Source organism: Lynx rufus, unplaced genomic scaffold (assembly GCF_022079265.1).
Source record: "Lynx rufus isolate CCGP_SWC_20201006 ecotype Redwood Valley unplaced genomic scaffold, mLynRuf1.p SCAF_49, whole genome shotgun sequence".
NCBI lineage: Eukaryota > Metazoa > Chordata > Mammalia > Carnivora > Felidae > Lynx > Lynx rufus.
The window spans coordinates 132,351-193,298 of NW_025814866.1; the positions used below are offsets into that span (position 1 = coordinate 132,351).

The 60,948-nt window shown below is 55.8% G+C and overlaps 5 protein-coding genes and 2 pseudogenes across 5 annotated transcripts in view; 3 read left to right on the plus strand and 4 right to left on the minus strand.

The window, feature by feature from the left end:
- The window catches only part of LOC124525829 (sodium- and chloride-dependent creatine transporter 1-like), a 4,485-nt gene extending 3,377 nt beyond the window's left edge, over window positions 1-1,108 (minus strand). The window contains exons 1-3 of the mRNA XM_047098417.1: window positions 1,044-1,108; window positions 826-958; window positions 1-36 (exon numbers count right to left, since the gene is read on the minus strand). The exon at window positions 1-36 is cut by the window's left edge and continues 99 nt beyond it. Coding sequence (XP_046954373.1) covers window positions 1-36; window positions 826-958; window positions 1,044-1,108 — 234 coding nt within the window. The remainder of the gene's footprint in view (window positions 37-825; window positions 959-1,043) is intronic.
- Window positions 1,109-12,214: 11,106 nt separating this feature from the next.
- LOC124525830 (cytochrome c oxidase subunit 4 isoform 1, mitochondrial-like) lies at window positions 12,215-12,826 on the plus strand (annotated as a pseudogene).
- Window positions 12,827-14,530: 1,704 nt separating this feature from the next.
- Window positions 14,531-15,673, minus strand: LOC124525831 (cancer/testis antigen 1-like). Its single transcript, XM_047098419.1, has 3 exons — window positions 15,369-15,673; window positions 14,923-15,051; window positions 14,531-14,672 (listed from the first exon to the last, which is right to left on the minus strand). Exons 1-3 carry the CDS (start codon window positions 15,671-15,673, stop codon window positions 14,534-14,536), a joined length of 573 nt encoding a protein of 190 aa, XP_046954375.1. The 3' UTR covers window positions 14,531-14,533.
- A 3,734-nt stretch (window positions 15,674-19,407) lies between these two features.
- On the minus strand, window positions 19,408-20,499 carry LOC124525832 (EKC/KEOPS complex subunit LAGE3-like). Its single transcript, XM_047098420.1, has 3 exons — window positions 20,255-20,499; window positions 19,815-19,943; window positions 19,408-19,546 (listed from the first exon to the last, which is right to left on the minus strand). The coding sequence occupies exons 1-3, from the start codon at window positions 20,497-20,499 to the stop codon at window positions 19,408-19,410; spliced, it is 513 nt and encodes a 170-aa protein (XP_046954376.1).
- Window positions 20,500-32,314: 11,815 nt separating this feature from the next.
- Window positions 32,315-33,457, plus strand: LOC124525833 (cancer/testis antigen 1-like). Its single transcript, XM_047098421.1, has 3 exons — window positions 32,315-32,619; window positions 32,937-33,065; window positions 33,316-33,457. The coding sequence occupies exons 1-3, from the start codon at window positions 32,315-32,317 to the stop codon at window positions 33,452-33,454; spliced, it is 573 nt and encodes a 190-aa protein (XP_046954377.1). The 3' UTR covers window positions 33,455-33,457.
- A 1,704-nt stretch (window positions 33,458-35,161) lies between these two features.
- Window positions 35,162-43,579, minus strand: LOC124525834 (cytochrome c oxidase subunit 4 isoform 1, mitochondrial-like; annotated as a pseudogene).
- Window positions 43,580-48,663: 5,084 nt separating this feature from the next.
- LOC124525835 (sodium- and chloride-dependent creatine transporter 1-like) lies at window positions 48,664-53,152 on the plus strand. Its single transcript, XM_047098422.1, has 11 exons — window positions 48,664-48,728; window positions 48,814-48,946; window positions 49,738-49,872; window positions 49,959-50,062; window positions 50,152-50,276; window positions 50,859-50,971; window positions 51,093-51,230; window positions 51,307-51,409; window positions 51,502-51,602; window positions 51,710-51,880; window positions 53,081-53,152. Exons 1-11 carry the CDS (start codon window positions 48,664-48,666, stop codon window positions 53,150-53,152), a joined length of 1,260 nt encoding a protein of 419 aa, XP_046954378.1.
- The last annotated feature ends 7,796 nt before the right edge of the window (window positions 53,153-60,948 follow it).

Consider the following 60,948-nt stretch of genomic DNA (forward strand, 5'->3'; position numbering starts at 1 on the left):
GACCACGCAGGGGAAGGTAGCTGTAAAGTACACGATCTGGGGTGGGGGGGGCCCCCAGCCTCAGCAGGGGGGCAGGCGGGCCACACTCCCCCCACCGTGGTACGGTCCGTTCCGAGGTCAAGCGGGAGGCCAGCCTGCAGCCCCCCCCTTCTACTCCTCAGAGCCTGGGCTCCTCCCGAAGGACGAAGGACGCGGGGTGCTCAGCTGGCCATCGGCCGCCCCCGCAAGGACAGGTCAGCTGTAGAGAGGGAGGGCGGAGGCAGGACCTTGAGCAGGACATCGGCCTGGAGGCAGGTCCCATGCCTCCTGTGGTTCTCTGCACAGAGGCAGGGTCCTGGGCAGGACGGAGTGGACTGGGCCGGCCGGAGACAGAGGCGACAGCGAGGTGACCGCGAAGACCTCTGCCTCCGTCCCACCCTCAGCAGAGCAGGACAGGTAGGCAAGGGAGGGCCACGGGCCGGGTCCCCCCAGGCTGGCCGCAAAGCAGAGAGTGAGCAAGTAGTGAGTGAGGAAGAGAGGGAAACTGGGGCGGGGATGCCCGACACAGGCAAGTTCAGCTGGCGGTCGCCTGGGCCTGTCCCCTCAGGACGGAAGGCGGCTGGGCTGGAGTTTGGAGGTTGCGGAGGGCTACCCAGGCACGCGTGGGAAATCCACCGGGCTGGGTTCAAGGACCTGCCCCCGCCTCAGGCCCTGGCCCGGTCACCTCGCGTGGCGGGGTGCCCCTGCCCCCTCCCCCCCGGCGGAGACACCCCTTCTCCCCACCGGCCATGCTGCCCCCACCCCTGCCATCATCACCCACCCCGACCCGCCCGCCTCCAGCTGTACCTTTCCTGTTGACTTGACCCCCTTGCAGACACGGAAGTAGGCCAGCACCCAGCAGGCCGGCAGACACGGGGTCACCTCCCAGTTGAGGGCCCCTGGCACGTCCAGCCCCCCCGAGAGCCGCAAGACTTTGTTCCTGGGGGAGGGACAGCCCGTCAGGGCTGCCGCAGCAGACGGCAAAGCGACCGGGGAGCTGTCGCCGGGGCGGTGCTCCCCCGTGCCGCTGCCCTCGGGTCCAGCTGGGCCCCCCTGGGCCCCCGGGCCCCCGGCCCAAGCCCGCAGCCATTGCGGTGTGGGAGGCGGGAGCCCGGGAGCCCCCGGCGGTGTCCCCTCCCCCAGGCTGGCAGGCACTAGGGGACTGACGGCGCCCGCGACCGAGAAATGGTGAGGGAGCCAGGCCCGTCCCTTCCAGCTCCCCTAGGGGCCGCGCGGGGCGTGCTCCCTGAGGACAGGCAGGGCCTGGGAGTGGCCCCTGCTCGGCAGGCATCCCGCGTCGGCCCCCCCGGCCCCCGGGGACGGGTCCCGGCACACGCAGACCCGAGCCGTACGGGGAGCCCACAGACAGCGACAGGCACGGTGCTGCCCAGAAGCGCCTGAGCGCGGCCCACGCCTCGATGCCCGGGACCCGGGCGGGCGGCGGTCAGCTGGCTGCTCGCACGTGCGCCCGGCTGGCGCCTGCGCAGACAGACACACGCTTGGGGGGAGGGGCGGGCCGGGCCGGAAACAGTCACGTGCCAGTGGCCTCACCAGAATGCTCTCGGGGACGAAGGAGCCCGACAGTGACGTCACGCGTCGAGGGGCGCAGCTTCCGGAACCAGCCTCCGTGTCCTCGGGGTCAGCGTCGACCGGATCCAGGCTCTGGGCCAACACAGCGAGGCCGGCTCCGTGGGGACCAGCTCCGCGGGGTCTGTCTGCGCAGGCGCCCTGGCCATCCCCGACAGCCTTGCGCGCCGAGGGGCCGGGCTTCGCGAGGCCTGCCAGGGGTCTCAGCGGTCCGCCGACAGTGGGCGCAGCGTAGCGGTGGGCTCTGAGGAGGCCGGTGCGGCGGCCGTGAGGGCCCCGGACGACGGCGCGGAGGAAGTGGCGGTCACGCGGGCTCCCGAGGGTGGCGCGGAGGACGCGGGGGCAGGCCCACAGGCCTCCGACGGAGGCACGGACGGCCACGACCCCCAGCTTAGCCCCCGAGGTCCCGGTTGCCAGGGCAACTGCAGCCGCCACGATGGCGAGGGTGGCCCTGGCAGCAAGGGAGCAGTGGTCGAGGGGGCCTGCGCCCTTCCCCTGGCCGAACGGGCCCCGAGGGCCCTGGCCCCCGGTGGAGACGCGGCGGCGGCGGCGGTGACCTCCTCAACACTGCTGGAGTTGTATCCTTTCCGTGGCGGGGTGGATGGGGAACAGGGCGGCAGCCCGGGGACGGGACGGACGGGGGCGGGGGTGGGCAGCCTGGCGGGACAGGGACGGCCGGTGCCCGCGGGCCCCCAGGGTGGGGGAAGCGGCTCAGGGTGGGCAGAGGTGGCGGGAGGGAGCACGAGTGTCCCGGGGGTAGAAGCGGGCCTCTGAGTGGTCAGGAGGCTTCAGGCCATGGGAACTCCAGGAGCCCGTTGTGCCTTAACCGGGTGCCTCCCAGCAGGCTCACTGTGTCTTTCCGGTCGCCCCTGGAGGCAGAGATGGCCCGCAGGGCCCTGACTACACACGTCCAACGCCACCGAGGGTTGGCTCAGAAGGAGCTTTGCGTGAGGGGCAGCGCCCTGGCCGTGTGAGTCCTCCAACAAGAGTATGCGCGGGACGGGTGGGCGGTGGCGGCGGGTGGCGTGGTCGCATCTCTGCCTTCCAGTGCCGTCGTGGAGGCCCCGACGCACGCGTTAGGTGGAAGGCGGGGGGGTGGGGGAAGGGGCTGGTGCCCTGCACCTCCACAGCAGGTCTCCCCTTTAACCGGATTTCCCTCTTCCCTCACTTCTAGGAGATGGACTACTGAAGACCCCATGTGCTTCCGAGTTTCCGTCAACTCCTTCCTGGACCGGCTTCCCCTGGTGATACGAAACATTCACGCCTTGGGGTCCCGGCCTCCGCGACGCCTAGGCCCGGGAAAGGGGGCCGAGGCCTAACCTGGTAGCCCTCACTGGGCAAGGCACGGGGCGTTGACACTTGGCGTCCTGGCCACTTTATTGTCGGGGGTCTAACGTTCTGCAGGTCCGGGCCCCGGTGGCTCTTGGCCCACTTCAGTTCCTTCCCTGCGCCCGGAGGGACGGGCGCTTACGTGTTTGTTACTGCACAACGTGAAACTGAGCTACTCTTTTGTGTCCGAGTTTCTTCTCAGTTCCTGCGCCTCCACATTTTCTTACCTTTGTTCTGGTGTTGGAAGGGAGGTTCTGGGAATCGTCGTCCAGCAGCCCAAGCTTATCGAAGACGACTCAGGGAGAGGAAAATCAGGTCCTATATTCAGCGGTAAATACTGCTGATGTTTTGGAATACGTTCCTAGTTGTATTTACCCGTTAAATGGATAACAACGTATAACGTATGCATTTTCCAGTTTAGCGTTAACTTTTCTCCGGATCCTTTTTTTGTTTTGTTTTGTTTTGTTTTGTTTTTGTTTTTCCCCGTTGAACGTACTAGCTTTCCCACTCCCTAAAAACTCTTCAAAAACTGTTATCCACGAGACTCACAAATGTATTATTACATAATGTTGAGCAGTCGGGTCGTGTGAGTCAATGGGATTCTTGAACAGAAGTCTTTGTGCGAACAGTTACTTCCTTCAGATCGTTTCCAAGAGGTAGAATTCCCGCGTTCTATAGCTTCTCGGCACACAAGTGCTCTCCGGAAAAGGCGCCCCGCCGCCAGAAGTCTGGTCTCCCCGCATCACCAACCAGTAGGGTGGCTTCCTACCGAAGTAGAAGACTCCTTTTGTACCAGGGAAATAAGCACGGAAACACTAGAATAGGAATTTTGGGGCTTACTGGCCTTGTTTCCGATGAGCAAGGGAGTGGTGCCACAAGTGGCTACGGGTTTGGGGGCGGGGTGGGGGGTGGTTAGCTCCCTCTGAGTAGCTTGTGTCTTGGAACCTCGCTAAACCGGAGTGCTAGCCTCACGAGGGTTCCCTCGGAGTTTCTACATGCATGGTCATGATCTCTGTAAGCAAACACGGTTTTGGTTCGTTCCTTTCCGGCCTTGCCGGGGCTACGGGGGCGGGGGGAGGGAACAGGCTGACACTGGACAGATGGGAAGCAAGAGCAGGAAGGCACATGGCAGAGAACCAAATCCTGGATCCAGCCATGCCTGAAGACAGAACTACCCGCCCCCCGCCCCCCGCCCCCGCCACGATCGTTCAGTTACACACATCCAGAAACTCTCCCTTTGGTTAAGCCAACATGAATCCTTTTTTTCTTTTCTTTTCTTTCTTTCTTTCTTTCTTTCTTTCTTTCTTTCTTTCTTCTTTCTTTCTTTCTTTCTTCTTTCTTTCTTCTTTCTCTTTTGTTTGAATGCTTTAATTTAGTGTTTGAGAGCAAGACAGAGACAGCGTGAGCGCGGAAGGGGCAGAGAGACAGAGAGGGAGACACAGAATCTGAGGCAGACTGCAGGCTCTGAGCTGTCGGCACAGAGCTCGACGCAGGGCTCAAACCCACGAACTGTGAGATCGTGACCTGAGCCGAAGTCAGACCCTCAACCGACTGAGCCACCCAGGCACCCCCGCCGTGAATACTTTTTATTGCTTTTCTTTTTGTCTTTCTTCACTTGCAACAGAAAAGTCTTGTCCTTTATTGACTTGAGGAACCGTAGGTTTTCTTGTCACTTCACCTGAGAACGTGGCTCTCCCTTCTTTTAACAGAGAAACTGGGCTCTTTAAGTTTACAAAGGCATTGGCTCCTAGCTGGTAGGCCTTCAAGCCGTATGGTGGTAGAGTCTTCTGTGGGTAAGAGTCCAGAGAGGGAGGGGAGGGACTGCAAGGGGCAGCTGGAGGAAAGGGACACAGAGAAGGGGCACTGGGACCCACCCTTTCCGGATAGGGCTCCCAAGACTGGCCCGGAATTGTGGGGCCAGATCGTCAAGAGACCAGAACTTAGTGTGAGCCTCCCTCCCTCTCCCAGCAAAGCCCAGAGTTAGGCCACCGCCCTGGCCCCACAGACGGACTGCTGAAGGTGCCGGGCGGCCTTAACACGTCAGTCAGGTCACAAAACAAGTCGATTCCAACGCGTCCCCGGGCTCCCCTCCCAGAGACGAGCCAGAGCCCTGCCCCGCACTTAGGCTTCCGACAGGAGGCGTCTCTGTCCAGAGCGGTGAGGACCTGGGGGAGGAGGGTCCCCCCGGAGCCGGGCTGGCGAGGAGGGGCCGCTCCCTCCGTGGCCAAGCCGTCCTCCCCTGCCTGAGCTCTTCTGTCCCTCCTGCGTCCACGCACCCCGCTCTCTGCGGGTCCCCGGCACGTGGGAAGGGCTGCAGCCCCCCACCTCTGCCCACGCTGCGACTTGGCCACCCCGAAGCCACCGCCTTCTCTGCTCGGCGGCCACAGTGCAGCCCTTCCCGGCAGTGGGCTGGACCCGCTGCCCCCAAACGCCCCGTCCCTTCCTGGCCCACACCCCATCTCCCCGTCCCCTACTGACCCGGAATCTGGACCCAACCTCCAGGTCCCCTCCTGACCCCCACCCCGCACCCAATTCCCCATCCTCTCCTGATCCGGAATCTGGACCCAACCTCCAGGTCCCCCTTGACCCCACCCCACTCCCAATGTCGCCATCCCCTCCGGACCCCCATCTGCACCCCGCACCCGATCACCTTGTCCCATCCTGACCCCCACCCGACACCCGAATTTCCCGGCCCCTCCTGACCCCACCCTGCACCCAACATCCACGTCCCCTGCTGACCCCCACCCCGCACCCCAAATCCCCATCCACTCCCGATCCGGAATCTGCACCCAACCTCCAGATCCCACCTGACCCCCACCCTGAACCCAATCTCGCCATCCCCTCCTGACTCCCACTGACACCCCGCACCCGATCACCTGGTCCCTTCCTTACCCCCACCCGACACCCGAATTTCCCGGTCCGTCCTGACCCCACCCCGCACCCAAGCCCCATCCCCTCCTGAACCCCAACCCCACACCTGATCTCCCCATCTGCTACTGACCTGGAATCTGCACCCAACCTCTGCGTCCCCTCCTGACCCCCACTCCTGCCAAGCACCCGATCACTTCGTTCTCTCTTGTCCCCCACCGCCACCCTGCACCTGATTTCCCCGTCCCCTCCTGACTCTTACCCTGAATCCGATCTCCCTCTCACCCCCTGACCCCCCCCGCCACACCCCACCTCCCCATCCAATCCTGATCCCCACCCCTACCTGGCACCCGATCTCCATGACTCCTCCTCACACCCACCCCTCCACCCACCTTGCTGGACACTCATGACTCCCACCCCACACCTGATATTCCTGTGTCCTCCTGACCCCCACCCTACCCCACATCCAACCTCCGCCATCCTCTTGACCCCCACTGCCCACTCAACCTCCACGCCCCACCTGGCCCCCACCCCACACCCCAAATCCCCATCCACTCCCGATCCGGAATCTGCACCCAACCTCCAGTTCCCACCTGACCCCCACTCTGCACACTCTGCACCCAACCTCCCATCCCTTCCTGACCCTCATCCCATACCCGACCTCCCTGTCCCGTCCTGACCCCTACTCCTCCCCTGACCTCCTCATCCACTCCTGACCCCCAACCCTACCGTTCACCCGATCTCCCTGACTCCTCCTGACCCCCACCCCCCACCCAACTTCCTGGTCCCCTCCCGACTGCCACCCCGCACCTGACATTCCTGTGTCCTCCTGACACACACCCCCACCCCGCACCCGAGTTCCTTATCCCCTCCAGACCTCCAGCCCGCACCCCTTGCCAAATCTTCCCGTCTCCTCCTGACCCCCACCCTGCACCCCGTACCCCATCTCCTCATCGCCTCCTGACTCCACCTCGCACCTGGTCTCCCCGTCCCCTCCGGAACCACACCTCACATCCCATCTCCCTGTCCCCTCCCAACTCCCACCCTGCACCTGACTTCCTCGACCCCTCCTGACCCTCACCCCACACCCGACCCTGTCTTTGCAGGTCTCCAGGATCTCGCTGTCAAACACAGTGAGCATTCTAGGGCCTCATCGCCCTTGACCATCAGCAGCACCCCGGGGAGAGGATCACTCTCTCTTCCCTCCTGACCACCTCCTTCCTGCCCCCTGTGTGTGTGTGTGTGTGTGTGTGTGGGTGGGTGGGTAGGTGTGTGTGCGGGCGTGCAAGGCTCACTCCTGTTCCAGGAGGCCACCCTGCAGTCTTAGGGTCCCTCCCTCCCCTCCTCAGTCTCTGCCGCCGGCTCGCTCTCTGCTCTGCCACCTCGGAGTGTCCCAGGACCCCAGGGCTCGGTGCGTGGGCCACTTGTCCCCCTATACCGGCTCTCGGCTGCCCGTGGCGAGCTCGTGCAGGCTCGGGGCTCTCTGGGCCGTGTCCTGGGTCCCCGATTTGTATCTTCATCGCAGACATTTGCCCACACTGCAGACTCCTGTATCCAGCTGCCAAGTAGACATCTCTATTCACATTTGAGTAAGATAACTCAAATTTAACACGCAAAAAATGATGTCCACTCTTGCACTCTTGTTATGTTTAACCATAACAATAATAGTACTGAGTGAAATAGCCTAAGAGAAGCTACAGAAACCTGTAAAGAAGACTTAAATATGCCTTGGTCCACTGTTGTTAATAAATACTTTTTTTTTTAACTTGTTTAGAATATCAAAGTTTTGTTATAATTGGAAAATACCTTTCCTTGCCATTTCTTCATTTTATCTTTGCTCCTGGTCTTTTGGTATAGAGTGGCTTAAAATTTTTTTGTTTATGTGATCCATTGTTTCAGTATAATTTGCGGTTTGCATTTCCTATGAAAGGCCCTCCTCAGCATAAAATTACAAAAATATTCACTGAGAACATCTTCTAGTACTTTAAAACTTTAACATCCTGGGAGGTAATTTTCGTGAGAAAGAACATTGGTATGTAAGTTTGTTTTCTTTCCAAAAAGTTTTAGTCAAGGTGTCCCAAACCACTTAGCGAATAATCTGTATTTCTCCCTTGAGGTGAAATGCTGAAATCTTCAGCAAATTCTAAACCCCCCTTCAGTTTAATCTTGCACTTTTGTTGTTCCAGCTAATTTAGGTTGGGTGGTACAGGATGGCCTGTCTAGGGCAATGATCTGAAGGACATGGTCTGGAACATTGGGAGTGAAGGGAGGAAAGAGAGAGGAGGGGAGAGGAAAAGGAGGAGGAGGAGGAGGAGGGGGAGAGTGAGTAGAAGAGAAGGGAGGGAGGAAGAGAGGAAAAAGGACAGAGGAGACATAGAGAAACTCTCCCAAGCAGAGGAAATTGGTTTCTTCTGGAATGCCAGGAGGCAAGCTCACAGAAGTGTCAGTCAGCCGGGTGACATTTCAGAGGGACTTGTGGTTCTCCAAGTCTTCCCAACAATGTCAGATATCCTCGCGACAACTGCGAGGAAGCCACTCTTTGGCGCTCTTGCATTAAGGACAGAGACGCGGGGAGGTTGGAGACCCAGCTACCATTGCAATGGCAATGTAACAACAACTCTCAGGACCTTTTCTGAGGCGGGTTTTCTTGACGTCTCCACACTTTGGCTGCCTGCGCTAAGGGACCCCACCAGCAAGGTCAGAGAGAGGCCGGAAGGTTCCTTCTGGGTCTGGACGCAATCATGTCAAGATTGGAGTAGTGGTTCCCAGGCTCTGGGTTACCCGAGACCATCAGACGTGACCGTGTACCACGTGGTCACCTTTAAAAATGGTTTCCCGGCAGCGTGTACCCAAACTCTACCTAGAGTTTGCCTTCGGAGAACACACGGTCCAGCTTGCGCACTGGTGACAGTTGGGTTCTCTGCTTCCCTGTCCTGCGATGTGAATGGGAGTCTGTTGGCCTCCCCCAGCTTCACCCAGTAAGTCGTTGCGGGTCACCCAAATCACCCCGCGTTTCCTGAGTCTGTTGCTTGAAACCCACTGACCGTTCTCATCTGTATGAGTTGGAGTACTTTGGTTCTAAGAGACAAAACGCAGCTCTAAGTGGGAAGGGAAGTGCTCATTGGTGAGATGCCCACGTATACACAGAGGGTCCTGCTGGAGTGTGCAGCACACCGCTGATCAGCACAAGTGTGTGAGCAAACCATGTGAAGCCAGAGAAAGAACCATCTTAAAGGAGGAAAGGTAATTGTGCCGACCCCTCAAGCAGGACAGAGACTGGTGGCTAATCCCACTGGCAGGGAGGACAGACCTCGTAATTCTGGAGGCCTTGGGCAGGGCACTCAGAAGGGTCTTGCCTCAGTAGTGTAGCGGGAAAAACGAATCCTCCACTGAGCTGTTCTGGTCCCACGCAGCAAATCTTCAAAGCCAAGACTCAAAAGGATCAATCTTTTCCCACTCACTTAACAGCATCCCTGAGCAAAGCTCATGACTATGTTTAGGAATACAAAGACATCCAAGGACACCTGGGTGGCTCAGTTGGTTGAGCGTCTGACTCTCGATTTTGGCTCAGGTCATGGCTCCAGGGTCGTGGGTTCGAGCCCGGAGTCGGGTTCTGTGCTGAGCGTGGAGCCTGCTCAAGATTCTCTCTCTCACCCTCTGCCCCTCTCCCCCGCTCTCTCTGTCTCCAAAATAAAAAGAGAAAATTCTAACCTTTAAAACAGGAATACAGGGGCGCCTGGGTGGCGCAGTCGGTTAAGCGTCCGACTTCAGCTCAGGTCACGATCTCGCGGTCCGGGAGTTCGAGCCCCGCGTCGGGCTCTGGGCTGATGGCTCAGAGCCTGGAGCCTGTTTCCGATTCTGTGTCTCCCTCTCTCTCTGCCCCTCGCCCGTTCATGCTCTGTCTCCCTCTGTCCCGAAAATAAATAAACGTTGAAAAAATAAATAAATAATAAATAAATAAATAAATAATAAAACAGGAATACAAAGACATCCAGAACCCAAGGAAAAATCACACTGTCTGGCATCCAGCCCAACATTACCAGGCATGCAGAGAAGCAGGAGGATCCAACCCGTGATGAGAAGACAAATCAAGCAATAACAGGCATCCAGATTGGCAAGAAAGAAGAAAAACCGCCCTCATTCTCAGACACGATTACGTATATAGAAAATCTAGTGGCGTCTACAAAAGAGCTGTCAGACTAATCAGGGACCTTAGCAAGTTTTCAGGATTCAGCATATTTTAGAGAGAGCTGCTTTAAGAACATGTACACATTAGAAATAAGAGGCTTAGGGGCACCTGGCTGGCTCGGTCCATAGAACATGTGACTTTTGATCTCGGGGTCATGAGTTAGAGCCCCACATTGGCCATAGAGCTTATTAAAAAAGAATAAAGTAAAAGGCTTCATTCTCCCTGTTGAAAATATGGGAAGAGATGGTCCCCTCCCCTTCCTTGAAGCATTTACTTTACACGACTTGTAAGTTCTTTCTTTGCTTCTTTGAAAATAGGTAGTATTTTTAAAGGGTAGAGGCGCCTGGGTGGCTCAGTGCTTGAGTATCCGACTTGAGCTCAGGTCATGATCTCACGGCTCATGACTTTGAGCCCTGCATCGGGCTCCGTGCTGTCAGCACAAAGCACGCTTCAGACCCTCTGTCTCCCTTTCTCTCTGCCCCTCCCCCACTCCTTCCCTGAATAAAGAAATGAATAAATAAATAAATAAATTTAAGGAAAAAAAGGCTAAAAGAGCCCCTTGCCATCTTTATAACCCAGGAATGTGTTCTTCAAGGACCTGGGAAACATCTCTTTGGAATGTAAACATCAAGCAAGATTGTGTCCCGATCTTCAGTTTCTGTGGGAGGGTAGAAGCCTAACTTCAGTAGGCACCTTGCTCCAAGTTGCAAAACTAGCTCCTGTCATGAAGATATGAAAAAGCTTATTTTTTCCTTGGATAAAGCCGATTAATTGTATTAGTCTGCTCAAGCTGCTATAGCAAAGTACCTCACACTGGGTGGCTTACACAGCAGGAATTTATTTCCTCACAGTTCTGGATGCTAGAAGTTCATGATCAAGGTGCCAGCAAATTCAGCTTCTGGTGAGAATTTGCTTCCTTGCTTGTAGAGGTCCGCCTTCTCCTCTGTCCTCACATGGCCTCTCCTCAGTGCAGGTGAGGAGAGAGCGGGGGAGTAGGGGCGGGGAGGGAGGAAGAGGAAGACGGGGGTGCTCTCTGGTGTCTCTCTTATAAGGACACCACTCTTATTGGACCAGAGCCCCATTCTTATGACCTCATTTAAACTCACTTCCTCAAAGGTCCCATCTCCGAGTACAGCCACACTGGGGTTTAGGGCTTCAGCATATTAATGTGGGGGAGGGAACACAAACGCACCGTCTGAAACAGCCACGACCTAATACACACGGCCACCCCAGTTCCCAGGGAAATTCAGGATGGACTATGCGCGGGGCCTGGTGGCGTCACGTCCTCTTACTTGAGGTCTACTTATGGTGGATGTTGAGAACACGTGATGAGCTCCACCCGCTTACCTATACAAAAGGGTGAAAGCTCCCTGTCTTTGGAATCTCTTAGCAGATTGCCTGTGATGCGCATCACATTCTGGTGCAATGCCTACTCAGTGAGAAAACTGTTTTGCTTCCACAATTGTGGAGACTTCTTCTGGGTTGGCAGATGATTTGGCTCTATTTTTTTTTTCTCAGCTAGGAAAAATGCCTGAGAAGAGCCCTCTTCATAGTCGAGGGAAGAGGGCAGGGGGAAGAGGGAAACAGGTACCCCCATTGTGCCCTCCATTTCAAAGAGGGCCAAATGAAGATTTCAAGGTACAAAAGGACCTGGGAGCATAGAGAAGCCACTGCAAAGCCAGGATTGGGATTCTTATCAACCTTATGTTCTCCTCAATTCTTTCTAATTTTTTTTTAAATGCTTGTTTATTTTTGAGAGAGAGAGACAGAGAGACAGAGCGTGAGCAGGGGAGGGGCAGAGAGGCAGAGGGAGACATAGAATCTGAAGCAGGCTCCAGCCTCTGAGCTGTCAGCACAGAGCCCGACAAGGCGCTGCAACTCACTAACTGTGAGATCGTGACCTGAGCCAAAGTCAGCCGCTTAACAGACTGAGTCACCCAGGCGCCCCACGTTCTCCTCAATTCTTACCTACTTTGCCTGCATTTGCCCATTTCTGCATTTTTCATTAGTCACATGGATGTTCCCTGGGGCCGTAAGAAGGAAAAACACTCTCCCAGTCTCCTGGTGGCTCCACTCAACCGTGCTGAGGTTGGAGGGATAGTGTGGCTAAGACAGTAGGTGCTTGAATCAAACAGACCCGGCCTCTGTCAGCCTCCATTCTTCGCCTAGAACCGGTGTAGAGACGACAGTACCCAGCTCACCAGGCTGTCCTGAGAATTACACATGACGATGTGGGTCGGGAGCATAGCATAGCGCCTGCACACAGAAGATTTTGATTTCATTCTATTTTCCCAGGGTGCTCACCACAATCGCAGCAGGCACTAGTGGCAGAATTCTGGCTACCAGAGTGGTTCGCCTAATTGGCAAGTGAGGAATTTCCACCTCAGTGTTGGAGCACGTGGAAGCATCATGAAGAGTGAAAACTACGCTCTCTCGAGTTATGTCGAATGGCGTGACTATCCCCTGCCTGCTGTGGCCCACATCGACAACGTCCGCCAGCCAGAAGGCCTTGAAAGAGAAGAGGCCTTCCTGCAGCATCCTCTCCACTGATGAAAAAGCTGAATCGTGCCACATTCACTTCAACGAGAGCTTGGCTGAAACGAACAGGAGCACAAACAAGCAGAAGATGGTTGTAGGCACCACCATGTTCTCCCATCAGCCACTGCTCTCGTTCTGATCTGGGAGAAGCACTGCGTGTACGGCCCCATCCCGCAGCCTCTGAAGAGGAGTGGGTGGCCAAGCAGACCGAGAGGATGCTCGACTTGGAAGGCCAGCCCAATCCAGGGCTTCTCAGTCAAGCGGGACTACGACAAAAACGAGTGGAAGAAACAGTAGCCCGCCACCCGGCCACGTGAGCCTCGCCTTGTCCTGCAACCTCCACGCAGCTCGGTGTACTTGCTGGGAACTGTTGTGTCGCAGCACCGATGCTAACAGGTGAGCAGTTTACGTGACAAAAAATATTTCCCCCAAACTATGCTACACTGCCTCTCTCTCTGCCTCACTCACCCCGACCGACCAATCGTCCCAGAACTTGTCTTCTCTGATTGGAAACAAGGCCAGGAAAGCACAACGTCCTTATTCTAGTGTTTCTAAGTTCTTTGCTCATGCAAATTGAGTTTTATTTATTTATTTATTTATTTACTTTGGTTTTTTTAATATATGAAATTTATTGTCAAATTGGTTTCCATACAACACCCAGTGCTCATCCCAAAAGGTGCCCTCCTCAATACCCATCACCCGCCCGCCCCTCCCTCCCACCCCCCATCAACCCTCAGTTTGTTCTCAGTTTTTAACAGTCTCTTATGCTTTGGCTCTCTCCCACTCTAACCTCTTTTTTTTTTTTTCCTTCCCCTCCCCTATGGGTTCCTGTTAAGTTTCTCAGGATCCACATAAGCGTGAAACCATATGGTAACTGTCTTTCTCTGTATGGCTTATTTCACTTAGCATCACACTCTCCAGTCCCATCCACGTTGCTACAAAGGGCCATATTTCATTCTTTCTCATTGCCACGTAGTACTCCATTGTGTATACAAACCACAATTTCTTTATCCATTCATCCGTTGGTGGACATTTAGGCTCTTTCCATAATTTGGCTATTGTTGAGAGTGCTGCCATAAACATTGGGGTACAAGGGCCCCTATGCATCAGTACTCCCCTATCCCTTGGGTAAATTCTTAGCAGTGCTACTGCTGGGTCATAGGGTAGGTCTATTTTTAATTTTCTGAGGAACCTCCACACTGTTTTCCAGAGTGGCTGCACCCAAACTGAGTTTCTTCTTGTGGCAGAAAACAGATCCAGCCACGACAGGGATGTGGGGAAACCACCATTCTGCTGGTGCCAGAATTCTGGCACATTTTCTGGAGAGCCACTCTGTATGCTAGATCTGCCTCTTGGAATCCATCTTAAGAAAACAGCCACTCACGCAGAGACTTATACACAAGAATCCCACCGAAACATTATGTGTAATAGGAAAAAAGTTGCGAAGAACTGAAGTGCTGAACAAATGCATCATAATACGTCTTGTACGTATCCATGCAATAAGATATTTTTGAAGAAGTTTTAGACAGAGGGTAAGCCCAAAAATGTTTCAGGAATTAAAAACTGATGCTAAACTTGAAAAAGGCTTACTCCTTGCTATGATTGTCATACATTTAACGTATTCCTACAACCCTACAGCTACGAGAGTATTCTGAAATCCTGACAGTAGTCAATGTTGAATGACAGGACCCAAGCAATCTTAATTTCCTTTCATTTCGTCAATTGTATTCGATCGCCTTGTACTAGAGTACTAGAACCAGAACCTCCCCTCCAACCTGAGGACACATGGAAGAAAATCTGGGTGCTGAAAAGAAACTCAGATACGGAACGTTAACTCAGTTTTATTATCTGTATTCTTTAAGCAGCAACCAAAACAAGTGGGCACAGAGCACCCAAGGGCCAGTACAGGCAAATAACCAAGCCCCAGAAATAAAGTGGCAACTACTGCAAAGGTCATGCCCCTGGGGAAGGGCACATGGCCTTCCACTGGATACTGTCATGGACTCAGCCCCCTTTTCCAGGCCGAGGCCTAGAAAAAATCGCGGGCACCAAGTGCTGCATGGTCTGCACCACCATGGAAAGCTGGTTGAGCAAGGAGGCGGTGGAAATCTGCAGGAGGACAGGGTCTTCAGCAGTTAGTCGGCTAAAAGTAAGGGGAAAAGGAAATCACTTTAGATTTGAGAACTCCTGGCCCTCCTCACTCCAATCTCCCCCCTCAAGGTTACTCCTCCGTGTCTCCCTTAGAGCAACCCCTGAGGCTGCCACAGACCCGGGGCCCCATGTGCCTCCTTAGACCAAGCCCTTGGTGTGTGCACATCTCCAACCGAAGTGTCCGTCGGGCAGAGGTTACCTCAGCTCCCCACTGCCTCCCGCCAGCCCCTTCTAGAACTTACATAAACAAGTCACTGCCAATCACCGTGAGCTCCGTGTGAACCGCTTCGTGGTAGCATTCGGCACCCGAGGTCAGGTACTGGTGGGTCAGCTCCGCATCCACGTAACACAGGAAAGGCACCGTGAGGGCACTGGTGGACATTCGGTTAAGGCATATCTGGGTGGACCTCATGGAGGAGGCTTCCTTGCCCATCGGAGGCCCGCCTTCCCCCAGACCGCCCTTAGGGCCACCCAAGACCACCTCGGCCGCCCCTTCAGGAAACGTGCATCACGGCACCCCCAGCTGCTTCCTCCAGCCTCCCTCGGCCCCACCACCCCCCCCACTTCCCTTCTGTGCCCCCGCAAGTCCCCGAAACCTCTCCCGCCCATCCACCGGGGCCCCCACCTGCCTCCCCTCCCGGCCATTCCCCACTGCCCCCCGACCTCGGGAGCTCCTTGGAAAGGATACAATTCCAACACTTGCTTTTCTGAGGCATCCCCGGAGGCCGAGGCCGAGGCCGAAGCCTCTCCCCCCTGCCTTGGGGCGGGCGATGCCCCCTCGACCTGGGGAGCTTCCCCAGCCACGGTGCCCGACGTCGCGGTGCCGTCCCGGCCTCCGGGATTTCCGGGGCCACTGGACGAGCCAGCACTACCCGTCGCACCACCGGCGCCGTCGTCCAGGATCTGCGCGCCGTCCGCGCCGTCCGCACCGCCCGCACCGTCGCCCGGGGCCTGCAGGGCCCCCACACCCACCCGCTCAGAGGCCGCCGCCATACCGCGCGCCCCGCCGACCGCTGAGGCGCTGAGACTGCTTCACGAAGCTCCGCCCCTCCGTGCGCAAGGCTGCTGGGGAGGCCCAGGGCGCCTGCGCAGACAGACCTCTGGTGAGGTTTCCGGCATGTGATTGGTTCCCGCCAAGCTGGCCCGGCTGCCCACGGGCCGCCAGGGAGACCCCGTCGGCAGCGCTGGAGAGCCAGGGCTCCCTGACGAAGCCCCGCCCCTAGTACGCGACGCAACTCAGTCTCCCTCGCGCGCCTGTGCAAACAGGCCCCTCCTATTCTGGACGGAGGGTTAGAGTAGGAGCGTGGGGTTGGCCGAAGGTGGAGTGACGCCAGACAAAGGGGGACAGAAAAAGGGGCAAATGTGGCGCGGGTAATGCGGTCAAGACGTGGCTGCCTTAGCTTTGTGGGGACGCTGGCCACCATGGTTAGGACTTGGAGAAGTGTGCACTGAGGGAAAGAATCTGCCGGTATCCCTGTGGTCCCTCGGTGCGTCTCAATTGCCCCATCGATACATGGCGGGTGGAGGGTGGCAAGCTGAGGGAAGTTGGATCGTTTTACAAAGTGTCTGCCACTCTCAAACTTTCCCGTTTCTAAGAATAACGGCATTCCTCGCTTGCGAGAGCTATTGATACGTTCTGGATAGAAGTCCCTTATCAAACACATGACTTTAAAATACAGTCGCCCATTTTATGGGTTGTCTTCTCACTTTCTTGATTGGTACTGTTTGCAGAACAAAACTTTTAAATTTTGACATAGTCGGTTATCGATGGTTTCTTTGTCACTTACGTTTTTGGCCCCCATTCTATAGAGAGAAAGGCAGATACTCTGTGCAATACACAGTCCCCCTGGGCAGTCACCTGTGTCAAAGAGTGGTGACTGGGGCGCCTGGGTGGCGCAGTCGGTTGAGCGTCCGACTTCAGCCAGGTCACGATCTCGCGGTCCGGGAGTTCGAGCCCCGCGTCGGGCTCTGGGCTGATGGCTCAGAGCCTGGAGCCTGTTTCCGATTCTGTGTCTCCCTCTCTCTCTGCCCCTCCCCCATTCATGCTCTGTCTCTCTCTGTCCCAAAAAAAATAAATAAAAAAAAAAAAAAAAAAAAAAAAAAGAGTGGTGACTATGTGCATGCTGAGGTCATGCTCCTAAAAGCGGCTCATTCACTGGGTTCGATGGCTAATTCTATGTATCAGCTTGCCTGGGCATAGGGTACCCTGACAGAACGTTATTTCTGGGTGTGTCTGCAAGGGTACTTCGGCTGGGATGAGCGTTTGAATCTGTGGACTCAGTAAAGTAGACCCCCAATGTTGAGCAGGCATCGTCCAATCCATTGAGAGCCTGAATGAAACAAAAAGTGGAGGAATGAAGGAGGAATTTGGTCTCTCCCCCAGGCCTTTCCTCTGCCTCACTGTTGAGCTGTGACATCACATCTCACCTTGTCCTGCCCCCTGGGACTGGCATTTACACTGCTACCAGCTCCCTTGGTTCTCAGACCTTCAGACTCAGGCTGAATTACACCATCAGCTTTGCCGGGTCTCCCGCTCAGCTTGCAGGCAGCAGGTCATGGGACCACTCAGCTTCCATTCTCATCTATCCTATCTATCTATCTATCTATCTATCATCTAATCTGAATGAATGAATTATCTGTTGGTTTGGCTTCTCTGGAAAACCCTGACTAATACAGATTTGGTACCAGGAGTGGTTCTAGAGGAACAGAATTTTAAGGATGGGTTCTCGGAATTGGTTCTGAGGTTTCTGGAATTGGCTCCAATCTGATTAGATTTAAAGATGCTCATGACTGTTTCTGGTAGCAAAGAGAACACTGGTAGCCTGTGACATAAGCTGATAGAGATATGCAAAATATATGCACTGGCTACTCCTAATCAACTACTTATAAGAAACAAGGAGCTGGGTGACTCTTCTATGATACTTTTGAACCTCTTTGGAAAACTCACAAATATAATGACATTGGTTGGTAGCTCCTAATGTGGTTTGGGAACGTGGTTAAATGGAAGGATGAGCTCAGAGATTTGAATTCCCAGCTCAAACACCACATCACCGGCCTAGGGGCTTCTATGTGTGCCCTTTAAGAAATCCTAACGTTCTTTAGCCACAGAGCCAAAACTGCTGAAAATTCAAATGCAGAACCTAAGTGCAACTAACTGAACTATAATGCAAGTTGAACTCCCAGACTTGAAGTGTGCCCGCTGTGAAACTGAGGCCATTGATTGGGAAACAATGGGATCCTCTAAGTTGAGACGGAGACTACATGTGGGAAGACACTGCTGCGGCTGGGGGCATTGAGCCCCTAAATTCTTTTTTTAAAATGTTTATTTCGGGGCGCCTGGGTGGCGCAGTCGGTTAAGCTCTGACTTCAGCCAGGTCACGATCTCGCGGTCCGTGAGTTCGAGCCCCGCGTCAGGCTCTGGGCTGACGGCTCAGAGCCTGGAGCCTGTTTCCGATTCTGTGTCTCCCTCTCTCTCTGCCCCTCCCCCGTTCATGCTCTGTCTCTCTCTGTCCCAAAAATAAAATAAACGTTGAAAAAAATAAAAAATAAATAAAATGTTTATTTATTTATTTATTTATTTATTTATTTATTTTTGGGAGAGAATGACAGAGTGTGAGCGGGGGAGGGGCAGAGAGAGAGGGAGACAGAATCCGAAGCAGGCTCCAGGCCCTGAGCTGTCAGCACGGAGCCTGATGAGGGGCTCAAACCCACGGACTGCGAGATCATGACCTGAGCCGAAGTCGGACGCTTAACCAGCTGAGCCACCCAGGTGCCCCATAGAGCCCTTAAATTCTGATGAGTCTTCTTTACCAGTGGAAATGGCCTCCCCACCCCCAGAAGAAGTGGCCTATTTACCCCCAGTGGCAGCAGCCACTGTGAGGGTGTGAGTTCGAGCCCCACAATGGATGTAAGATTACTTAAAACTAAAATCTTTAAATAAATTAAAAATAAAGAAAAATGGTGTTTCTTGGGTGTCAACAAGTTTCTTTCTTTTTTTTTTTATTTTAAAAAAAATTTTTTTTCAACGTTTATTTATTTTTGGGACAGAGAGAGACAGAGCATGAACGGGGGAAGGGCAGAGAGAGAGGGAGACACAGAATCGGAAACAGGCTCCAGGCTCTGAGCCATCAGCCCAGAGCCTGACGCGGGGCTCGAACTCACGGACCGCGAGATCGTGACCTGGCTGAAGTCGGACGCTTAACCGACTGCGCCACCCAGGCGCCCCTCAACAAGAGTTTCAAGAGGTTTCTGTGATACTTGAAGAGTTTGGATAAAAAGTTCACATTAGATGAAAGCCATCAGGAGTAATGCGAAACGTGCCAACGATGGGCATATTCCCACATGTTGAGAGTCCTTGATACCGAAGGACAGGACGCACGTGGGTTCTGCCAGTTCCCAAACTGCCTTCTACCACCTTCCGCGACTTGCACGTCGTCGACATCCCAGAAGCCGCCCCGCCCCCCCACCCCCACCTGAGGACAAAGGGAAGAGTATCCGGGGGGTGCCGCAACTGAGAAGGAACAGGGAATAGCAAAGCTCAGTTTTATTTTCTGCAGTAGCAAACATTTAAATGGCAAACAAAACAAGGGGACCGTGAGTGCCCAAGGGCTCGGGCCCTCGTTGCCCTCAGAAGACCAGGCAGGCCCCCAACCTCAGGTGGCAGCTAGTGCAGGCATCACTGCCCTAGGAAGGACGGACCGCCCAGACGGGGGACACGAGGCTAGACCTTAGCCCCCTTTCGCCAGCGCAGGCTTAGCGGGAACCGGGAACCGGAAGCGCTGCATGGTCCGAATCACCACGCAAAGCTGGTCAAGAAAGTTGATGATGGAAATTCGGAGGAGGAAAGGGTTTTCAGCTCTCCAGCGGCTGAGAGAGGAGAAAAGGCAATCAAGTTGGAGGTGGTGGATCCTCCCCTTCCTCGCTCAGCTCCCCTCCCCGCCCAGGTACCCATCCCTTGCACCCTTCCCCGCCCCCAGGAGCGAACCCCCTACCCGCAGGTGCAGGTGTTAGAGCCTCGGGCCCTGGCCCGCACCTAGCCCTCGACGATCCAGCAGAGAGAGCCCCCCCCCCACCCCCCATGGAGACTGGACCCGCCACCTGCAGCCACCCCGACCCCGGCCCTTCCAGAACTAACATGGCCAGGACGCTGCCGAACACAGTGAGCTGCTGCTCCACAAGGCATCCATACGGTTCCCGATCTGGGGCGAAAGACGCACAGGCGATCTCCGCCTCCAACTGGGACGGGAAAGGCACGCCGAGGGCGCTGGGTGCAGATTCGGTTAAGGTACCACCCCTACTCACTTAGGGCCTGAGCCCCCTTCTCAGGCCACCCTGACGAGGCCACCCACTCCCGACCCTAATGGCTCGCGGCCACCCCGTTACCAGGCCCATGTCCGCCCACCGCCCCCGGGAACCCGTTTCCCCCCGATCTCCTTCCTTCCTCCTCCCCCACCTCTCTCCAGCCACCCCGTGATCACCCTGCTCTCAGATCTTTGCCCCGCGCACCTCAGGTTACCACAGCTCCTCTCCCTTTCCGCCCCCTGCCCATGCCCGCTGTCCCCTCGGCTAGGATACAATATGTGTACTCGGGTTTCCGGCCTTCCGGCCGTGGAGAGGGCATCTCCGCCTGGCCCGGGGGCGTGAGGTGGTCGCGGGACACGCGGAGCCTCGCCGGCGACCGCGGCCTCCGCGTCCGCGCCTCCGAGGCCATGGCCTCCGCCGCCTCCCTGGCCCTCCTGGCCCCCCTGGTCCCCCTGGCCATCCCGGGCATTGTCGGCGCCGCCCGCCTCGCCGCCTGCGGCTGCGTCTGCCGCCTCCATGGTCGTCAGGCTCCGCCTCAGGTCCAGTCCCCTGAACACAGGTCCGGCCGCTCGCCCAGTCGGCTGGCGGCTGAGGCGCTGCGGCTCCTTCCCGAAGCTCCGCCCCGCGCGCCGACCCCGCCCTCCCCGCGCACGCGCAAACGGACCGTCGGGAGGCTGCCGCGCGCATGGCCGGTTCCCGCCAAAGCGACGCTCGCTGTCCCAGGCTCTCTCGGACCCTGGCTGCGGAAGCCCCGCCTATCACAGCTCGACGCCACCCCCAGGCGCCTGCGCCAACGGGCTCCTAGGGTTTCCAGTGAGGCCGCCAGGCCTGCGGCCGGTGCCCGCCCAGCCGGCCTTTCCGCCCTTGGGCCCTGGGAGACCCCCTGGCTTAGCTAGACTAGGAGCGCTTCCTCATAAAGCCCACGCAAGTCACCCCGGCCTCCCGGGAGCGCCGAGGCCAACATTTCCCCACCCCCACCTCCCGGCCGTTCCCTTGGGCGCCTGACTGGTTCCCGCCCAGCCAGCTCTGCCAGGAGCCCCTAGAGACTACCCCCCCTCCACCCTTGTCCTCCAAGCCAACGAGGGCTCCCTCCTGAGGCTCCGCCCCCAAGCATCCAAAGCAAGGGGGCTCCCAGGAGCGCCTGAGCAAACGGACCCCCCTGTGTTCCTCCCGGGCCCGGGACTGCTTCCTGCGCCCCTGCCCCGAAGCCAGCTCTGCCCTGGGCTCCCAGAGACCCCGCCCTCGGCCGCCTCTCCAGCGGCTGCTCCCTCACCAATCGTCGCCACGCGCTGTGACGGGTGACCCCACCGCACCCACGCAAACCAGTCCTACCTCAGCTCCACCCCCTCCCCACACCCCTAGCCCCTCCCCAGACCTCGTGGGAGGCCGCCAGACACCACGGCCTGTTGTCCAGAGGGCCCTGCCTCTTCCTTGGGCTCAGTGTCCCCAGCACGTGCGGCTCCACGACCTCGCAGCGCTTCGTGGAGGGAGATGGGCCACAGCCCAGACGGACACGGCCCCGCACCCCGTCCCCTTCCCCGGCACAGGTGGACACACCAAAGCGGCCTTTGGAGGGGGCGACTGAGCACAGGTGCGGATCAGATCGGCGGTCTGGGAAGGTCACGAAGGGGCTCCCGTCGGGGGGCAAGCCTGCCAGTAGGAGGCAAGGAGGGAAGGGATGGCGACTGGAGCTAAAGTAGTTAGTGGCCACGGAGAACAGGGATGCGGTCGCATAGGAAAAACCACAGTGCAAAAGGGAAATCACTAAAATCCCAACTTAGGAAGCTACTGTCCATGTGCACGGAAATCCTGCAACGGTAGCCTGAAGTGTAAACGCCTCGTATCTCTGTGTGGTGGGATGGAGGGTGGTCCCCACTTCTTTTTTGTGTATCTCTCCCCCAAAAGGTTCAGAATGACTTTACATGACCTTTCGTGTTTTCAATTCTTTGACATCCTTGTGTGCGTGATCTCTACGCCCCACGTGGTGCCGGCACTCACGACGCAGTGAGTGCTTTCACAAGTCAGGCTTGAGAGAGCAGACGATGCCATCCAGGGCGCCGGGCAGCAGCACTCCCCGCACCAACAGCACGACGAGGACCACGCAGGAGAAGGTAGCCGTGAAGTACATGATCTGGGGCGGGGGAGGGGACGGGGGGGACCTGCTCAGAAGGGGCCCTGCGGCCCCGCCTCCCCACTAGGGGCCCCCAGCCTCAGCAGGGGGGCAGGCGGGCCACACTCCCCCCACCGTGGTACGGTCCGTTCCGAGGTCAAGCGGGAGGCCAGCCTGCAGCCCCCCCCTTCTACTCCTCAGAGCCTGGGCTCCTCCCGAAGGACGAAGGACGCGGGGTGCTCAGCTGGCCATCGGCCGCCCCCGCAAGGACAGGTCAGCTGTAGAGAGGGAGGGCGGAGGCAGGACCTTGAGCAGGACATCGGCCTGGAGGCAGGTCCCATGCCTCCTGTGGTTCTCTGCACAGAGGCAGGGTCCTGGGCAGGACGGAGTGGACTGGGCCGGCCGGAGACAGAGGCGACAGCGAGGTGACCGCGAAGACCTCTGCCTCCGTCCCACCCTCAGCAGAGCAGGACAGGTAGGCAAGGGAGGGCCACGGGCCGGGTCCCCCCAGGCTGGCCGCAAAGCAGAGAGTGAGCAAGTAGTGAGTGAGGAAGAGAGGGAAACTGGGGCGGGGATGCCCGACACAGGCAAGTTCAGCTGGCGGTCGCCTGGGCCTGTCCCCTCAGGACGGAAGGCGGCTGGGCTGGAGTTTGGAGGTTGCGGAGGGCTACCCAGGCACGCGTGGGAAATCCACCGGGCTGGGTTCAAGGACCTGCCCCCGCCTCAGGCCCTGGCCCGGTCACCTCGCGTGGCGGGGTGCCCCTGCCCCCTCCCCCCCGGCGGAGACACCCCTTCTCCCCACCGGCCATGCTGCCCCCACCCCTGCCATCATCACCCACCCCGACCCGCCCGCCTCCAGCTGTACCTTTCCTGTTGACTTGACCCCCTTGCAGACACGGAAGTAGGCCAGCACCCAGCAGGCCGGCAGACACGGGGTCACCTCCCAGTTGAGGGCCCCTGGCACGTCCAGCCCCCCCGAGAGCCGCAAGACTTTGTTCCTGGGGGAGGGACAGCCCGTCAGGGCTGCCGCAGCAGACGGCAAAGCGACCGGGGAGCTGTCGCCGGGGCGGTGCTCCCCCGTGCCGCTGCCCTCGGGTCCAGCTGGGCCCCCCCTGGGCCCCCGGGCCCCCGGCCCAAGCCCGCAGCCATTGCGGTGTGGGAGGCGGGAGCCCGGGAGCCCCCGGCGGTGTCCCCTCCCCCAGGCTGGCAGGCACTAGGGGACTGACGGCGCCCGCGACCGAGAAATGGTGAGGGAGCCAGGCCCGTCCCTTCCAGCTCCCCTAGGGGCCGCGCGGGGCGTGCTCCCTGAGGACAGGCAGGGCCTGGGAGTGGCCCCTGCTCGGCAGGCATCCCGCGTCGGCCCCCCCGGCCCCCGGGGACGGGTCCCGGCACACGCAGACCCGAGCCGTACGGGGAGCCCACAGACAGCGACAGGCACGGTGCTGCCCAGAAGCGCCTGAGCGCGGCCCACGCCTCGATGCCCGGGACCCGGGCGGGCGGCGGTCAGCTGGCTGCTCGCACGTGCGCCCGGCTGGCGCCTGCGCAGACAGACACACGCTTGGGGGGAGGGGCGGGCCGGGCCGGAAACAGTCACGTGCCAGTGGCCTCACCAGAATGCTCTCGGGGACGAAGGAGCCCGACAGTGACGTCACGCGTCGAGGGGCGCAGCTTCCGGAACCAGCCTCCGTGTCCTCGGGGTCAGCGTCGACCGGATCCAGGCTCTGGGCCAACACAGCGAGGCCGGCTCCGTGGGGACCAGCTCCGCGGGGTCTGTCTGCGCAGGCGCCCTGGCCATCCCCGACAGCCTTGCGCGCCGAGGGGCCGGGCTTCGCGAGGCCTGCCAGGGGTCTCAGCGGTCCGCCGACAGTGGGCGCAGCGTAGCGGTGGGCTCTGAGGAGGCCGGTGCGGCGGCCGTGAGGGCCCCGGACGACGGCGCGGAGGAAGTGGCGGTCACGCGGGCTCCCGAGGGTGGCGCGGAGGACGCAGGGGCAGGCCCACAGGCCTCCGACGGAGGCACGGACGGCCACGACCCCCAGCTTAGCCCCCGAGGTCCCGGTTGCCAGGGCAACTGCAGCCGCCACGATGGCGAGGGTGGCCCTGGCAGCAAGGGAGCAGTGGTCGAGGGGGCCTGCGCCCTTCCCCTGGCCGAACGGGCCCCGAGGGCCCTGGCCCCCGGTGGAGACGCGGCGGCGGCGGCGGTGACCTCCTCAACACTGCTGGAGTTGTATCCTTTCCGTGGCGGGGTGGCTGGGGAACAGGGTGGCAGCCCGGGGACGGGACGGACGGGGGCGGGGGTGGGCAGCCTGGCGGGACAGGGACGGCCGGTGCCCGCGGGCCCCCAGGGTGGGGGAAGCGGCTCAGGGTGGGCAGAGGTGGCGGGAGGGAGCACGAGTGTCCCGGGGGTAGAAGCGGGCCTCTGAGTGGTCAGGAGGCTTCAGGCCATGGGAACTCCAGGAGCCCGTTGTGCCTTAACCGGGTGCCTCCCAGCAGGCTCACTGTGTCTTTCCGGTCGCCCCTGGAGGCAGAGATGGCCCGCAGGGCCCTGACTACACACGTCCAACGCCACCGAGGGTTGGCTCAGAAGGAGCTTTGCGTGAGGGGCAGCGCCCTGGCCGTGTGAGTCCTCCAACAAGAGTATGCGCGGGACGGGTGGGCGGTGGCGGCGGGTGGCGTGGTCGCATCTCTGCCTTCCAGTGCCGTCGTGGAGGCCCCGACGCACGCGTTAGGTGGAAGGCGGGGGGGTGGGGGAAGGGGCTGGTGCCCTGCACCTCCACAGCAGGTCTCCCCTTTAACCGGATTTCCCTCTTCCCTCACTTCTAGGAGATGGACTACTGAAGACCCCATGTGCTTCCGAGTTTCCGTCAACTCCTTCCTGGACCGGCTTCCCCTGGTGATACGAAACATTCACGCCTTGGGGTCCCGGCCTCCGCGACGCCTAGGCCCGGGAAAGGGGGCCGAGGCCTAACCTGGTAGCCCTCACTGGGCAAGGCACGGGGCGTTGACACTTGGCGTCCTGGCCACTTTATTGTCGGGGGTCTAACGTTCTGCAGGTCCGGGCCCCGGTGGCTCTTGGCCCACTTCAGTTCCTTCCCTGCGCCCGGAGGGACGGGCGCTTACGTGTTTGTTACTGCACAACGTGAAACTGAGCTACTCTTTTGTGTCCGAGTTTCTTCTCAGTTCCTGCGCCTCCACATTTTCTTACCTTTGTTCTGGTGTTGGAAGGGAGGTTCTGGGAATCGTCGTCCAGCAGCCCAAGCTTATCGAAGACGACTCAGGGAGAGGAAAATCAGGTCCTATATTCAGCGGTAAATACTGCTGATGTTTTGGAATACGTTCCTAGTTGTATTTACCCGTTAAATGGATAACAACGTATAACGTATGCATTTTCCAGTTTAGCGTTAACTTTTCTCCGGATCCTTTTTTTGTTTTGTTTTGTTTTGTTTTGTTTTTGTTTTTCCCCGTTGAACGTACTAGCTTTCCCACTCCCTAAAAACTCTTCAAAAACTGTTATCCACGAGACTCACAAATGTATTATTACATAATGTTGAGCAGTCGGGTCGTGTGAGTCAATGGGATTCTTGAACAGAAGTCTTTGTGCGAACAGTTACTTCCTTCAGATCGTTTCCAAGAGGTAGAATTCCCGCGTTCTATAGCTTCTCGGCACACAAGTGCTCTCCGGAAAAGGCACCCCGCCGCCAGAAGTCTGGTCTCCCCGCATCACCAACCAGTAGGGTGGCTTCCTACCGAAGTAGAAGACTCCTTTTGTACCAGGGAAATAAGCACGGAAACACTAGAATAGGAATTTTGGGGCTTACTGGCCTTGTTTCCGATGAGCAAGGGAGTGGTGCCACAAGTGGCTACGGGTTTGGGGGCGGGGTGGGGGGTGGTTAGCTCCCTCTGAGTAGCTTGTGTCTTGGAACCTCGCTAAACCGGAGTGCTAGCCTCACGAGGGTTCCCTCGGAGTTTCTACATGCATGGTCATGATCTCTGTAAGCAAACACGGTTTTGGTTCGTTCCTTTCCGGCCTTGCCGGGGCTACGGGGGCGGGGGGAGGGAACAGGCTGACACTGGACAGATGGGAAGCAAGAGCAGGAAGGCACATGGCAGAGAACCAAATCCTGGATCCAGCCATGCCTGAAGACAGAACTACCCGCCCCCCGCCCCCCGCCCCCGCCACGATCGTTCAGTTACACACATCCAGAAACTCTCCCTTTGGTTAAGCCAACATGAATCCTTTTTTTCTTTTCTTTTCTTTCTTTCTTTCTTTCTTTCTTTCTTTCTTTCTTTTTTCTTTCTTTCTTTCTTTCTTTCTTTCTTCTTTCTTTCTTCTTTCTCTTTTGTTTGAATGCTTTTATTTAGTGTTTGAGAGCAAGACAGAGACAGCGTGAGCGCGGAAGGGGCAGAGAGACAGAGAGGGAGACACAGAATCTGAGGCAGACTGCAGGCTCTGAGCTGTCGGCACAGAGCTCGACGCAGGGCTCAAACCCACGAACTGTGAGATCGTGACCTGAGCCGAAGTCAGACCCTCAACCGACTGAGCCACCCAGGCACCGCCGCCGTGAATACTTTTTATTGCTTTTCTTTTTGTCTTTCTTCACTTGCAACAGAAAAGTCTTGTCCTTTATTGACTTGAGGAACCGTAGGTTTTCTTGTCACTTCACCTGAGAACGTGGCTCTCCCTTCTTTTAACAGAGAAACTGGGCTCTTTAAGTTTACAAAGGCATTGGCTCCTAGCTGGTAGGCCTTCAAGCCGTATGGTGGTAGAGTCTTCTGTGGGTAAGAGTCCAGAGAGGGAGGGGAGGGACTGCAAGGGGCAGCTGGAGGAAAGGGACACAGAGAAGGGGCACTGGGACCCACCCTTTCCGGATAGGGCTCCCAAGACTGGCCCGGAATTGTGGGGCCAGATCGTCAAGAGACCGGAACTTAGTGTGAGCCTCCCTCCCTCTCCCAGCAAAGCCCAGAGTTAGGCCACCGCCCTGGCCCCACAGACGGACTGCTGAAGGTGCCGGGCGGCCTTAACACGTCAGTCAGGTCACAAAACAAGTCGATTCCAACGCGTCCCCGGGCTCCCCTCCCAGAGACGAGCCAGAGCCCTGCCCCGCACTTAGGCTTCCGACAGGAGGCGTCTCTGTCCAGAGCGGTGAGGACCTGGGGGAGGAGGGTCCCCCCAGAGCCGGGCTGGCGAGGAGGGGCCGCTCCCTCCGTGGCCAAGCCGTCCTCCCCTGCCTGAGCTCTTCTGTCCCTCCTGCGTCCACGCACCCCGCTCTCTGCGGGTCCCCGGCACGTGGGAAGGGCTGCAGCCCCCCACCTCTGCCCACGCTGCGACTTGGCCACCCCGAAGCCACCGCCTTCTCTGCTCGGCGGCCACAGTGCGGCCCTTCCCGGCAGTGGGCTGGACCCGCTGTCCCCAAACGCCCCGTCCCTTCCTGGCCCACACCCCATCTCCCCGTCCCCTACTGACCCGGAATCTGGACCCAACCTCCAGGTCCCCTCCTGACCCCCACCCCGCACCCAATTCCCCATCCTCTCCTGATCCGGAATCTGGACCCAACCTCCAGGTCCCCCCCTGACCCCACCCCACTCCCAATGTCGCCATCCCCTCCGGACCCCCATCTGCACCCCGCACCCGATCACCTTGTCCCATCCTGACCCCCACCCGACACCCGAATTTCCCGGCCCCTCCTGACCCCACCCTGCACCCAACATCCACGTCCCCTGCTGACCCCCACCCCGCACCCCAAATCCCCATCCACTCCCGATCCGGAATCTGCACCCAACCTCCAGATCCCACCTGACCCCCACCCTGAACCCAATCTCGCCATCCCCTCCTGACTCCCACTGACACCCCGCACCCGATCACCTGGTCCCTTCCTTACCCCCACCCGACACCCGAATTTCCCGGTCCGTCCTGACCCCACCCCGCACCCAAGCCCCATCCCCTCCTGAACCCCAACCCCACACCTGATCTCCCCATCTGCTACTGACCTGGAATCTGCACCCAACCTCTGCGTCCCCTCCTGACCCCCACTCCTGCCAAGCACCCGATCACTTCGTTCTCTCTTGTCCCCCACCGCCACCCTGCACCTGATTTCCCCGTCCCCTCCTGACTCTTACCCTGAATCCGATCTCCCTCTCACCCCCTGACCCCCCCCGCCACACCCCACCTCCCCATCCAATCCTGATCCCCACCCCTACCTGGCACCCGATCTCCATGACTCCTCCTCACACCCACCCCTCCACCCACCTTGCTGGACACTCGTGACTCCCACCCCACACCTGATATTCCTGTGTCCTCCTGACCCCCACCCTACCCCACATCCAATCTCCGCCATCCTCTTGACCCCCACTGCCCACTCAACCTCCACGCCCCACCTGGCCCCCACCCCACACCAAACCTCATCTTCCCTTCCTGACCCCCACCGCCACCCCGCACCCGATCACTTCGTCCCCTCCTGACCCCAACCCCATACCGCACCCGATGTCCCCATCCCTTCCTGACACCCACCCCGCACCAGACCTCCTTGTCTTCTCCTGACTCCCACCCGACCGAACCCCGAATTTCCCGGCCCCTCCTGACACCACCCCACACCCAACCTCCCATCCCTTCCTGACCCCCACCCTGCACCCCAATTCCCCATTGACTCCTGACCCAGAATCTGCACCCATCCTCCGCTTCCCCTCCTGACCCCTGTTCCTACCAAGCACCCGATCACTTTGTCCCCTAGAGTCCCCACCGCCAACCTGCACCCGACTTCCCCATCCCCTCCTGACACCCACCCCGCACCAGACCTCCTTGCCCTCCCTTGAGCCTTTTGATCCCTTCCTCTATACTAAAACGCGGTAGGTCCAGCATTTCTAATCTCTTCATGGTGAGCCGCCTTTAGGTCCATGTTGCAGCCAAACAAACAAACAAACCTTTAGAGACCTTTCTAATTCCTGGAGATGCAATATTAAATGAAGGATGTCTGCTTAGCGAGCCCACGTCAATAAATTTGGCCCAATCCAACTTTATGTCCCTTCCACCATTGTCCCACACCCTCAGTATCTATTCCCACACATGCTCCCCAGATTTCTGTCTGTATAAATTAGAAAAGTCAAGTCATTCTTTTGGAGTGGAACATACCTCCTCATGTGTCACGCTTTGTAACTCGCCTGTAGGGGCCTGCTGGGACTTGAGTCTACTTATAGGTCTAGAAGCAAAAAGGGGTGGTGGGGGTAGGTCCTGAAGAGAATCAGCATTATCTTGCATGGCAACTGCCTCGGGGAGGCCATTATGGTTTCCTTGGGCAATGTGTGGTTAATCCCCTCCGAGGCGGGTGGAGAGGCCCATACCACTGTGAGCTAGGAGGCTGCTGCCACTGGGGGTAAATAGGCCACTTCTTCTGGGGGTGGGGAGGCCATTTCCACTGGTAAAGAAGACTCATCAGAATTTAAGGGCTCAATGGGGCACCTGGGTGGCTCAGTTGGTTAAGCGTCCGACTTCGGCTCAGGTCATGATCTCGCAGTCCGTGGGTTTGAGCCCCTCATCAGGCTCCGTGCTGACAGCTCAGGGCCTGGAGCCTGCTTCGGATTCTGTCTCCCTCTCTCTCTGCCCCTCCCCCACTCACACTCTGTCATTCTCTCCCAAAAATAAATAAATAAATAAATAAATAAATAAACATTTTATTTATTTTTTATTTTTTTCAACGTTTATTTTATTTTTGGGACAGAGAGAGACAGAGCATGAACGGGGGAGGGGCAGAGAGAGAGGGAGACACAGAATCGGAAACAGGCTCCAGGCTCTGAGCCGTCAGCCCAGAGCCTGACGCGGGGCTCGAACTCACGGACCGCGAGATCGTGACCTGGCTGAAGTCAGACGCTTAACCGACTGCGCCACCCAGGCGCCCCGAAATAAACATTTTAAAAAAAGAATTTAGGGGCTCAATGCCCCCAGCCTCAGCAGTGTCTTCCCACATGTAGTCTCCGTCTCAACTTAGAGGATCCCATTGTTTCCCAATCAATGGCCTCAGTTTCACAGCGGGCACACTTCAAGTCTGGGAGTTCAACTTGCATTATAGTTCAGTTAGTTGCACTTAGGTTCTGCATTTGAATTTTCAGCAGTTTTGGCTCTGTGGCTAAAGAACGTTAGGATTTCTTAAAGGGCACACATAGAAGCCCCTAGGCCGGTGATGTGGTGTTTGAGCTGGGAATTCAAATCTCTGAGCTCATCCTTCCATTTAACCACGTTCCCAAACCACATTAGGAGCTACCAACCAATGTCATTATATTTGTGAGTTTTCCAAAGAGGTTCAAAAGTATCATAGAAGAGTCACCCAGCTCCTTGTTTCTTATAAGTAGTTGATTAGGAGTAGCCAGTGCATATATTTTGCATATCTCTATCAGCTTATGTCACAGGCTACCAGTGTTCTCTTTGCTACCAGAAACAGTCATGAGCATCTTTAAATCTAATCAGATTGGAGCCAATTCCAGAAACCTCAGAACCAATTCCGAGAACCCATCCTTAAAATTCTGTTCCTCTAGAACCACTCCTGGTACCAAATCTGTATTAGTCAGGGTTTTCCAGAGAAGCCAAACCAACAGATAATTCATTCATTCAGATTAGATGATAGATAGATAGATAGATAGATAGGATAGATGAGAATGGAAGCTGAGTGGTCCCATGACCTGCTGCCTGCAAGCTGAGCGGGAGACCCGGCAAAGCTGATGGTGTAATTCAGCCTGAGTCTGAAGGTCTGAGAACCAAGGGAGCTGGTAGCAGTGTAAATGCCAGTCCCAGGGGGCAGGACAAGGTGAGATGTGATGTCACAGCTCAACAGTGAGGCAGAGGAAAGGCCTGGGGGAGAGACCAAATTCCTCCTTCATTCCTCCACTTTTTGTTTCATTCAGGCTCTCAATGGATTGGACGATGCCTGCTCAACATTGGGGGTCTACTTTACTGAGTCCACAGATTCAAACGCTCATCCCAGCCGAAGTACCCTTGCAGACACACCCAGAAATAACGTTCTGTCAGGGTACCCTATGCCCAGGCAAGCTGATACATAGAATTAGCCATCGAACCCAGTGAATGAGCCGCTTTTAGGAGCATGACCTCAGCATGCACATAGTCACCACTCTTTTTTTTTTTTTTTTTTTTTTTTTTATTTATTTTTTTTGGGACAGAGAGAGACAGAGCATGAATGGGGGAGGGGCAGAGAGAGAGGGAGACACAGAATCGGAAACAGGCTCCAGGCTCTGAGCCATCAGCCCAGAGCCCGACGCGGGGCTCGAACTCCCGGACCGCGAGATCGTGACCTGGCTGAAGTCGGACGCTCAACCGACTGCGCCACCCAGGCGCCCCAGTCACCACTCTTTGACACAGGTGACTGCCCAGGGGGACTGTGTATTGCACAGAGTATCTGCCTTTCTCTCTATAGAATGGGGGCCAAAAACGTAAGTGACAAAGAAACCATCGATAACCGACTATGTCAAAATTTAAAAGTTTTGTTCTGCAAACAGTACCAATCAAGAAAGTGAGAAGACAACCCATAAAATGGGCGACTGTATTTTAAAGTCATGTGTTTGATAAGGGACTTCTATCCAGAACGTATCAATAGCTCTCGCAAGCGAGGAATGCCGTTATTCTTAGAAACGGGAAAGTTTGAGAGTGGCAGACACTTTGTAAAACGATCCAACTTCCCTCAGCTTGCCACCCTCCACCCGCCATGTATCGATGGGGCAATTGAGACGCACCGAGGGACCACAGGGATACCGGCAGATTCTTTCCCTCAGTGCACACTTCTCCAAGTCCTAACCATGGTGGCCAGCGTCCCCACAAAGCTAAGGCAGCCACGTCTTGACCGCATTACCCGCGCCACATTTGCCCCTTTTTCTGTCCCCCTTTGTCTGGCGTCACTCCACCTTCGGCCAACCCCACGCTCCTACTCTAACCCTCCGTCCAGAATAGGAGGGGCCTGTTTGCACAGGCGCGCGAGGGAGACTGAGTTGCGTCGCGTACTAGGGGCGGGGCTTCGTCAGGGAGCCCTGGCTCTCCAGCGCTGCCGACGGGGTCTCCCTGGCGGCCCGTGGGCAGCCGGGCCAGCTTGGCGGGAACCAATCACATGCCGGAAACCTCACCAGAGGTCTGTCTGCGCAGGCGCCCTGGGCCTCCCCAGCAGCCTTGCGCACGGAGGGGCGGAGCTTCGTGAAGCAGTCTCAGCGCCTCAGCGGTCGGCGGGGCGCGCGGTATGGCGGCGGCCTCTGAGCGGGTGGGTGTGGGGGCCCTGCAGGCCCCGGGCGACGGTGCGGGCGGTGCGGACGGCGCGGACGGCGCGCAGATCCTGGACGACGGCGCCGGTGGTGCGACGGGTAGTGCTGGCTCGTCCAGTGGCCCCGGAAATCCCGGAGGCCGGGACGGCACCGCGACGTCGGGCACCGTGGCTGGGGAAGCTCCCCAGGTCGAGGGGGCATCGCCCGCCCCAAGGCAGGGGGGAGAGGCTTCGGCCTCGGCCTCGGCCTCCGGGGATGCCTCAGAAAAGCAAGTGTTGGAATTGTATCCTTTCCAAGGAGCTCCCGAGGTCGGGGGGCAGTGGGGAATGGCCGGGAGGGGAGGCAGGTGGGGGCCCCGGTGGATGGGCGGGAGAGGTTTCGGGGACTTGCGGGGGCACAGAAGGGAAGTGGGGGGGGTGGTGGGGCCGAGGGAGGCTGGAGGAAGCAGCTGGGGGTGCCGTGATGCACGTTTCCTGAAGGGGCGGCCGAGGTGGTCTTGGGTGGCCCTAAGGGCGGTCTGGGGGAAGGCGGGCCTCCGATGGGCAAGGAAGCCTCCTCCATGAGGTCCACCCAGATATGCCTTAACCGAATGTCCACCAGTGCCCTCACGGTGCCTTTCCTGTGTTACGTGGATGCGGAGCTGACCCACCAGTACCTGACCTCGGGTGCCGAATGCTACCACGAAGCGGTTCACACGGAGCTCACGGTGATTGGCAGTGACTTGTTTATGTAAGTTCTAGAAGGGGCTGGCGGGAGGCAGTGGGGAGCTGAGGTAACCTCTGCCCGACGGACACTTCGGTTGGAGATGTGCACACACCAAGGGCTTGGTCTAAGGAGGCACATGGGGCCCCGGGTCTGTGGCAGCCTCAGGGGTTGCTCTAAGGGAGACACGGAGGAGTAACCTTGAGGGGGGAGATTGGAGTGAGGAGGGCCAGGAGTTCTCAAATCTAAAGTGATTTCCTTTTCCCCTTACTTTTAGCCGACTAACTGCTGAAGACCCTGTCCTCCTGCAGATTTCCACCGCCTCCTTGCTCAACCAGCTTTCCATGGTGGTGCAGACCATGCAGCACTTGGTGCCCGCGATTTTTTCTAGGCCTCGGCCTGGAAAAGGGGGCTGAGTCCATGACAGTATCCAGTGGAAGGCCATGTGCCCTTCCCCAGGGGCATGACCTTTGCAGTAGTTGCCACTTTATTTCTGGGGCTTGGTTATTTGCCTGTACTGGCCCTTGGGTGCTCTGTGCCCACTTGTTTTGGTTGCTGCTTAAAGAATACAGATAATAAAACTGAGTTAACGTTCCGTATCTGAGTTTCTTTTCAGCACCCAGATTTTCTTCCATGTGTCCTCAGGTTGGAGGGGAGGTTCTGGTTCTAGTACTCTAGTACAAGGCGATCGAATACAATTGACGAAATGAAAGGAAATTAAGATTGCTTGGGTCCTGTCATTCAACATTGACTACTGTCAGGATTTCAGAATACTCTCGTAGCTGTAGGGTTGTAGGAATACGTTAAATGTATGACAATCATAGCAAGGAGTAAGCCTTTTTCAAGTTTAGCATCAGTTTTTAATTCCTGAAACATTTTTGGGCTTACCCTCTGTCTAAAACTTCTTCAAAAATATCTTATTGCATGGATACGTACAAGACGTATTATGATGCATTTGTTCAGCACTTCAGTTCTTCGCAACTTTTTTCCTATTACACATAATGTTTCGGTGGGATTCTTGTGTATAAGTCTCTGCGTGAGTGGCTGTTTTCTTAAGATGGATTCCAAGAGGCAGATCTAGCATACAGAGTGGCTCTCCAGAAAATGTGCCAGAATTCTGGCACCAGCAGAATGGTGGTTTCCCCACATCCCTGTCGTGGCTGGATCTGTTTTCTGCCACAAGAAGAAACTCAGTTTGGGTGCAGCCACTCTGGAAAACAGTGTGGAGGTTCCTCAGAAAATTAAAAATAGACCTACCCTATGACCCAGCAGTAGCACTGCTAAGAATTTACCCAAGGGATAGGGGAGTACTGATGCATAGGGGCCCTTGTACCCCAATGTTTATGGCAGCACTCTCAACAATAGCCAAATTATGGAAAGAGCCTAAATGTCCACCAACGGATGAATGGATAAAGAAATTGTGGTTTGTATACACAATGGAGTACTACGTGGCAATGAGAAAGAATGAAATATGGCCCTTTGTAGCAACGTGGATGGGACTGGAGAGTGTGATGCTAAGTGAAATAAGCCATACAGAGAAAGACAGTTACCATATGGTTTCACGCTTATGTGGATCCTGAGAAACTTAACAGGAACCCATAGGGGAGGGGAAGGAAAAAAAAAAAAAGAGGTTAGAGTGGGAGAGAGCCAAAGCATAAGAGACTGTTAAAAACTGAGAACAAACTGAGGGTTGATGGGGGGTGGGAGGGAGGGGCGGGCGGGTGATGGGTATTGAGGAGGGCACCTTTTGGGATGAGCACTGGGTGTTGTATGGAAACCAATTTGACAATAAATTTCATATATTAAAAAAACCAAAGTAAATAAATAAATAAATAAATAAAACTCAATTTGCATGAGCAAAGAACTTAGAAACACTAGAATAAGGACGTTGTGCTTTCCTGGCCTTGTTTCCAATCAGAGAAGACAAGTTCTGGGACGATTGGTCGGTCGGGGTGAGTGAGGCAGAGAGAGAGGCAGTGTAGCATAGTTTGGGGGAAATATTTTTTGTCACGTAAACTGCTCACCTGTTAGCATCGGTGCTGCGACACAACAGTTCCCAGCAAGTACACCGAGCTGCGTGGAGGTTGCAGGACAAGGCGAGGCTCACGTGGCCGGGTGGCGGGCTACTGTTTCTTCCACTCGTTTTTGTCGTAGTCCCGCTTGACTGAGAAGCCCTGGATTGGGCTGGCCTTCCAAGTCGAGCATCCTCTCGGTCTGCTTGGCCACCCACTCCTCTTCAGAGGCTGCGGGATGGGGCCGTACACGCAGTGCTTCTCCCAGATCAGAACGAGAGCAGTGGCTGATGGGAGAACATGGTGGTGCCTACAACCATCTTCTGCTTGTTTGTGCTCCTGTTCGTTTCAGCCAAGCTCTCGTTGAAGTGAATGTGGCACGATTCAGCTTTTTCATCAGTGGAGAGGATGCTGCAGGAAGGCCTCTTCTCTTTCAAGGCCTTCTGGCTGGCGGACGTTGTCGATGTGGGCCACAGCAGGCAGGGGATAGTCACGCCATTCGACATAACTCGAGAGAGCGTAGTTTTCACTCTTCATGATGCTTCCACGTGCTCCAACACTGAGGTGGAAATTCCTCACTTGCCAATTAGGCGAACCACTCTGGTAGCCAGAATTCTGCCACTAGTGCCTGCTGCGATTGTGGTGAGCACCCTGGGAAAATAGAATGAAATCAAAATCTTCTGTGTGCAGGCGCTATGCTATGCTCCCGACCCACATCGTCATGTGTAATTCTCAGGACAGCCTGGTGAGCTGGGTACTGTCGTCTCTACACCGGTTCTAGGCGAAGAATGGAGGCTGACAGAGGCCGGGTCTGTTTGATTCAAGCACCTACTGTCTTAGCCACACTATCCCTCCAACCTCAGCACGGTTGAGTGGAGCCACCAGGAGACTGGGAGAGTGTTTTTCCTTCTTACGGCCCCAGGGAACATCCATGTGACTAATGAAAAATGCAGAAATGGGCAAATGCAGGCAAAGTAGGTAAGAATTGAGGAGAACGTGGGGCGCCTGGGTGACTCAGTCTGTTAAGCGGCTGACTTTGGCTCAGGTCACGATCTCACAGTTAGTGAGTTGCAGCGCCTTGTCGGGCTCTGTGCTGACAGCTCAGAGGCTGGAGCCTGCTTCAGATTCTATGTCTCCCTCTGCCTCTCTGCCCCTCCCCTGCTCACGCTCTGTCTCTCTGTCTCTCTCTCTCAAAAATAAACAAGCATTTAAAAAAAAATTAGAAAGAATTGAGGAGAACATAAGGTTGATAAGAATCCCAATCCTGGCTTTGCAGTGGCTTCTCTATGCTCCCAGGTCCTTTTGTACCTTGAAATCTTCATTTGGCCCTCTTTGAAATGGAGGGCACAATGGGGGTACCTGTTTCCCTCTTCCCCCTGCCCTCTTCCCTCGACTATGAAGAGGGCTCTTCTCAGGCATTTTTCCTAGCTGAGAAAAAAAAAATAGAGCCAAATCATCTGCCAACCCAGAAGAAGTCTCCACAATTGTGGAAGCAAAACAGTTTTCTCACTGAGTAGGCATTGCACCAGAATGTGATGCGCATCACAGGCAATCTGCTAAGAGATTCCAAAGACAGGGAGCTTTCACCCTTTTGTATAGGTAAGCGGGTGGAGCTCATCACGTGTTCTCAACATCCACCATAAGTAGACCTCAAGTAAGAGGACGTGACGCCACCAGGCCCCGCGCATAGTCCATCCTGAATTTCCCTGGGAACTGGGGTGGCCGTGTGTATTAGGTCGTGGCTGTTTCAGACGGTGCGTTTGTGTTCCCTCCCCCACATTAATATGCTGAAGCCCTAAACCCCAGTGTGGCTGTACTCGGAGATGGGACCTTTGAGGAAGTGAGTTTAAATGAGGTCATAAGAATGGGGCTCTGGTCCAATAAGAGTGGTGTCCTTATAAGAGAGACACCAGAGAGCACCCCCGTCTTCCTCTTCCTCCCTCCCCGCCCCTACTCCCCCGCTCTCTCCTCACCTGCACTGAGGAGAGGCCATGTGAGGACAGAGGAGAAGGCGGACCTCTACAAGCAAGGAAGCAAATTCTCACCAGAAGCTGAATTTGCTGGCACCTTGATCATGAACTTCTAGCATCCAGAACTGTGAGGAAATAAATTCCTGCTGTGTAAGCCACCCAGTGTGAGGTACTTTGCTATAGCAGCTTGAGCAGACTAATACAATTAATCGGCTTTATCCAAGGAAAAAATAAGCTTTTTCATATCTTCATGACAGGAGCTAGTTTTGCAACTTGGAGCAAGGTGCCTACTGAAGTTAGGCTTCTACCCTCCCACAGAAACTGAAGATCGGGACACAATCTTGCTTGATGTTTACATTCCAAAGAGATGTTTCCCAGGTCCTTGAAGAACACATTCCTGGGTTATAAAGATGGCAAGGGGCTCTTTTAGCCTTTTTTTCCTTAAATTTATTTATTTATTTATTCATTTCTTTATTCAGGGAAGGAGTGGGGGAGGGGCAGAGAGAAAGGGAGACAGAGGGTCTGAAGCGTGCTTTGTGCTGACAGCACGGAGCCCGATGCAGGGCTCAAAGTCATGAGCCGTGAGATCATGACCTGAGCTCAAGTCGGATACTCAAGCACTGAGCCACCCAGGCGCCTCTACCCTTTAAAAATACTACCTATTTTCAAAGAAGCAAAGAAAGAACTTACAAGTCGTGTAAAGTAAATGCTTCAAGGAAGGGGAGGGGACCATCTCTTCCCATATTTTCAACAGGGAGAATGAAGCCTTTTACTTTATTCTTTTTTAATAAGCTCTATGGCCAATGTGGGGCTCTAACTCATGACCCCGAGATCAAAAGTCACATGTTCTATGGACCGAGCCAGCCAGGTGCCCCTAAGCCTCTTATTTCTAATGTGTACATGTTCTTAAAGCAGCTCTCTCTAAAATATGCTGAATCCTGAAAACTTGCTAAGGTCCCTGATTAGTCTGACAGCTCTTTTGTAGACGCCACTAGATTTTCTATATACGTAATCGTGTCTGAGAATGAGGGCGGTTTTTCTTCTTTCTTGCCAATCTGGATGCCTGTTATTGCTTGATTTGTCTTCTCATCACGGGTTGGATCCTCCTGCTTCTCTGCATGCCTGGTAATGTTGGGCTGGATGCCAGACAGTGTGATTTTTCCTTGGGTTCTGGATGTCTTTGTATTCCTGTTTTATTATTTATTTATTTATTTATTATTTATTTATTTTTTCAACGTTTATTTATTTTCGGGACAGAGGGAGACAGAGCATGAACGGGCGAGGGGCAGAGAGAGAGGGAGACACAGAATCGGAAACAGGCTCCAGGCTCTGAGCCATCAGCCCAGAGCCCGACGCGGGGCTCGAACTCCCGGACCGCGAGATCGTGACCTGAGCTGAAGTCGGACGCTTAACCGACTGCGCCACCCAGGCGCCCCTGTATTCCTGTTTTAAAGGTTAGAATTTTCTCTTTTTATTTTGGAGACAGAGAGAGCGGGGGAGAGGGGCAGAGGGTGAGAGAGAGAATCTTGAGCAGGCTCCACGCTCAGCACAGAACCCGACTCCGGGCTCGAACCCACGACCCTGGAGCCATGACCTGAGCCAAAATCGAGAGTCAGACGCTCAACCAACTGAGCCACCCAGGTGTCCTTGGATGTCTTTGTATTCCTAAACATAGTCATGAGCTTTGCTCAGGGATGCTGTTAAGTGAGTGGGAAAAGATTGATCCTTTTGAGTCTTGGCTTTGAAGATTTGCTGCGTGGGACCAGAACAGCTCAGTGGAGGATTCGTTTTTCCCGCTACACTACTGAGGCAAGACCCTTCTGAGTGCCCTGCCCAAGGCCTCCAGAATTACGAGGTCTGTCCTCCCTGCCAGTGGGATTAGCCACCAGTCTCTGTCCTGCTTGAGGGGTCGGCACAATTACCTTTCCTCCTTTAAGATGGTTCTTTCTCTGGCTTCACATGGTTTGCTCACACACTTGTGCTGATCAGCGGTGTGCTGCACACTCCAGCAGGACCCTCTGTGTATACGTGGGCATCTCACCAATGAGCACTTCCCTTCCCACTTAGAGCTGCGTTTTGTCTCTTAGAACCAAAGTACTCCAACTCATACAGATGAGAACGGTCAGTGGGTTTCAAGCAACAGACTCAGGAAACGCGGGGTGATTTGGGTGACCCGCAACGACTTACTGGGTGAAGCTGGGGGAGGCCAACAGACTCCCATTCACATCGCAGGACAGGGAAGCAGAGAACCCAACTGTCACCAGTGCGCAAGCTGGACCGTGTGTTCTCCGAAGGCAAACTCTAGGTAGAGTTTGGGTACACGCTGCCGGGAAACCATTTTTAAAGGTGACCACGTGGTACACGGTCACGTCTGATGGTCTCGGGTAACCCAGAGCCTGGGAACCACTACTCCAATCTTGACATGATTGCGTCCAGACCCAGAAGGAACCTTCCGGCCTCTCTCTGACCTTGCTGGTGGGGTCCCTTAGCGCAGGCAGCCAAAGTGTGGAGACGTCAAGAAAACCCGCCTCAGAAAAGGTCCTGAGAGTTGTTGTTACATTGCCATTGCAATGGTAGCTGGGTCTCCAACCTCCCCGCGTCTCTGTCCTTAATGCAAGAGCGCCAAAGAGTGGCTTCCTCGCAGTTGTCGCGAGGATATCTGACATTGTTGGGAAGACTTGGAGAACCACAAGTCCCTCTGAAATGTCACCCGGCTGACTGACACTTCTGTGAGCTTGCCTCCTGGCATTCCAGAAGAAACCAATTTCCTCTGCTTGGGAGAGTTTCTCTATGTCTCCTCTGTCCTTTTTCCTCTCTTCCTCCCTCCCTTCTCTTCTACTCACTCTCCCCCTCCTCCTCCTCCTCCTCCTTTTCCTCTCCCCTCCTCTCTCTTTCCTCCCTTCACTCCCAATGTTCCAGACCATGTCCTTCAGATCATTGCCCTAGACAGGCCATCCTGTACCACCCAACCTAAATTAGCTGGAACAACAAAAGTGCAAGATTAAACTGAAGGGGGGTTTAGAATTTGCTGAAGATTTCAGCATTTCACCTCAAGGGAGAAATACAGATTATTCGCTAAGTGGTTTGGGACACCTTGACTAAAACTTTTTGGAAAGAAAACAAACTTACATACCAATGTTCTTTCTCACGAAAATTACCTCCCAGGATGTTAAAGTTTTAAAGTACTAGAAGATGTTCTCAGTGAATATTTTTGTAATTTTATGCTGAGGAGGGCCTTTCATAGGAAATGCAAACCGCAAATTATACTGAAACAATGGATCACATAAACAAAAAAATTTTAAGCCACTCTATACCAAAAGACCAGGAGCAAAGATAAAATGAAGAAATGGCAAGGAAAGGTATTTTCCAATTATAACAAAACTTTGATATTCTAAACAAGTTAAAAAAAAAAGTATTTATTAACAACAGTGGACCAAGGCATATTTAAGTCTTCTTTACAGGTTTCTGTAGCTTCTCTTAGGCTATTTCACTCAGTACTATTATTGTTATGGTTAAACATAACAAGAGTGCAAGAGTGGACATCATTTTTTGCGTGTTAAATTTGAGTTATCTTACTCAAATGTGAATAGAGATGTCTACTTGGCAGCTGGATACAGGAGTCTGCAGTGTGGGCAAATGTCTGCGATGAAGATACAAATCGGGGACCCAGGACACGGCCCAGAGAGCCCCGAGCCTGCACGAGCTCGCCACGGGCAGCCGAGAGCCGGTATAGGGGGACAAGTGGCCCACGCACCGAGCCCTGGGGTCCTGGGACACTCCGAGGTGGCAGAGCAGAGAGCGAGCCGGCGGCAGAGACTGAGGAGGGGAGGGAGGGACCCTAAGACTGCAGGGTGGCCTCCTGGAACAGGAGTGAGCCTTGCACGCCCGCACACACACCTACCCACCCACCCACACACACACACACACACACACACAGGGGGCAGGAAGGAGGTGGTCAGGAGGGAAGAGAGAGTGATCCTCTCCCCGGGGTGCTGCTGATGGTCAAGGGCGATGAGGCCCTAGAATGCTCACTGTGTTTGACAGCGAGATCCTGGAGACCTGCAAAGACAGGGTCGGGTGTGGGGTGAGGGTCAGGAGGGGTCGAGGAAGTCAGGTGCAGGGTGGGAGTTGGGAGGGGACAGGGAGATGGGATGTGAGGTGTGGTTCCGGAGGGGACGGGGAGACCAGGTGCGAGGTGGAGTCAGGAGGCGATGAGGAGATGGGGTACGGGGTGCAGGGTGGGGGTCAGGAGGAGACGGGAAGATTTGGCAAGGGGTGCGGGCTGGAGGTCTGGAGGGGATAAGGAACTCGGGTGCGGGGTGGGGGGGTGTGTCAGGAGGACACAGGAATGTCAGGTGCGGGGTGGCAGTCGGGAGGGGACCAGGAAGTTGGGTGGGGGGTGGGGGTCAGGAGGAGTCAGGGAGATCGGGTGCTCGGTAGGGTTGGGGGTCAGGAGTGGATGAGGAGGTCAGGGGAGGAGTAGGGGTCAGGACGGGACAGGGAGGTCGGGTATGGGATGAGGGTCAGGAAGGGATGGGAGGTTGGGTGCAGAGTGTGCAGAGTGGGGGTCAGGTGGGAACTGGAGGTTGGGTGCAGATTCCGGATCGGGAGTGGATGGGGATTTGGGGTGTGGGGTGGGGGCCAGGTGGGGCGTGGAGGTTGAGTGGGCAGTGGGGGTCAAGAGGATGGCGGAGGTTGGATGTGGGGTAGGGTGGGGGTCAGGAGGACACAGGAATATCAGGTGTGGGGTGGGAGTCATGAGTGTCCAGCAAGGTGGGTGGAGGGGTGGGTGTGAGGAGGAGTCATGGAGATCGGGTGCCAGGTAGGGGTGGGGATCAGGATTGGATGGGGAGGTGGGGTGTGGCGGGGGGGGTCAGGGGGTGAGAGGGAGATCGGATTCAGGGTAAGAGTCAGGAGGGGACGGGGAAATCAGGTGCAGGGTGGCGGTGGGGGACAAGAGAGAATGAAGTGATCGGGTGCTTGGCAGGAGTGGGGGTCAGGAGGGGACGCAGAGGTTGGGTGCAGATTCCAGGTCAGTAGCAGATGGGGAGATCAGGTGTGGGGTTGGGGTTCAGGAGGGGATGGGGCTTGGGTGCGGGGTGGGGTCAGGACGGACCGGGAAATTCGGGTGTCGGGTGGGGGTAAGGAAGGGACCAGGTGATCGGGTGCGGGGTGTCAGTGGGAGTCAGGAGGGGATGGCGAGATTGGGCGCAGGGTGGGGGTCAGGTGGGATCTGGAGGTTGGGTGCAGATTCCGGATCGGGAGTGGATGGGGATTTGGGGTGCGGGGTGGGGGTCAGCAGGGGACGTGGATGTTGGGTGCAGGGTGGGGTCAGGAGGGGCCGGGAAATTCGGGTGTCGGGTGGGGGTCAGGATGGGACAAGGTGATCGGGTGCGGGGTGCAGATGGGGGTCCGGAGGGGATGGCGACATTGGGAGTGGGGTGGGGTCAGGGGGGGACCTGGAGGTTGGGTCCAGATTCCGGATCAGGAGAGGATGGGGAATTGGGTGCGGGGTGGGGGTCAGGAGGGGACCTGGAGGTTGGGTCCAGATTCCGGGTCAGTAGGGGACGGGGAGATGGGGTGTGGGCCAGGAAGGGACGGGGCGTTTGGGGACAGCGGGTCCAGCCCACTGCCGGGAAGGGCCGCACTGTGGCCGCCGAGCAGAGAAGGCGGTGGCTTCGGGGTGGCCAAGTCGTCGCAGCGTGGGCAGAGGTGGGGGGCTGCAGCCCTTCCCACGTGCCGGGGACCCGCAGAGAGCGGGGCGCGTGGACGCAGGAGGGACAGAAGAGCTCAGGCAGGGGAGGACGGCTTGGCCACGGAGGGAGCGGCCCCTCCTCGCCAGCCCGGCTCCGGGGGGACCCTCCTCCCCCAGGTCCTCACCGCTCTGGACAGAGACGCCTCCTGTCGGAAGCCTAAGTTGGGCCAAAACCTGGAACAGACCATCAGCCTCGTGTCCGGCAACAGCTAAGGGTGGCGGAACCGGCGAGGAGGGGGCGTCCCAGGCCTGAGGTGACCTCGGGGCCGAGCCCTGGATCGGGTGGCACGGGGGCGGCGATGGGGTGGTCACCGGTCTCTCGTGCCCTGCGCACACCCCGGCCCCCTTCATTAGTGCCTTTCTTTGGGCCCTGCGTGGGGGCGGTGGTGACAGGACCAAGGGTCCTGACCCTGGCAGCAGCAATATCCCCGCCCTCCTACCCTCGTGCCCCCGGGTCGTGCCAGCCCCTGCCCCCTCTTCCTGTTTATACCCCCAACCACCTATTTATTTAATTTATCCGCCCCTCACCGTGTCCGTCTGTCACCACGTGCCCCTTCTCTGGGATGTGGACAACCTCACGCCCCTTGTGTCCTTGGGTCGTCCTGGCTCCCTGGTGGCACGGTCAGCCTCGGCCTCGCCTCTGGCACCTGCCCCTGGCCGTGGCCGGCCCCGCCGGGTCCGAGCAGGGGCCCCCGACACCAGCAGCACTTGATGGCGAGGAGGGGGGCGCCCAGGGTGAGGCGGCGAAGCCATCCCCAGACTGTGGCTGCGCCCGGGGGTCTCCCCGCGGCTGGGTCCCGGCATCCCCTCCGGACTTCTCGGGGGTCGGACCGTACCTTTCTCGGGCGCCCTGTCCCCGGCACCTGGGGAGCTATGAGCGGGTTCGTGCCAGGGCCCCACGTGGGCCTGGGGGCTCTGGAAGTCTCCTTCTCCAGGCCCGAGCGCCCAGCTTCCTCGGCGTGGTGCCCGCTCAGCCCGGACCCCTCACCCCCGCTGCCCTGTCCTGCGCCCGCCCCGAGTGGCCGAGGCGGCAGTGCCTTACCCCTCTGTTCCCTCTTCCCCCTCCGAGGGATCTGGCCCCGGCGCGTGGTCCCGGAAACCCAGCTGTCCCCTCTGTTTTGGCATGAGCTTCTTTGTCGTTGTTCCTGGAACCTTGTTTCTGAATTAAACGTCGGGAAAACGGTGGCAGTGTGTGGCAGGTGGGTGGTCGGCGAGCAGGGAAGCAGGTGGGGAGGCTGTTGGACTCTGGAGGAGCTGGGCTCCCTTTATGGGAGGAAGGGTGACCCGTTGCAGGGGTCCCGCGCATCTGAGGAGGTCCAGGGCCACGTCCGATCCGTGCCAGCAAACCCCGGTGGCTCTCCCGTCAAGATCCAGCCGGAACCCGTTCCCTTCTCCCCACCTCCACTGGCCGCAGCCTGGGGGTCTCTCGCCTGCGTGCCAGTCTCCCCACTTCTGTCCTGCCTGCCCTCGTCCCCTTGCCAGCGCAGCAGGCACTGGGAACCTGGTAAGACGTAAGCTGCATCCCGTCCCGCTCCGTTCAAGACTCCCTAGGGTCATCGACAGCACCCAAGCTCCTTCGTGTCCCACGACGCTTTACTGCCGCAGGTGCACCTCCGTGCTGACGGGCCCACCTGCTTCTTACCCCCCGACACCTGTGAAAGTAATGCAGGTGGGGAGAGCGTGGGACGCAACCTTAAGGAGAGCGGCCAGGAATGCTATTTGAGTGGGCCAGATGGAACCCCGGGGGACGAGAGGTCCAGGCAGGGAAGAGGCAGTGCAAGGGTCCTGAGGCAGGCCTGGGCCTGGTGTGTGTGTTTCAGAGAAGGGAGGAGGCCAGTGTGGCTGGATCCGAGTGAGCAAGGTGGAGAGGGGAGGGAAGGAGGCCGTGGAAGATGCGGGCCGGATCACATCTGACGCCGCGGGGCCGCGGGGCAGGGCTCTGGCTCGTCTCTGGGAGGGGAGCCCGGGGACGCGTTGGAATCGACTTGTTTTGTGACCTGACTGACGTGTTAAGGCCGCCCGGCACCTTCAGCAGTGCGTCTGTGGGGCCAGGGCGGTGGCCTAACTCTGGGCTTTGCTGGGAGAGGGAGGGAGGCTCACACTAAGTTCCGGTCTCTTGACGATCTGGCCCCACAATTCCGGGCCAGTCTTGGGAGCCCTATCCGGAAAGGGTGGGTCCCAGTGCCCCTTCTCTGTGTCCCTTTCCTCCAGCTGCCCCTTGCAGTCCCTCCCCTCCCTCTCTGGACTCTTACCCACAGAAGACTCTACCACCATACGGCTTGAAGGCCTACCAGCTAGGAGCCAATGCCTTTGTAAACTTAAAGAGCCCAGTTTCTCTGTTAAAAGAAGGGAGAGCCACGTTCTCAGGTGAAGTGACAAGAAAACCTACGGTTCCTCAAGTCAATAAAGGACAAGACTTTTCTGTTGCAAGTGAAGAAAGACAAAAAGAAAAGCAATAAAAAGTATTCACGGCGGCGGTGCCTGGGTGGCTCAGTCGGTTGAGGGTCTGACTTCGGCTCAGGTCACGATCTCACAGTTCGTGGGTTTGAGCCCTGCGTCGAGCTCTGTGCCGACAGCTCAGAGCCTGCAGTCTGCCTCAGATTCTGTGTCTCCCTCTCTGTCTCTCTGCCCCTTCCGCGCTCACGCTGTCTCTGTCTTGCTCTCAAACACTAAATAAAAGCATTCAAACAAAAGAGAAAGAAGAAAGAAAGAAGAAAGAAAGAAAGAAAGAAAGAAAGAAAAAAGAAAGAAAGAAAGAAAGAAAGAAAGAAAGAAAAGAAAAGAAAAAAAGGATTCATGTTGGCTTAACCAAAGGGAGAGTTTCTGGATGTGTGTAACTGAACGATCGTGGCGGGGGCGGGGGGCGGGGGGCGGGTAGTTCTGTCTTCAGGCATGGCTGGATCCAGGATTTGGTTCTCTGCCATGTGCCTTCCTGCTCTTGCTTCCCATCTGTCCAGTGTCAGCCTGTTCCCTCCCCCCGCCCCCGTAGCCCCGGCAAGGCCGGAAAGGAACGAACCAAAACCGTGTTTGCTTACAGAGATCATGACCATGCATGTAGAAACTCCGAGGGAACCCTCGTGAGGCTAGCACTCCGGTTTAGCGAGGTTCCAAGACACAAGCTACTCAGAGGGAGCTAACCACCCCCCACCCCGCCCCCAAACCCGTAGCCACTTGTGGCACCACTCCCTTGCTCATCGGAAACAAGGCCAGTAAGCCCCAAAATTCCTATTCTAGTGTTTCCGTGCTTATTTCCCTGGTACAAAAGGAGTCTTCTACTTCGGTAGGAAGCCACCCTACTGGTTGGTGATGCGGGGAGACCAGACTTCTGGCGGCGGGGCGCCTTTTCCGGAGAGCACTTGTGTGCCGAGAAGCTATGGAACGCGGGAATTCTACCTCTTGGAAACGATCTGAAGGAAGTAACTGTTCGCACAAAGACTTCTGTTCAAGAATCCCATTGACTCACACGACCCGACTGCTCAACATTATGTAATAATACATTTGTGAGTCTCGTGGATAACAGTTTTTGAAGAGTTTTTAGGGAGTGGGAAAGCTAGTACGTTCAACGGGGAAAAACAAAAACAAAACAAAACAAAACAAAACAAAAAAAGGATCCGGAGAAAAGTTAACGCTAAACTGGAAAATGCATACGTTATACGTTGTTATCCATTTAACGGGTAAATACAACTAGGAACGTATTCCAAAACATCAGCAGTATTTACCGCTGAATATAGGACCTGATTTTCCTCTCCCTGAGTCGTCTTCGATAAGCTTGGGCTGCTGGACGACGATTCCCAGAACCTCCCTTCCAACACCAGAACAAAGGTAAGAAAATGTGGAGGCGCAGGAACTGAGAAGAAACTCGGACACAAAAGAGTAGCTCAGTTTCACGTTGTGCAGTAACAAACACGTAAGCGCCCGTCCCTCCGGGCGCAGGGAAGGAACTGAAGTGGGCCAAGAGCCACCGGGGCCCGGACCTGCAGAACGTTAGACCCCCGACAATAAAGTGGCCAGGACGCCAAGTGTCAACGCCCCGTGCCTTGCCCAGTGAGGGCTACCAGGTTAGGCCTCGGCCCCCTTTCCCGGGCCTAGGCGTCGCGGAGGCCGGGACCCCAAGGCGTGAATGTTTCGTATCACCAGGGGAAGCCGGTCCAGGAAGGAGTTGACGGAAACTCGGAAGCACATGGGGTCTTCAGTAGTCCATCTCCTAGAAGTGAGGGAAGAGGGAAATCCGGTTAAAGGGGAGACCTGCTGTGGAGGTGCAGGGCACCAGCCCCTTCCCCCACACAACCCCCCCCCCCCCCCGCCTTCCACCTAACGCGTGCGTCGGGGCCTCCACGACGGCACTGGAAGGCAGAGATGCGACCACGCCACCCGCCGCCACCGCCCACCCGTCCCGCGCATACTCTTGTTGGAGGACTCACACGGCCAGGGCGCTGCCCCTCACGCAAAGCTCCTTCTGAGCCAACCCTCGGTGGCATTGGACGTGTGTAGTCAGGGCCCTGCGGGCCATCTCTGCCTCCAGGGGCGACCGGAAAGACACAGTGAGCCTGCTGGGAGGCACCCGGTTAAGGCACAACGGGCTCCTGGAGTTCCCATGGCCTGAAGCCTCCTGACCACTCAGAGGCCCGCTTCTACCCCCGGGACACTCGCGCTCCCTCCCGCCACCTCTGCCCACCCTGAGCCGCTTCCCCCACCCTGGGGGCCCGCGGGCACCGGCCGTCCCTGTCCCGCCAGGCTGCCCACCCCCGCCCCCGTCCGTCCCGTCCCCGGGCTGCCGCCCTGTTCCCCAGCCACCCCGCCACGGAAAGGATACAACTCCAGCAGTGTTGAGGAGGTCACCGCCGCCGCCGCCGCGTCTCCACCGGGGGCCAGGGCCCTCGGGGCCCGTTCGGCCAGGGGAAGGGCGCAGGCCCCCTCGGCCACTGCTCCCTTGCTGCCAGGGCCACCCTCGCCATCGTGGCGGCTGCAGTTGCCCTGGCAACCGGGACCTCGGGGGCTAAGCTGGGGGTCGTGGCCGTCCGTGCCTCCGTCGGAGGCCTCTGGGCCTGCCCCCGCGTCCTCCGCGCCACCCTCGGGAGCCCGCGTGACCGCCACTTCCTCCGCGCCGTCGTCCGGGGCCCTCACGGCCGCCGCACCGGCCTCCTCAGAGCCCACCGCTACGCTGCGCCCACTGTCGGCGGACCGCTGAGACCCCTGGCAGGCCTCGCGAAGCCCGGCCCCTCGGCGCGCAAGGCTGTCGGGGATGGCCAGGGCGCCTGCGCAGACAGACCCCGCGGAGCTGGTCCCCACGGAGCCGGCCTCGCTGTGTTGGCCCAGAGCCTGGATCCGGTCGACGCTGACCCCGAGGACACGGAGGCTGGTTCCGGAAGCTGCGCCCCTCGACGCGTGACGTCACTGTCGGGCTCCTTCGTCCCCGAGAGCATTCTGGTGAGGCCACTGGCACGTGACTGTTTCCGGCCCGGCCCGCCCCTCCCCCCAAGCGTGTGTCTGTCTGCGCAGGCGCCAGCCGGGCGCACGTGCGAGCAGCCAGCTGACCGCCGCCCGCCCGGGTCCCGGGCATCGAGGCGTGGGCCGCGCTCAGGCGCTTCTGGGCAGCACCGTGCCTGTCGCTGTCTGTGGGCTCCCCGTACGGCTCGGGTCTGCGTGTGCCGGGACCCGTCCCCGGGGGCCGGGGGGGCCGACGCGGGATGCCTGCCGAGCAGGGGCCACTCCCAGGCCCTGCCTGTCCTCAGGGAGCACGCCCCGCGCGGCCCCTAGGGGAGCTGGAAGGGACGGGCCTGGCTCCCTCACCATTTCTCGGTCGCGGGCGCCGTCAGTCCCCTAGTGCCTGCCAGCCTGGGGGAGGGGACACCGCCGGGGGCTCCCGGGCTCCCGCCTCCCACACCGCAATGGCTGCGGGCTTGGGCCGGGGGCCCGGGGGCCCAGGGGGGCCCAGCTGGACCCGAGGGCAGCGGCACGGGGGAGCACCGCCCCGGCGACAGCTCCCCGGTCGCTTTGCCGTCTGCTGCGGCAGCCCTGACGGGCTGTCCCTCCCCCAGGAACAAAGTCTTGCGGCTCTCGGGGGGGCTGGACGTGCCAGGGGCCCTCAACTGGGAGGTGACCCCGTGTCTGCCGGCCTGCTGGGTGCTGGCCTACTTCCGTGTCTGCAAGGGGGTCAAGTCAACAGGAAAGGTACAGCTGGAGGCGGGCGGGTCGGGGTGGGTGATGATGGCAGGGGTGGGGGCAGCATGGCCGGTGGGGAGAAGGGGTGTCTCCGCCGGGGGGGAGGGGGCAGGGGCACCCCGCCACGCGAGGTGACCGGGCCAGGGCCTGAGGCGGGGGCAGGTCCTTGAACCCAGCCCGGTGGATTTCCCACGCGTGCCTGGGTAGTCCTCCGCAACCTCCAAACTCCAGCCCAGCCGCCTTCCGTCCTGAGGGGACAGGCCCAGGCGACCGCCAGCTGAACTTGCCTGTGTCGGGCATCCCCGCCCCAGTTTCCCTCTCTTCCTCACTCACTACTTGCTCACTCTCTGCTTTGCGGCCAGCCTGGGGGGACCCGGCCCGTGGCCCTCCCTTGCCTACCTGTCCTGCTCTGCTGAGGGTGGGACGGAGGCAGAGGTCTTCGCGGTCACCTCGCTGTCGCCTCTGTCTCCGGCCGGCCCAGTCCACTCCGTCCTGCCCAGGACCCTGCCTCTGTGCAGAGAACCACAGGAGGCATGGGACCTGCCTCCAGGCTGATGTCCTGCTCAAGGTCCTGCCTCCGCCCTCCCTCTCTACAGCTGACCTGTCCTTGCGGGGGCGGCCGATGGCCAGCTGAGCACCCCGCGTCCTTCGTCCTTCGGGAGGAGCCCAGGCTCTGAGGAGTAGAAGGGGGGGGCTGCAGGCTGGCCTCCCGCTTGACCTCGGAACGGACCGTACCACGGTGGGGGGAGTGTGGCCCGCCTGCCCCCCTGCTGAGGCTGGGGGCCCCCCCCCCACCCCAGATCGTGTACTTTACAGCTACCTTCCCCTGCGTGGTCCTCATCGTGCTGTTGGTGCGTGGGGTGTTGCTATCCGGCGCCCTGGATGGCATCATCTACTATCTCAAGCCTGACTGGTCGAAGCTGGGGTCCCCTCAGGTGAGGGGGCGGTGGGCTGGACGGGACGAGGGGTGGGCCAGGCCGGCAGGGCCCCTCACCTCCTCCCCGCCCTGGTCTATCTCCAGGTGTGGATAGATGCCGGGACCCAGATTTTGTTTTCTTACGCCATCGGCCTGGGCGCCCTCACGGCGCTGGGCAGCTACAACCGCTTCAACAACAACTGCTACAAGTAGGTGCCGCAGGCCGCCCCCCGCCCCCCGCCGCGCGTCCGCGGGCAGCAGGCGGCCTGACCAGTCCCCGCGGCCCCTCTGCCCCCAGGGACGCCATCATCCTGGCCCTCATCAACAGCGGGACCAGCTTTTTCGCTGGCTTCGTGGTCTTCTCCATCCTGGGCTTCATGGCCGCAGAGCAGGGCGTGCACATCTCCAAGGTGGCGGAATCAGGTGAGGACCCCGACCCCTCCGCCCGGCCTTCCGTCCTAACAGACCCCATCCGCGAACACACGTGCACACAGACGTTCTGGGAAACGAGAGACAGATTCACTTCGCTTGTCCCGTCACTCGGGGCCGAGGGAGGCCTGGCCGAGCAGCTGCGAGGCACAGCTGTTCCCGTCGGCCCCGAGCCGGAGCCTCGCGGGCCGGGCCACGGGGGGCCTCGAGCTCTCGTCCGTCCGTGCATCCCTCCCTGGGGCCCTGGGCTGAGCCCCTCACATTCGGCCGAGTGTTGCAGAGGGAGAGGAGGGGCTTTCCGGGGTGAACGGTGACCGGTGACCACAAGGGCAGCCGGCCGGCAAGACCCGGAGCCTGAGCCAGGCACCCCGCTCTCGCGGGCTCGCCCCCCCCCCCCCCGGCAACACCTTGACTCAAGGGGAAAGGCCCCCAGCCACCGCACGCCCCGGCGTCATGCCTCAGTTTGGAAGCTCAGGGAAGGGGAGAAGTGGAGGGCGGCGGGCAGTGACGAGGCCGGACGGAACGGAACGCGGGCGCGGGACACAGGTGTCGAGACCCTGCCGCTTCCCCCTTCAGGGCCCGGCCTGGCCTTCATCGCCTACCCCCGGGCCGTCACGCTGATGCCTGTGGCCCCCCTTTGGGCTGCCCTGTTTTTCTTCATGCTGTTGCTGCTAGGCCTGGACAGCCAGGTTTGCGGGGGGGGCGGGGGGGGACAGGACGGAGGGTGCCGGGAGGGTGGGGGAGGCCCCGGGGCGAGGGGGGACGGCTGGCAGGTGGCCGCAGGGGCGTGGCCTGAGCGCCCGGCCACAGTTTGTAGGTGTGGAAGGCTTCATCACCGGCCTGCTCGACCTCCTCCCGGCCTCCTACTACTTCCGTTTCCAAAGGGAGATCTCCGTGGCCCTCTGCTGCGCCCTCTGCTTTGTCATCGACCTCTCCATGGTGACTGATGTGAGTGGGGGCGGGGTGGGGGCCGCCCCAGGCCTCCCGCTGCCTGCCACCTTCCCTGACCCGGCTCCGTCCCCAGGGCGGGATGTACGTCTTCCAGCTGTTTGACTACTACTCGGCCAGCGGCACGACCCTGCTGTGGCAGGCCTTCTGGGAGTGCGTGGTGGTCGCCTGGGTGTACGGTAGGTCCGGGCCCCGGGGCGAGCTGCGGGTGCGGGCCGGAGCAGGGGTGGTGGGGCGTCCGGCTCCAGCCCTCCCGCCTCGCTCGCCCCAGGAGCCGACCGCTTCATGGACGACGTCGCCTGCATGATCGGGTACCGCCCTTGCCCCTGGATGAAATGGTGCTGGTCTTTCTTCACCCCGCTGGTCTGCATGGTAAGGGCCGGGGGAGGCCCGAGCCGGGGGAGGGGTGCCGAGGGCCCGCCGCTGGCTGAGCGCGCGGCGGGGGGTGTGGGGGGGGTGGGGGGGGTTCTCACCCGCAGGGCATCTTTATCTTCAACGTGGTGTACTACAAGCCGCTCGTCTACAACAACGCCTACGTGTACCCGTGGTGGGGCGAGGCCATGGGCTGGGGCTTCGCGCTCTCCTCCATGCTGTGTGTGCCCCTCCACCTCCCGGGCTGCCTCCTCAGGGCCAAGGGGACCGTGGCTGAGGTCAGTCCCCTGCACCCCCTCTTCCCTGCACGACTCCCTCCCTCCCTCCCTCCCTCTCACCCACCGGATCAAGGCGTTTCCTCCCAAGTGCCCCTTCTCCCACCCACTACTAGGATGTAGCATCACGCTAGGAGTCTCTGGGCCAGAAGTCTCTGGGCCGGCCCACAGGGGGGTGGATGGAAGGAACGCTGAGCCTCCAGGTCCCGAGGTCACGGCAGGGGGAGGAGAGAGAGGTCTGTCCCTAGCCCCTGCCCCGTTTCCCTAGGACAGAGTGTGGGGTGTGGTCAGTGCCTGTGGGAGGGGCCCCGGACCCCCACCCGCGGCAGGTGGTGGGAAAACTCCAGACTCCTGCGCAGCCGACTTCAGTCCTGAGGGGACACGCCCAGGTGGCAGCCAGCTGCCCCTTGCCTGTGTCGGGCATCCCTGCCCCAGTTTCTCTTCTATCAGGGTACAGAGACACCTGTAAGAACACTCGTGCAGGGAAAGGTGGCTCACTAGAGGAAGGTTGGAATAGAGGACGTGGAGTCAAGCTGCAGAATCCAGCACAGATCTTCCCCATGGCTACTTGGCACCAAAAACACTCGTCTCGTAAGACGTCACAGTAGCTCACGCTTCCTGTGTTCCAGGCTCTCTCTCAAGTGCTTTGTATACGTCATCCCGGTATGTCAGTTTTCCCGCAAGCATGATAGCAGCCACGGTCTCCTCCTGCCGTGTTGCCACTGTCCTTCAAAACGTGAGCGCATGCTCGCTCTCCACGGCTGCAGAGACTCAAAGCCTGTCCATCTCTGGATGGTGCTAATTGCATCTTTACTCCATCCGTAAAATCGTGTGGATAGCCTGTAATCCGTGGGCTAAATTATTAAGTTCACCTCCACCAATTTAGCTGGAATAAAATAGTAGAGGGAACATGGGGCAAGGAGGAAATTAGCTAACCCAAATGAAAAGATGGGTAAAGTGACAAAGAAATCAAACAGGCCTAAGGGTTACAGTCCTCGCTTCTACATTAGACGTGAGGCTCGCATTGGCACTTTTCGTTTCTTTTATCTGCCGTCCTTTCCCTCCCCGTTCCCTTTGCCCTCGGCCAACATCCCAGCTCATGAGGATGGGGTGACCCAAGCCTTCTTTCCCAAGGGGGCTGAGCCCTTGCTGGGCCATAAGGACTCACTGCCATCTTCCGCTGAATTTTACCTTCCCACATAGCGGTACCAGGAGATGCCCCCGCCCCCCAAATTCTGTGGGTCTCCGGCACACTTCTCCCCAACCCCAGTGTAGGGCAGCGGCTCTCTCTCCTCTGGATCACCAGGATACCTCTCCCCAGCCAATGCAATAACCCCTCTGGCTTGTTGGTGCAAGAGCACAAGGAGCCCCAAATGGCCAGGGAAATGCTGCAAAGTCAGTTTAGTGCAGCCTTTTTGTGGAGACCGTGACGGTGAATGAGACTTTGGTATGTCCAGGGACAACATTGCCGGCAAAACCATGTCAGCAGGGAGGGCAGGTACGTATGTAGACAGACTATTCCAGGAAGGAAAACTTGTTGCCCCCTGCATGAGGGAGGGGGTCCGATGTAGTCAACATTTCAGCAGATCGCCTGGGTGATCTCTCTCAAGAATGACACCATATGTGGGCCTCTGTTTTTGGTAGATGGGGCATGGAGCGGTAATAATACCCAGATCAGTCTTGCCGAGGTGAAGGCCATGTTGTTCAGCCCGTGAATAACGGCCATTTCTGTCCCCATGGCCCCTTTTATCATGAGCCCACTGAGTCGGAATCGGGGCAGCGGGGGGAGGGAGTGCCCGGTTGGCTCAGTCGGTTCAGCGGCCATCTCTTGATTTCAGCTCGGGTCATGATCTCACAGTGCGGTTCGTGGGTCCAAGCTGCACGTCGGGCTCTGTGCTCACTGCATGGAGTTGGCTTCAGATCCTCTGTCTCCCTCTTTCTGACCCTCTCCCGCTCGCACACTGTCTCTCAAAAATAAATAAGCGTTAAAAAAGAGAACCGGGGTCCCTGGGGAAAGAGGCTGGCTGCCATGCACAGAAGGGGTCGTCTTGTCTACCTGATTACCAAAAGCCCCCTCTGTACTGGGTACACCTTGGTGAACATGCACAAGGAATGAATGTTTCCTCACGATGTGGACCCATTCTTGGAAGGCCATTCATATACTTCTTCCCCGGCCTGCCTTGCTATCAATCCTCCATCAAATGCTTCCAGGTCTGAAACACAACCCCTGGAAGGGACAGGGCTGAGGTACAATGGCGGCCAGCTGGGAGGGTTGTGGGGGTGGTACAACGGCTTTCTGACAATCAGTTATTCACCTTCGTCGTTAAACAAGTCATCCTTTCCCTACTGATCTTCAACATCAACTTCACTATGTGATTATTGCCCATATGTGTTGGAGACATTTTCTAGACTTTCTCTCAAGCCCATTGTTGTGTCTGAATATGCCCATACCTGCACCACACTCCCCTTTGAAAAGAGTATGACAGGGGAACCTGGGTGGTTTCGATGAGTTAAGCGTCTGACTTGGTTCCGGCTCAGGTCGTGATCTCACGGTTCGTGAGATCGAGCCCTGAGTTGGGCTCTGTGCTGACAGTACAGAGCCTGCTTAGGATTCTCTCTCCCTCTCTCTGCCTCTCCTCTGCTCACTCGCTCTCTCGCTCTTTCTCTCTCTCTCTCTCTCTCTCAAAATAAATAAGACTTAAAAAAAGAAAAAGAATATTTACAGAAAAAAAATTCATGAATGTCAATTGTAGGATTGTAACAGAACAATGTTTACTTTATTGAGCCTACATCAAATGCACCTGAACCAGAGCTCCTGCCATCCCAAGACCAACAAGAACCTCCTGTACCTTTCCAGGCCAGTCAGTGTCACCCCCTACCCCCCCCACACACACACACTGTGCCAGGCAAGCTTAGTAACTGCTTAAAATGCCACAAAAGGACGAGACTATGTAAAGGCACATAGAGTAGGGTGTTGCGTATACAAGAAGAGCATAAACATTAAAAGCAAATCCTCTGGTGTCTTGAATTTCCTTTTTTTTTTTTTACTTTAAAAGTTATGAGATTGGTAATGGGGGGTTAACTGCCTTAGAGACAAAAAAAATCGCTATTAAAACGAACCTTTTCTACAAAATAACCATTATTGCCATCCTTGACTCCTTGTCATTTCCTTTATCATCTTCGTCTTCTTTCTGTTCCTCTTTTTCTCACTTTTTCAGCCTTTACAGCCCCGTTTTCTTTTCTTACCTCAGGTCTCTGCTAGCCACATACCCCAGAATATCCATTCTGTATTTTTCTCCATCTGAACAACCTTATCATCTACTCATTTCTCCCCGTTTCTTTGTGGCATCTCCCGTGGAAAGGGCGGGATATTCCCCTTGAGTAGAATGCGATGCTCAGAACAAAATAAGGAAATGGACAAAGGGCTCCTGGATGAATTTAGATCCTTAGGTGGTTTTCTATTTAGGGGGAAATGAGCTGTGTCTGCCTCTGCCATGTCTTGCCCTTCGCAGAGCGTTTGGAGTAGGAGGTGCAAGCATATAGATGAAGCTTCTGATGCTCCTCCCGGCACCATGTGGACTCTCAGTTTTATTCCTTTGGTCTATATGTGTCCCCATATGCCAATACCACACTGCTTTGATTGCCGTTGCTTTGTAATAAGTTTTGGAATCAGCAAGTGTGTGTCCTCCCATTTTATTCCTTTTTTTTCAAAATTGTTTTGATTCATCATGTCCCTTTGCAATTCCACGTGAATGCAAAGATCGACATTTCTCTTTCTGAGAACGAAAGAAAGAAAGAAAGAAAGAAAGAAAGAAAGCCGTTGCAATTTTTATAGGTACTGCCTTGCATCTTTAGATCACTTTGGGTAGTACTGCCATCTGCCAAGACTATTCAGTGGGGAAAGAGTAGTCTCTTCAACAAGTGGTGCTGGGACAACTGGGTATCCACATGTAAAAGAATGAAGTTGGACCCCTGCCACACACCATATGCAAAAATTGACTCAAAATGAATCAACAACCTAAATGGGATGTCTTTCATTTATTTAGGTCTTCTTTAATCTCTTTCAGCAATGTTTTATAGTTTTCACGTATGATCCTTACTTACCCTTCCTTGGTTAAATTTATTTCTAAGTATTTTATCCCTTTTGATACTATTGTCGGGGGAATTATTTTCCTATTTTCATCTTCAGATTGTTCATTGCTGGTGTACCGAAAAACAACTGATCTCTGCGTGTTGGTCTTGTAACCTGAAACTTTCCATAATTCATTTATTAGCTCTAGCAGTTTTTTTGTGGATTCCTTGAGGTTTTCTATATATAAGATCGGGCCCTCTGCAAATAGAGATAGTTTTACTTTTTTGATGCCTTTTATCTCTTTTTCTTGCCTGACTGCTCTGGATGGAACTTGTAGTACAACGTTGAAAATCACTGTTGAAAGTCGGCATCCTTTCTTGTACCTGATCTTAGAGTAAAAGCTTTCAGTCTTTCACCACTGAGTATGATGTTAGCTGTGGGTTTTTCATAAATCCCCTTTATCATGTCTTGGAAGTTCCCTTATATTCTTAGGGTTTTTTTTTTTTTTTGTAAATGTCTTCATTATGAAACGTTGTTAGATTTTGTCAAAAACTTTGTCTACGCCAATTAAGATGATTGGGATTTTTTCCCCTTTGTTTTATTGATTCCCTGGTAGATTTCACATATGGAACCACCCTTGCATTCCTAGAACAAATCTTACTTGGTGATTCTGTCTGTGTAATTCTTTTAATATGTTGCTGGATTCAGTTTGCTAGTATTGTGCTGAGGGTTTTTGCATCTGTATTCATAAGGGATATTGACTTGTAGTTTGTTTGTTTTTTTCGTGGTGTCTCTACTTAGCTTTGGTATCAGGGTAATGTCAGCCTCATAGAATGAGTTAAGAGCCGTTCCCTCCTCTTCTGTTTTTTGAGTTTGAGGAGGATCAATGTTCATTATTCTTTAAGTGTTTGGTAGAATTCTCCAGTGAGGCTACCTGGTCACGTATTTTTATTTGATGGGTATTTTTTTTATTATTGGTTCAATCTCTTATTATAGGTCTGTTCATATTATCTTACCCACATTTCCATGAGGTTTGCTCCTTCACTTCTTTCAAGTCTTTGCTCAAGTGTCTACTCCTCAACAAGGATGTTCCTGGCTACTGTCACTAAAATGAACCCCCGCCCCTATCTCCTGTCTCTCTTCCATGCTCCTTTTCCCTTAGTAATCATTGCCATCTAACATACTATTTATTCACCGTATGTATTGTCTGCTGCTTTTGCAGGACTGTAAGCTCCATGAGGCGGGAATTTCTGCCTGGATTGTTCACCACTGCAGGCCTAGTGCTTAGCAATAGTGGACATTCGGTTAATATTTGTGGAATAAATGCATGAATAAATCAGGATAGCTGGAGCTCAGTGAGAGAACAGTTCCTAGATGAGAAAGAGGTGGGCCACAGTAACGAATATGGATTTTAGCTTCAAGTGCAATGGAAGGCATAGGAAGGCATCAAGAAAGGCAGTAAAATTATCTAATTTATGTTTCAAGATCAGTCTGGAAACTGTATTTGAGGGGGACTGTGGTGAATTCAGAAACCAGTAACTTTAGTGTCAATAGCTTTCAGGAGAGAGATGATGATGGCTTGAACTAGTATTTCAGCAGTGGAAAAGGGGAAAAGTTGATGAATTCAAGAAATACTTTGAATATAAGTGAGACAGAGCTGGTAAACGGATTAGATTTGGGGGGGATAGGTAGGTGACAATGATCACCGTTAGAGTAAAGCCATCTTAGATCTTCTAGACAAGACCAGCCACCAGCTGAGTATCACCAACTTACCAGTGTTGATATCACAAAGAACAGAATTGATCACGTGAGACCTGCCCAAATTTCTGTCCCAAAATATTATAAAATATAATACAATGATTATTGTTTTAAGCCAGAATAATTTCTGGTAGGTTATTATAGAGATAAGATAATCAAAACAACACTCTCGCTAAGAATAATTAGAAAAGCTGATAAATTATAAAATCATAGTTTTAAAGGTATGGAACTACGAAGCAATAAGGATTGAAGGAGCTAAAATTTCAGAGAAGGGAGTACTATATACTGAATATTTGTGTCCCCACAGATTTCATATGTTGAAACCTAATTCCCAATGTGATGATATTTGGAGGTGAGGCCTTTGGGAGGTCACCAAGTCATAAGGGTGGAACTCTCATGAATGGGATTACTGCCCTTATAAAAGAGACCCTACAGAGCTCCCTCACCCCTTCTGCTATGTAAGGATACAGCAAGAAGATAGCCCTCTGTGAACCCAGAAGCAGGCTCTCACCAGATACCAAATCTACCAGCATCTTGATCTTGGATTTCCAGCCTTCAGAACTATAAGAAATAAGTGTCTGTTATTATAAATGTCCTAGACTGTGGCATTTTGTTATAGCAGCCTGAATGGACTAAGACAAAATGTAGTTCTGGAAGTGCTGCTGTAACAAATATCTCAAAATATGGAAGCAGCTTTCAAACTGGGTAATGGGTAGAGGCTGGAAGAGCTTTGAAGTGCATACTAGGAGAAGCCTTTATTGCCATTATTAACACACCATTAAGGACAATTCTGGTAAGAGCTCAGAAAGAACAGAGACCTGGAAAGAAAGCCACAATCTTCTTGGAGAAGATCTAACTCCTCATGAAGAGGATATTGGTAGAATATGGTAATGAAGGTCATTCTGATGTGGTCTCAGAAAGAAGGAACAAGTTATTGGACACTGGAGGAAAGGCTATCCTTGTGATAAAGTGGCAGAGAACTTGGCTGAACTGTGTTTTTGTCCTAGTGTTTTGTGGAAGACAGAATTTATAAACATTGAAATTGGATACTTAGCCGAAGAAATTTCTAAGCAAAGTGTTGAAGGTGCAGCTTGGCCCCTCCTGATTGCTTATAGTAAAATTTGAGAAGATAGAAGTGATTTAAAGACAGAATTGTTCAGCAAAAAGGAAACATAACTTAAAGATTTGGAAAATCTTCAGCCTATCCATATTACAAAAATGACAACACTAAGAATGTGGCTAAGGGACCATTTGATGGGGAGGTTAGTATAGGTTAGCTATCTTAACAGAAGCCAGGCACCATTCTTCAAGACAATGGAATAATGGCCTCAAAGGTGATTCAGAAATCATCAGGGCTGACACTCCCATCACAAGCCCAGAGTGCATGGGGGATTGGGTGGGAGGGGCATGTCTGCCTGCACCTAGGTTTTAAAAGACAAGGTTACCCAGCACAGCCTCAGGCATACAACCCCAGCCCAGGAGAGCTTCAGGGCCCCAGCAGAGAGAAGCTGCAGCACCATCCCACCAAGCCTTGTGGTGACACTGCCACCAAGTGGGCCTGGAAGACAGAGCAACAAGCCAAAGAAGATTATTCTTTTTTTAATATAATTTATTGTCAAGTTAGCTAACATACAGTGTATACAATGTGCTCTGGGCTTCAGGAGTAGATTCCCATGATTCATCACTTACATACAACACCCAGTACTCATACCAGCAAGTGCCCTCTTCAATGCCCACCACCCATTTTCCCCTCCCCCCAACAACTCCTTCCATCAACCTTCACTTTGTTCTCTGCATTTAAGAGTCTCTTATGTAGAGAACCCAGAAATGGACCCACAAATGTATGGCCAAATGATCTTTGACAAAGCAGGAAGAATATCAATGGAATAAAGAGTCTCTTCAACAAGTGGTGCTGGGAAAACTGGGCAGCAACATGCAGAAGAATGAACCTGGACCACTTTCATACACCATACACAAAAATAAACTCAAAATGGATGAAAGACCTCAATGTAAGACAGGAAGCCATCAAAATCCTCAAGCAGAAAGCAGGCAAAAACCTCTTTGATCTTGGCTGCAGCAACTTCTTACTCAACACGTCTCTGGAGGCAAGGGAAACAAAAGCAAAAATGAACTACTGGGACCTCATCAAAATAAAAAGCTTCTGCACAGTGAAGGAAACAATCAGAAAAACTAAAAGGCAACCTATGGAATGGGAGAAGATATTTGCAAACGACATATCAGGTAAAGGGTTAGTATCCAAAATCTATAAAAAACTTACCAAACTCAACACCCAAAAAACAAATAATCCAGTGAAGAAATGGGCAAAAGACATGAATAGACACTTCTCCAAAGAAGACATCCAGATGGCCAACCAACACATGAAAAAATGCTCAACACCACTCATCATCAAGGAAATACAAATCAAAACCACAATGAGATACCACCTGACACTTGTCAGAATGGCTAACATTATCAACTCAGGCATCAACAGATGTTGGCAAGGATGCGGAGAAAGAGGATCTCTTTTGCATTGTTGGTGGGAATGCAAGCTGGTGCAGCCACTCTGGAAAACAGTATGGAGGTTCCTCAAAAAACTAAAAATAGAACTATCAGCAATGGCACTACTAAGCATTTATCTATGGGATACAGGTGTGCTGTTTCAAAGGGACACATGCACCCCCATGTTTATGGCAGCACTATCAACAATACCCAAAGTATGGAAAGAGCCCAAATGTCCATCAATGGATGAATGGATAAAGAAGATGTGGTATAGATATACAATGGAGTATTACTCGGCCATCAAAAAGAATGAAATCTTGCCATTTGCAACTATGAGGATGGAACTGGAGAGTATTATGCTAAGTGAAATTAGTCAGTCAGAGAAAGACAAAAATCATATGACTTCACTCATATGAGGACTTTAAGAGACAAAACAGATGAACATAAGAGAAGGGAAACAAAAATAAAATAAAAACAGGGAGGGGGACAACACAGAAGAGACTCATAAACATGGAGAACAAACTGAGGGTTACTGGAGGGGTTGTGGGAGGGGGGATGGGCTAAATGGGTAAGGGGCACTAAGGAATCTACTCCTGAAATCATTGTTGCACTATATGCTAATTAATTTGGATGTAAATTTTAAAAAATAAAAAAAATTTTAAAAAGAGTCTCTTATGATTTGCCTCCCTCTCTGTTTGAAACTATTCCCCTTCCCTTCCCCCATAGTCTTCTGTTAAGTTTC

Excerpts from the sequence above, each read along its gene's own strand:
- LOC124525832 (XM_047098420.1), bottom strand. The coding sequence starts at position 20,499 with ATGGAGGCGGCAGACGCAGCCGCAGGCGGCGAGGCGGGCGGCGCCGAC. Across the intron at positions 19,944-20,254 it reads GAAACCCGAGTACACATATT|CGCCCTCGGCGTGCCTTTCC; the intron begins GTATCCTAGCCG and ends ATCTGCACCCAG. Across the intron at positions 19,547-19,814 it reads TTCGGCAGCGTCCTGGCCAT|CCGCTGGAGAGCTGAAAACC; the intron begins GTTAGTTCTGGA and ends CTCCTCTCTCAG.
- LOC124525831 (XM_047098419.1), bottom strand. The coding sequence starts at position 15,673 with ATGGCGGCGGCCTCTGAGCGGGTGGGTGTGGGGGCCCTGCAGGCCCCG. Across the intron at positions 15,052-15,368 it reads GAAAAGCAAGTGTTGGAATT|TGCCCTCACGGTGCCTTTCC; the intron begins GTATCCTTTCCA and ends AATGTCCACCAG. Across the intron at positions 14,673-14,922 it reads ATTGGCAGTGACTTGTTTAT|CCGACTAACTGCTGAAGACC; the intron begins GTAAGTTCTAGA and ends CCTTACTTTTAG.
- LOC124525833 (XM_047098421.1), top strand. The coding sequence starts at position 32,315 with ATGGCGGCGGCCTCTGAGCGGGTGGGTGTGGGGGCCCTGCAGGCCCCG. Across the intron at positions 32,620-32,936 it reads GAAAAGCAAGTGTTGGAATT|TGCCCTCACGGTGCCTTTCC; the intron begins GTATCCTTTCCA and ends AATGTCCACCAG. Across the intron at positions 33,066-33,315 it reads ATTGGCAGTGACTTGTTTAT|CCGACTAACTGCTGAAGACC; the intron begins GTAAGTTCTAGA and ends CCTTACTTTTAG.
- LOC124525835 (XM_047098422.1), top strand. The coding sequence starts at position 48,664 with ATGGCTGCGGGCTTGGGCCGGGGGCCCGGGGGCCCAGGGGGGCCCAGC. Across the intron at positions 51,603-51,709 it reads TCACCCCGCTGGTCTGCATG|GGCATCTTTATCTTCAACGT; the intron begins GTAAGGGCCGGG and ends TCTCACCCGCAG. Across the intron at positions 51,881-53,080 it reads CCAAGGGGACCGTGGCTGAG|CGGTACCAGGAGATGCCCCC; the intron begins GTCAGTCCCCTG and ends CTTCCCACATAG.